A 71,608-nucleotide genomic window follows, 5' to 3' on the forward strand; every position below is an offset into this window, starting at 1 on the left:
TCTTGGGGACCAGAGGAAGGGGTAGGTTGAATGTGGGGGCAGGGGAAGGGAGGGGGAAGGTGGTCTACGCTATCCGGAGGGGGTTGGTTACCGTGAAATGAGGGGGAGGACGGATGTGGGTATGGCAACAGCGGTGGAATGCGTGATTGGAGTGTCGTTACCTGAGGAGGAGGAAGGTACGGTGAGAGCGGAGGAATGTTCAACCTCGCGGTAGTTGCCATGGAAACTATCACTGTTGAAGCAGTTGGATGTAAGTTAGCGTGGAAAGCGGACGTTACGTGCGAGCGGGTGAAGGCGCAACAAGAGGGTGGATGCCATGGGAATCGCCCAGAAGGCGGTTGCTTGAGGGAGGACGGCTTGGTGAGGGCGGAAGAATGCGTTACCAGCGAGAGGGTACCTTGGAAGGCTGCGGCCATGGCGAGGGCGAAAGAATGCGTAAGCGTATGTTGGTTATCGTGGAAGAAGCGTAGCGGGATATGGCCAGAGTGGAGGAATGCATCAGGCTTCTGCGGTGGCTGTTGCGAAACGTGCCAACGCAGGTTATGCGGCGCCGCGCTCACCGCGGCATGCTGGCGAGGAACGTTTGTCGAAAAACGAGCGTACGCGGGAAAATAACCAGATTTTATTTACTTATTTAGAGATATTGTCAATACCCTAATAGATTTTTACAAGCAGGGCAAAACACACACATAAAGTCAAACACTATTTGAAAGGTTGTCTAACAGCAAAACAGTAATTTGTAAGCGAATGAAATATGCAGTAATACAAACAATGAAAGATAACGTTCAATGGACGATAATAACCACAATGAAACGTTGTCAGATAGCAAAATGCAACATCAGTAAGGACTCAATGAAAACTCTGAAGGTAGACAGGAACTTCCTTCAGCTCGCAAGAGCGCTGACCGGGACTGGAGCATGGAAAAGTTGCTTGGTTAAAAAGAGCGGTCACGAAGAAACGTTTGTGAACAATGGTGTGAGCGGATTTAATATCTAGGCATTTGCCTGTTTGTGTACGCAGGCTTTTGGTAAATGGTAGCGGCATGAATGTCGGCAGTGCGGGAACAAGTTCGTCAAAAAAGCAATTTTTTCAGCGACTGCAGCTTTCATTGTAAAGTGAACTTCTGGTTGAAAACTGTTGAAACGGCCCAGAAAAGGTTCTGGGCCATCAGATATGACTGGCATTCTGCCGGGTAGGAATTACGGAGTCGTTTACTTAGCATACGTGCTGGACCCCACGCCGATCACGTCAAGACCGGCCTGACAACTTGGAACTGCTTTCTTGCAGCAGTAACGCAATTCTTTCAAAGTTTGTAATGAATCAAAAGGCACCTCGACGCAGATAAAAGTAAATGCGTTATTAGGGTGTCACGCAACTTCAGTGTCAGCTCAGAATTTATTTTTTAGGTCTGCGTTCTTTCAAATTTTAATTAATATTGGTAAGCAGCGAATGTAGAACCATATTACTCACTAGTGAATGTGACAGAACAAGCAGCATTTTATGTGCATAAGTCATCAAACTAGTCACATTGTATAAGATATTCCCTAATTTCTGATATATACCACACAGTGCATAGTTCGCCAGGTTCAATCTTTGCTTTAAAAATTGAGTACCACATTGTCAGCGCCCAGTATATGCTCCGCAAGGGCAAGGTGTCCAATCGCAAATCAAGAAGGAAGATGTACGCGCTGGTCAGAACAATGGAAGAGTTGTCATTGCAATTGTTCTTTATATCAGGAGCAGATGTACGCAAGCGAGCTCCTATTCCTAGGATTCCGTCACCAACTTGCCCACTTCTGCTTCGATTCAAGGTTTTGACACTGTCACAAAAGTGGTACGCATTTATATGTTCTCAATATCGGATAATTAAGCATCTGTAAGTTCTAGAGTTTGTTGATATCACATGTCAATGTATCCTGTATGTCTGTGCCTTGGACGATCGTCGCATGAGCGCGAGTACGTGCGCGTCGTCTTCGCGTGTTAGTTTCCGTCCAGTTAGGCAGACCCCCCGCAGTGCGCGAGCGGGGAAGCACACCCGGCTTGTTGTGTATATGTGTTAGGTTTTCGAGCTCAAAGTCACCCCTAACAGGCCCAAAGCTTTGGGCTTCCTTCTCAACTGTTGGCGTACGCCAACCGAAGATGTTGGCGTACGTGACCTCCTTTTGGTTGTCCTACTTTTTTTCCACCCTCAAAATGGCGGCCATGCATAGTGGAAGGAGCGGAGCCTACGTGCTCCGTCCTGTGTGTATCGACTGCTTAGTGTGCTTATGGGTATTTGTTTTATGGGGCTGTCCCTTAGAGTGAATTATTGGATGGGAGGCAGTGTCTCGTGCGTTGACAACCGACGGCTGGACAAGAACCCGAGTCCGCCGCAACAGTAGTGCGCCTCTCTCCTCCGAGCACTCCGGACTCCCCGAGCCGCCGTCGCATCGCACTCCGAAGAACGCCACAGGACTCCGGAAGGACCGTCACCTTCGAGAGCTCCCTTCTGCGTCGCCTTTGTGAGTGGACTGCCGCCGCGCTCGCTGGACCGTTTCCTAATTCACTGTGAACTTTCCCTCCACTCCTGTCCTGTAATCTTCGATGTCTGTTTGCAACCTGCATGTAACCTGTTAGTTCAAATTTGACTGTTGCATTGGTAATTACTAGTTTTCCTGTCCGTTACTTATTGTGCTTTGTTATTTTCACTTTTTTTTTGTAAATACTTGCGTCTGAGTCTCCTGCGGTTGACACTGATTATACATCTTATTTTCGGAGACTCACTTCGTGGTTCTGTCCTCATTCGCGACGCTGAACATAAACCGGCTACCGGTGGGCGTCAAAACTCCAACCCTTTGCCTCGGTTCGGGAAGGTGCCTCGCGATCCTTTCGAACCCGTGACAGACACCAATATAGCAGATAGTCACTGACGCAACGAATGCAACCTGTCGCTTACGCCGTAGCAACAGAAGCGCAGCGCACTTATACCGTTGTGACAAAATTGAGTTCGTCAATTCAAGCTATATTTTTAAGACTAAAGCAAAATACTTTATATTCCTTGGAGCTATAGATAGTCCGCAGAGAAAAGATTCAACCTTAAAACATGTACAGAATGTGAACTGTTTAACAAAAATAACAGTACAGAGGGTGATTAGCGAAAATGATAGTTTTAATGCCACATTTTCATTGGCGAATTATGTCCAGACATTTTTCCCGACGAAAGCGATAAAAACAGCGATGGAGTTGCGCTGGAGGACTAAGAACACGCGTAGCATTAAATCAAATCCACTTGAGCTGTTTCTACACGAAGCGCACCGCTTCTAGTCCGCATCACCTTGGCAAAAGTCAGTAATCCTGCTTTCATTCAATCGATTTGGTTTCGTTTTGGGCCTCGACGAAAGGAGTGTTGGAGTCTGATTCCGAGGTTGACGTCAGTGGTGACGTACCTGCCTCTGTCTGTGGACGCGGGTACCTGCGCATAAGCGCGGGTGTGCACTCGATTATTTTACTCAGAAGAAAAAAGAAAACAGTCACAACGCTTTGTGGAGGCAATATAGCCTACCGGGTGATCTTTTTATAAATTTCATTTTACTTTAAACATTTGAGCACTACGAGAATACCTTGTGGCATGGCGCTCTTTGCCCACAACAGCCCTTATGCCATAAAAGGTCATAATCAATATCACTTTAAACACAATTAGAGTTACGCCAGTGTGGTCTGTGCAAGTCGATTTTGCAGAAAGGCAAACGTTATGTACAAGCAGCAAGAAATGAAACGCGGACAAGGAAATCAAAATGCCACCGCAAAAACACAAAAATATTAGCACCTTGAGTAACAATACAAGCGAGGTTAGTTAACACTTCTAAAAGACAGTCTTCGCGCCTTCGAAGTGAAATTAACATGTGTTAGAAGAGAGCGTTTCCCTTTTGTGATCTTCGTCGCTTATAGGTCACGTTTAAACTGTCTTGCTCGCGTAGCATTCCATGCTGATAGTGCGTAATAGAGCTCGATAATTAGACATTTAGTTGCTTGTAATAACCTATCAAGATTTGTTTCTTACTTCAGGGGCAAGATAATATGGCGATGTTTAAGGCCGTCAATGTAAAAGTTGGCCTGTGTTTCAAGCTTGTGGTTCTCAGTACCGAAAGTCGAGATATGCTTTAGAAAGCTTATTAAGTTGCCTTCACCACGTAGCATGTTTAAAAAAATGGTGTAGCCCATATTTCTACTGCTGCAAATACAGACGCGGTTTGTGTAATTTGCGACATAGGAGTTAATGTGATTTCGGTGACAATATTTCGCGCACTGACGCCTTTTTAAGAAGAAGCAACGCGGGAAAGCGAACTCAATAAGGCTTGAAGTGCACTTGCTTAAAGTTCGTTATCGCGGAGCACATCGCTGATTCATCCCTATCATAATCAGCATAACTACGGCCTCTGTAGGAAAAACAAAAGCTTCTCCCATGTCTCTCCAATTAACCCAGTCCTTTTCCAGCTGCGGCCACAGAGTCCCCGCAGACATCTTGATCTCATTCCCCCACCTATCACTTTGCCGCCCTCTGCTACGCTTGCCTTCTCCTGGAATTCACTCCGTTACCCTTAAGGACCACCGGTTATCTTGCCTTCTCATTACATGCCCTGCGCAAGCCCCTTTCTTCCCCTTGATTTTGACTAGGATATCATTAACCCATGTTTGATCCTTTATTTATTTATTTAGCAAATACTGCCGGCCTGTGTTACAGGCCTTAGGCAGGAGTGTGGTACAGACATATTGATAAAAATGACAAGTAAATTGCAAAAGAAGCAGATAGCGAACAGAGCAAGCAGAACATACAACATAAAATCGATAACAAAGGCAGAGAACATGTAATGACATCGGATCTGGCAGCAAACGAAGGCATCGGACTTGGCCCAAAACAGGGATACATAAGAGCTCTAGACTTTATTCAGAGCTTGCAAAAATAAATTTACCGATTGAAAATTCACTCACACTGCCCTTTTCTTGTCTCCTAACGCTACACTTATCATTTTTCTATCCATAGTACGATGAGCTATCCTTCACCGGTCGTGCTTGTAATGCATCCGACTGGCAATAATTCATCATCTTTAGATACAAAAAATCTGAAACCAAAACTTCAACGCTTCTGAGGGCAAAACGAATTGGTCCTGCAACAACAGATTGCACGGTTTTAATGGCAAGGAGGCTACTTTGAGTAAAAAAAGGTGCATTTATAAGCTAATAGCGGATCCCTGAGACTAGCCCTCACTGTGATATTCTTCAAAATGATTATCACGAAGTCCGTTTTGATTGTAACTCCACAGGTTCGTATTAAGAAGCAACAAAATAAGAGTCTGATTCATAACTCAGATTTTCTTCTCAAATAATTCGTATTTTGCTCTCGTAAAAACGATACGACGGCTAGAAAGAGCTGCACAGTCGACGCTTACATGACAAAAAAAAAAAAACTTGTTGAACTCCTCAACGATCCTTTAAGAACTCTGTAAAAGAAACGGCACTGCAGTAATTATTCCGCCTACCAGACAGGGAAGACCTGCCGGGAGGTCGTGCTGGCGTCCAAGGTGGGGTCGAAACTCCGGTCCCTGGACGCGAAGATCATCGTAACAGCAGTGGCTGTGCCAGTGGTCAGCATAGCAACGCACACCAGGGTCATCACGAGCCGCGTAGTGGCGCCGTCGTTTCCTCGACGCGGGGCCTGCGTGCGTGCCGATGCTATACATCAACCGCTGCATGGTTGACAGAGAATTGATGTCGCCAAGCGGCCAAGTGTGTTCGTGCAACAAATTCCATATTACAAGCATATATAAGCTGCACAGCGCTCCTTGTGCTGTATACAGTTTGCGTTTGTTGGGAGAAGTGAATTTGTTTTTGGGGGAAGAACGCTCTCCAAATGAATCAATAACTGATTACACGGTGTCTTCAGGAATTACATGGACAAATATGGTGCCTGTGGTTTAGATTGAAAGTGCTGATCAGAAAACAACGCGATTTAAATGACTGAATGACTGTTTGTACGGTATCATAAGGCATGGTAGTTGTTGGTTAACGTCCCGAAAGGGTACATTTGCTATTAGGAATGACGCCGTGGAGGACACCGCATTAGTTTCGATGACCTAGACTGCTCTGACAAGCAGTCACATCGTGCTAAACGCGGACTCTTTTGAATTTCGCCTAGAACATAATACCGCCACTTTCCTTTCAGCAACCGGTCACTGAATAACTTTGCTAATGTTTGGGGAAAGGGAGAAGCTACGGGTGGGCAAAAATGAAATATTACAAAACCAACTGGGTCCCTTCTTAGACGCCGCGTGCATAGCAATTCGCAGCAGTCTTCTATAAGATTTCTGCAGAAAACGCTCCAGTTCTACAACATAAATGTAATTTCCAGTTCTACAACGTTTAAAGAACTCTGCCCCTTACCTGTAACGACAACAAACAACGTATGAGCGATTACATCGCAGTTTTTGTTTTATGCTGCACGTGACCTTAGACGTGGAATCCATCGTTCGGTTGATGAAACTGACACCGAAAAAAGAAGGGAAAAAAATCTAATTCGAAAGCATTTGGCGATTGCAGGCAATTACCAGTGGCGACCCATGCATTTGAATGTCTTATGCACCATCACACAGAAGAAAACCTGGAACTAAATTCAGACCTTTGTGGTCCTTCAGATTAAATAAGTGGGCTCCCTGTTCGTTTCGCCTCTTTCAGCTGACTGCGAGTGTGGTAAGCTCTAATTCCTTTTTTTTCACAAGGTCAAGATAATATACTCAGAATATGTCGGCAAGCTTGCTTGTGAGTGTACTGATCCAACCTGACTCGCGCTCCTGCTAGCGCGATCGCGATGCAGTGTTTGGAGTAACAAATGGATGTGGTACGACTGTGGTTGCGTGTGATCTTGAGCGAGTTCCTAAAATTGGTGCTTGAGCGGGACCGTGTGTGCGTTATTGTGAGCGTGAGTGAGCCCGTTTGGGTGTGAATGGGTGAGGGCGTGAGTGAACGTGATTGTGAAATAATGACTGTGTGAGTGCGAGTAAGCACCTTTGTGTAGCTGATTTCAGAGTGACGGAGTGGGCTAAGGAGCAAAATAATCCAGACAGAATCAACCAGTCATCAACTCTCATGGCTTCGAGATATGCATCATACATATTTGTGAACTTTACTAAGCAGCATCCTCAACGCCGCCCTTACGTGCCTCAGGCAGGTCTTCGGTCCTGAGGGGCTCCATGACCCACTCTCCGTACTCGCCGACACTGTAGCGAGGCAGATCATACCGCTTGGGATTAACGCCCTTTTCTTCAGCCCGGAAGCGGGGCTCCTGTCGAGACATCTTGCCCTGCGTCGCAGGAGCAGTGTGCAGGAATGTATGAATGCACTTCTCCTAAAGGACATCGTCCTGGAAAGATCTTCGGTACCTGGAGTTAAGCTCTGTTTCCACATTTTTTTTGTTCAGTAAGTGTGCATTGGCAAAGTGAGTCAGCAGGCTCATTCTGGAGTCAAGGTTTAACACCTACATTATTGCTCTGGGTATTCACTCGTTTTATACGTCCTTTTCATCGCTTTCCCTTAAAGTAGGAGATTCCAGGAAGAGATCGGGAGCGCATTCGCTCGCTACAACACAAACACATTCTGCATCTTGCGCTTTTAGTTTGGTCGGCCGACTATCCCCTTTCCACCAAAACAACTTATTTATCTACACAGAATAGCCGCCAAGAGTAAAAATATAGGCCTCGGCTGACTTGAAGAATACCGAAAAGAGACACCGGCATAACTGGAGGTTATGAACTGCTGGGAGTATCCTGCTCCTGCTTGACAAATATGAGCGCTGTCGAAAAAGGTGACAAGCTGCGGCGACAACATCCAGGCTTTCCGGGACAGGATTGAGAGTTTGGGGATAAAAACAGCGCAGATGATTAGAGGACGTAAGAATACACAGTGCTGTCGACTGGCGAACTAACTAACAGTGCTTACGTCTTTAGAAGTAAACACTCTATACATGCCAACCCATGGAGTCCGCTTCAAACTTTGCCCTCTGGGTAGGAGAACGGGTCGTTCATCATATCAGCGTGAGTTTCGAAGAAAACGGAAATTGTAAGGAACAAGAAATAGATACAAAAATGACTAGATAATCCCAGTATAATAACCGGGAACAACATTCTTCAGGAACAACACTTAGCGTTTCACTTGGCGTTCTTCAAAATCTTTAAGGAATGCTTAAATATTTTCTGCACCCGACTATTCCGAGCGCTAGCACACCCATCGTGCGCAGATCACCGTATGTCAGCCCCATTGCTTTTTCTTAGCTGGTATTGCCTTCAGGGGATAGAGCACCAAACAGCCTATTTCCAATTCATTCCGCAAACCAGCAAGTAATCAACTTGAATAATCAAGTTTCTTGAAATACCGCATTGAAACATGCCACTGGGATCTTTTTGTTCCTTAAGTAATTATACTAAAAATTTCGAATTTACTTTAGCATCATGTGTTTTGCGACCGCAAACAAAGAAGACGTCTTTCTTGATGTTCTAATGCGGGTCAGGTCGCCTTTTCGGATATTTTGCTTAATTTAAAGCAAACACGTTCTTGGGGGAATATATTTAGGCGCTATTGTTTAAGCATTAAGAGATACTCAATTCTGTGCTCTTACGCGACGCGGCCTTTTTTCGGTTTCTCTGTAGGACCAGCGTCCTTACAAAGGATGTGCACCTCGAAAGCTTCCAATATGACGCTAAGTCCGGAAGCAGTCGGCGTACATTGGCTTGAAGAAAGAAATGCGTAAAATTAAAGTATTTTAGAAACCGCTTTCCAAACTGTTCGTCATGAATATCATTTCGACTTGAGTTTCTTGCGGAAAGTAACCAAGTCGTCGCAAATTTAACCTGAGCAAATAAGATTGCATTCGCAATAAAGCTTTGGTTTTCTCTTACATTCTCCCAGTTTTTTCACCAAAAATAAAAGCATATCTGCTTTTTTTTTCTCGCTAAGACGAGCGTCAGGTGAAGAAAGAAGTTAGATTTGCGCAGCTGTTACGAAATATTCCAGACTTTGAAATGTTATGCGCAGTGCCTGGCCAAGGAGCTCTTTGTGGTTAAGTTGCCGTACTTCTTTCGCACGAAAGATATCTCTTATGCCGAAACCACAGTTGTATCAGGAATGCACGATAAACTTCCGCTTTCAAGATTGATAAATCTGAACGAACTTGCATGGAAATAACTTGGACAGGTTAAAAATTGTATTCATCGGCCGCTCAACAGTCGTAACCAAGCAGACCACCAAATGTTTTCTTTTGCCCTCGGTTGCACTTAGAGAAAAATATATCCTTGAAAAATAGGAACATTAAACAGGTTTCTTTTAAATAGCCATGGTTTCATTACAGTTTTGGTCCATGTGCTCTCTGTTCAACAAAGATGCACTATCCGATGTTTGCTCTACATTGGAACGAGCGCTACTATTTCTATTGTAAGGAGGTGTATGCATTGCCTTTTAGGTGGAAGTTTTAAATAGCAAGCATTGAAAATCTTGAAAAGCTGTATCGCATTAATGATGCCTACAAAATATATACGGCATTTTGATCTAACAAAAATATTCTCGCAGTAGTTGCAGCTGTACTAAACAAAGGTGTGTACGCAGATGCAAGACAGGGGTGCCATGCCTCACTGCGTGCTTGTCATTGGCCAGAACAGCTGACGCGATTTCTAAAATGCGAACCAAGAAGCGCAAGAACATTCTACTCTGCTGGAAACAGGCAAGAAAGCTCTCGCTGACGTCATGTTGTTCGTGCCCCTTCGGCTAAGAAAGAGAATGCATGTGTGGGAAGGTCACCTACAGTTGTGCTACTCCACCGTTAACTGCGAAGTCTTGTCATAAGTTCCCCTCTAGTTGACTGTGTTTAAACAACAGGTATATCTTCAGAAGGCATTAGGATATAAAATCTCTCGGTTAACAGCTGAGTGCTCAACCGGTGTTCCCAATTGTAAACTCACTCGAAACAGGTGTTCGGCTCCACAAAAAGCGTAGAAATGAGTCGTCGGAGGGCTTTATGTACATACACTACACTGCTGCAGAAGCGAGGCAGCACGCAAAGCTCAGATCGCGTCCTGTCTTCGAATGCTTGCTGAATGTGTAACTCGCGCGGTGTTGCAGAGCTCGGAAAGCAAGCAACTCACTGTAATTCACTCTAAAGCGGTTTTGGGAGAAATTTACCGAAGACAAATGAAGACAAGAACTGAGCAGCTTACGGCGTCTCTCGCTCTTCTTCTTCAATGGCAATGCAAGCTGCGGTCTCCCTATGTTGCCAAGCGGTCACTGGTTTGCTATCCACTTTTTTGTAGACTAATCTTTTAGCAATCTGATTAGTTGTGAAACCCACTTTGACGGCTGTAATGGTAACCAATGTGTGAATTAACAAACAAACAAATATGAAGCAAAATGTGTCGTGTTCTATTAGTTGTTTAGGGAAATGTATCATTCGGCAGCAATTGGTAACAGTTGAGTGCCTCGAACAGCTGTCATTTTGTTTTTTAAACCTTTTAAAGATGCGCATACTCATTAGGTGGTTAGGATCACATTGAAAGATTAAAATCATCAATCAGTAGCTCGGAAGGCAGACGAGGTTTCCCACTGGATATCATGCCATGTATACAACGTTCCAAACTTGCTTGGGTTTGTCCGCTATTGAAGCAAATTTGTTTACATAATAGGCAGTTTTGGCCTTTTTTAGATCCAGATTTAATTTGTTTCTGAATTTCTTAAATTCGTCGAAATCGGCTGGGTCTCTTGTTTCTAAGAAATGAGCAAATAACGAGTTTTTATATCGAATGCGCCTGAGTAGAACCGGCGTAATTCATTCTTTCTTAGCTTTTTTGTGCTTACGTACGGCAACCATAGGAACGGCAATGTTATAATTGTGTTGTACTTTTTCTAAAAATGTATCGTACGCAACGGATGGATCATTTTCCATCCGTTGCGTACGATATATATACGCTTAATTCGTTCTTTTTCGCAATTGTTCAGCTACTTCATCTAAATAGTTTAAGTCCATGTATAAAACACTTGAGCCTTGGTCAAGCGTTTCGAAATCTCTTAGAAAACTTGACGACAGAAAATGCGTGTTTTCACGATTGTATAGGTGAGAATTTATATGCTATAGGTTAGGACTTGTATTTTATTAGGATAGACTGAGCGGTACGAAAAATACGACCTACCAAAGAGCGATTAGTAGGTCTCTAGAACACACTATCAGAAAACCTCAGTACTGCTACCGACTTACTTGTTTCAGGCTGCAGATTTACTTTTCATTACTCTGCTGCAGGCCGTCCAGCTGGTGTCAGTGGTGTGGCGCAAGAAGTCGTTTCGGTAATACATTTTTAAAAGTGTTCATTCCTGGACCATCGAACGGACCTGACGAAGATGTGGAAGTATGTGGAAGCGTCTTCCTTGGATTGGCGGTGCATGGAGGTGTCTATAGCGTGTGAATTTATTATTCCATTTACTTGCCGAACGCCTAGCTGTTGTTGCATCGCGCAGCTGGAGCACTGTCATAAACTTTGAAATATGTCTCAGAGCATGGGAAGATAGTTCATATGAGGCTCCTGCGCATTGAACACTGCTGTGCAAGTGTCCAAGGCAAAGTGCAAGCCGCCACGTATAGGGCTTGCAGCGATGGAGTGATCACGTGAAAACTCATACAGGCGGTAGAATTTTTTAGATGGAGGTGTTTCGCAAAATGACTGAAACTGCCCAAGCGTCTGAAGCCAGTAACCTAGGGCGATTAAAAAAATAAAGAACCTGGGGAGGGGGCGGAGCGGCCGCCTTTGCTTATAAAAATGTTTGTAATAAAGTAAAGGGTCTCATTTTTTCACTAAGTGAGATGAAAAATGCAGCTTAGAAATAAGCCTTTCCCTCCCTTAATTAGGACCAGCACAGCCGCCTCACATCACGACTCTTTTCTTTTTCAATTTTTTTGCTTAGTATGCACGTTTTTTAATGTCAAGAAGGCATTTTTAACCATAGAAAAGGGTTTTTGGTGCCCTGTTTTTGATTTGCTCCGCGAATAGTTGCTGGCAACTATTTACAACGGAGGTAATAAATATCAACGCACCAGCCGGTTCACACCTGCGATTATGCTGAAGAAGCAGAAGAAGAGCGATTCTCTGAGAGGTCAGTAAAACTGCCCTCTCAGTGCTAACGATTGGACGACGGCCATTTCCGCGACTGGAGTGACTTCTTACGCCACACCACTGACACCAGCTGGACCGCCTGCAGCCGAGTAATGAGAAGTAAATCTGCAGCCATGGTCCACGAATCGACGATCATCATCGACGTGAACCCATGGCACAGGGTGCCACTGGTGTGCGTCAACCTGGTCGTGTTCGTCTTCTGCTCCATTGTCGTCTTTGCCTGCGTGAGTGCCGCTTCGATTTCACACAGGAGCATTATTAAATACGCTAGGCGGTTGATACGCATCTTAGACAATGCCTGCGATGGAAGGCAATAGCTTTGAAACCAAGGGAATCATGAGCAACTTTTTTTCTTCATTCCCATTCTCAGCTGTCTCAGAGGAGAGCGACTGCGTCGGGATTCTAGGCAAGGTGCCGTTGACTGTAGAAGGAAAGACAACATCCCCTCCTTGGGAGCCCATTCCAAGAGCTCTTCGTCTCGTGCTAACTAAGTTAATTCCGAGGGAGCCTCCCCTCCTAATTTGATTGCATGTGTGATTGTGTCGCCGAGGACACTTTCAGGTACTGAAAAGATGCACACTCGGCTGTGGTCACTTCTCAAAGGGAAGTTGTGATTTGTGAAAAGACATTCGATCATTGTAGCCGCGTGATATGTACACCGTCCGAGCAGGCAAAATTTCAACATCTTTTTATGCGCCAGCACTTGAGGCCACAATAGCGAAAAAGTGTGAGGCTTTGGCGGCGGTGAGTGAAGTCTCGGGGAAGAGGAGACAAAGTGGAGGGGGGAAAGTAGAGGAACGGAGTGCGATGGAGGGGAACTGGAGCGAGAGGCCACGGACGTCTGAGACCCGACGGGTACCGAGAGAGAAACATTGGTCTCCAGTCAGGTTGGAGCGGCGGGAAAAGGGGAGATAGTGTACGGCGTGGCACACTGCTGTCGCTGGTGTGCAGCATGCTACAAGCCACCTTCAGGGGAGAAAGGTAATGCTAATTATTAACTACTTTTATTAATTGCCTTTGTTCACGTAAATATTAACTTTGTCAAAAAAAAAAGCCTTTGCAGTGACTGACAGCCGCCTCGGTGGCTCAGTGGCTATAGTGCTCGGCTGCTGACCCAAAAGACGCGGGTTCGATCCCGGCCGCGGCGGCTAGAATTTCTTTGGAGGAGAAACTCTAGAGGTCCGTGTACTGTGCGATGTCAGTGCACGTTAAAGAACCCCAGGTGGTCGAAATTTCCGGAGCCCTTCACTACGGCGTCCCTCATAGCCTGAGTCGCTTTGGGACGTTAAACCCCACAAAACCAAACCAACCTTTGCAGTGACTAGGTAAGATGCAGTAGATAAGACCGACACTGTCCTCAGAAACGTAGTCATAAAAGGTGGACTTCTCCGTCCTTGATCCCATTTCCCACCCTTCCTCCCGTTTTCCGGTTCACTTCCGAGATGCCATTTCCCGCCCTCAGCCCGGTATGGGCTTCTCGTTGATTCCTTTTTCTCCATCCTAACTCGGCTGCGGTCTTTCTGATTCTCAGATTATCTCCATCGTGGACCGTCGCGACGAGATTTCGTTCCGCAACCGATCGTTGCTCATCAGCTTCGTGGTGAACATCGAGATTCCGGCTCTGGTGGGCTCTGGCCTGGTGCACGCCACCAGCTTCATGGGCTTCATCGGCGGTCTGCGGGAGAACGTGTGCCTGCTGCTCTGGTACCAGAAAGCCACCTACGGGCTGCTCGTGCTGGACGTGCTCTTTATGGCGATGTGCTTTGCCATGCCCTTCGTCAGCAGGAACGTGAGTCGCGCTTTTACATGCAAGGAATGACGTGCTTAATGGAAAATAAATATGGGCTGGGTTATTCGCATACTTCCTCTTTTTCGTATCCTACTCACTATACCGTTGTGATGCTTGGGACAATGGAAAGCGGAGTGGTGTGCTGTCACTGCTGTGCGATGTCGCTGCGCATCAAAGAACCTACATAACACATCAAATATCAAACCAAATCGAAGTTTTAATGTGCTTTTAAGCGCTCGATATATCTTTTTCAGAGCGTGCAAGGCGTGTTCAGCATTGACCTCATTGTCAGCTATCGAGACAACCCTGACTACGCCAGGCTCGTCGATTACACGCAGGTAAGTGTGCTTGGAACAAATATTTAGGCCCACTACTGCTCACACTGCAAAGTCGGGTTTAATTTTATATTAGCAACGTTTTTAAGATATTCGAAGAAAGAGTTCCGGTTTTAAAAATACGATAAGTATGCTTTGTTGGCGGCTACTTTGTCTAGGTATTTAAGAAAGCAGTTTTTGAAAACGCCTGAATGTCAAGAAGCTTCAATGACCACAAGGTGAATTATGCATTCTAATAACCAGCCATGACCCAATTTATCTCATAGGAATTACCTGGTTTGCGTTTAATACGATGTGTATACAAGAACCATGAAGTGGCGCCTCGCTCATAGAGGACGACATGCAAGAATATAACAATTTATTCACCTGCATTAAATACACTGCTCGATTCGCGTATGGCAACAGAAATTGCTATCATAAACAAACTAAAATTACTTTCTGCAGTTGAATACCGATAGCTGCAGTACTGTTCGTTCCTTTTCCGTCGAGAGCGTCCCTTTAGTGTCTCCCCTTTGCATTTTCTTCTTTTCCTTGTCCTCTTCTGCTTCTTTATCTTCTGCTTTCTTCTTTGTTCTTCCATCTCTCTTTTTACAGCTTGGATTGACTTAAATCCCCTTGGAACGGTTCACAGGGTAGCTAAAAACTGCAACGGGCTTCAATCACGGCTCGGGGTACAGGCTCATAATGACGGCTTTCACAGTGAAAAACTTAGCGGCGAGCAATGCCGTCCACTAAAAGAATGCCGTATTGAATGGTGCTCGTGGTATTGAAGGGTGAGGGTGGAAATTCGACCCCTTAATTTTTAATGCGTAAGCATTGTAGGGCTATATGTATGCGGTTTCCTGTCGTCACCAGACTGTTCGCACGATTATCCAAACGAATAGGTTTATGCGAAAAGGAGTGGTACCATCTATAGGGCATCAAAAAATCTCCTAAGGGAAATCGGGGGGGGGGGGGGGGGGAGGGGGGTTAAGATGAGTTATTTCATAAAAGCGAAAATTGTCGAAGAATTGGGCGGGGCCGGAGCAAAAGTGGTGCCAAGTTTGAGAACGCCGTAAGTGTGGCACCACACGACCGTAAGTGTGGGCGGAGCCAACACGTGGCGCCAAATTTGAAACCGAAGTGTGGCGAGAAGTTTGAAAACTGAGATGGGCAACAGATGGATCTTAAGTAAGACAATAAATTGTGATATCGTTAAGGTATCGATAAGTGATCAACTTCCGGTTGGAGGGTGTCGACTTGCGGTCACGAGTCTCAGTTGACGTGAAAAGTGTGGCAGTGTTACGTCGACGTCTTGGTGTGTCGTCATAAGGTGTGAGGTCTTAGTTTGTGACGTCATGAAGTGTGACGTCATTCTTAAGTAATTTTCCAATGCGGGTGCCGCAGCGATCTCCAAGGTATTTTTAGGCTATCTTTAACTAAATCGTGTTCGATAATGCTTATTTTATGAAAACTTACCCTTTGTTCGAGGTGCGGCTGAGGCCCGATCACTGTTGTGTACGCTCGTGAGCAAAATGAAAGAGAAAAAACTTTGAGCATTCATTTGTTCACTACTCCATAGTTACGAGTGACAAGCGTAGATAGTTTTTGTCTCTAACTAGCTTCCCTATTGTCATATATTATCCAGAATCGTTCTCTAATTTAGGGGGAAAATAGACAGGAAATTCGCAACTCTGTGCAGAAGGCTTGTTTCCTCTCATGTTGCCAATGGCTGTGAAATAAAATACAATGCGTTCAACTGGACCTCCGCATAAATGGAACAACTTTTTGCTCCTCATTGACTTTAACCATCGAGACTCTCCTTTTTGTAATCTGGTGATTCAGAGTATTCTATTTAGCCGGAACTCTGCTTTCCGGCAGGCTCATAAATATCAAGACTGCAGTGCCGTCAGGACATATTTCACCGGGTGGCGCAGGAGTCGTTCCAGTGTTGCGGCGTGACTCACAACCGGTACCGCGACTGGGACCACAACATCTACTTCAACTGCTCCCCGTCGAACCCGAGTGCCGAACGCTGCTCGGTGCCAACGTCCTGCTGCCGCCCCATAGCCGGACTCAAAGAAGGCCGCGAAGTGGACCCGGAAATTCGCCTCAGGCGCCGGTTCTGCGGCAAAGGGGTGCTGGCCATCAGCGAGCAGCGGGCATGGGAGAAGGTGCGCCCTTAAAAGAGCTCCCGAAGCTGTTTTTCTTCTTCCCCGCGGCGAAGAAAAGGAACCAGGAGATGTTACAGGACCCCCCTTTCCCCTCCAGCTGAAGGTGCCTCTCCTTAGCAAAAAGTGTCTAGGCCTGCATGCTAGCATCGCTACAAATTGCGCATTTTCATAATCGAGCATGTCAACCGAATAAATCAGTGGTGTAGGTATCAACTATTGATGAGGAGCTGATAAATATCCAGAGGACATCTCACATGTTCAGGCACAAATCGCCATTAATTAACCAGTGGACGGCAACATTCAGAGCCCATATCTGTTTCTTCTCTTATGACAGGTGCAACGACGACTTAACTCGGGCATTGCTTCGTCAGTCCGTTGAGAACTATACGCCATTATCAACGGAATATCTCGCGCTCGCATCTGTCGAAATATTCCAAGGTCATCCGCGTATGGGGAAGGACACAAAATGTTCCAGATGCCAAGTTACGCCGCTTGTTCCAACGTTGCTAATGCTTCTGCACCAGCCAGGAACTGTGTGCAGGTTGACGAGATGCTGCTCTGTGTGCTGCCACTCCTTGAAAACTGATAAAATAAGACTAGTCTAACTAAGCTTACCTAACTGAGACTTTTATTGCACTAAAATACAAAGGTCTAATCAAAAGAACTCAGGATGAAATTTATTCTTATTCAGGGCCTTTCGGTGATAAAAATTATCCTTGTAGATGTCCTCAATCGCTGTCGATTGTAGTTACGTAAGAACACGGACGCAATTAATTATATTAGTTTCTGTCTTGTGAAGTTGGCATCTACAGTTTCTACAGTGTGTGCCGTCCATTGAGGCCGGTTTTCGATTCTGTCGATAGCTGGTCGCAGCTTCTTATTGATAGTCTAGGAACAGGCGACGCTGACGCCAACGTCATCGCCGCGCAAGCGGAGCAATACTTCCATGCCTCTGTTCTGTCTGCGGATGCCCAACTACTGTAGCTATGGCCGAGAGGTATGGAATTCTACGGATATGTTGGCCGTTAAGAAACAAAGCGGGCTGATAGGATTACAGAGCAAAGTCAGTCAATGACGCCCTAAATGAGAAGGAGAGAGGCGGGCATGTTGTCCAGAGACTAATAGAACTGATTATCAGTGGTCCCTTAGGGTAAAAGAGTCGGTTCAAAGAAAAGGTAAATATCGCTAGGGCGGGCTCGGAAATGGCGGGAAGATGATGTTATGAAAGTTGAGGGGACAGGGTGAGTACACCTGGCGAAAGACAAGTTCTGTGATAAGTAGTAAATTTCAGTTGTCCGCAGATGCCGCAGACTGGGTGATGGCGATGATTATGATCTCTTTCTCTTACGGGAGCTTGCATCACTTGTGCTCCAAGGGTACATGACGCCCCTGAGCAACGTGATGCGCTGTCAGCGACTTAAGTGGACAGTAGACAAGTGCAGCTGGACTATTTTATTTTGGGGACGAGCACAAACGTACATAATCATTCATGGAGGCACGTACATGCGCAGGAAGCAACGGGGTGTTCATCGCCATAATAGACAAATTTTAAGTTTGATGGCAGATACAACTATTTGATAATGACACTCATCCTGATTATTCTTAGTTACCGCGTGTATATCGTCATAATCCTCTCTGTAAGTTAGCAACATCTAGTGCGACAGGCCTTTCCGTATCAGTAGGTTCATTAGGTACTCTCGGTGCGCATCTTTGCTGAAGATATCACGTCCCTCATGTTATATGCGATATCCTTTTTGTGATTCATTTATCAATGATAGTACGAATAAAGGAAAGAGAAAAATAAAATTAAGACAACTAGAAACTCGGATGTCTGATTCAGTTGCAAAAGATCGTGGGTTCACAACCAACGTTCTGACGACTACCGATTTCATTACCTGGTGCCGGAAAACGTCCGGCTACTTCAAGGTTACTATATGGCTGAAGAGTACAACAAACTGCGTTATCAATTGCTGAGTTGTTTGTGATAAGCGCATCCTCGACGATTAACCCTCCTATTGCGATAAAGTGAATGTGCTTCGTGAGAGCGAAGCTCTTGCACCTTGACTTTTCGCAGGTGTTCACGCGCAGCTGCGTAGACGCATTCGTCTCCTACATCCGCTCCAACATCACCATCATGATCGGTGCCTGCCTGGTGACATTCGCGGTGGTAGCGCTGCTGCGCTCAATGGCCTCCACGGTATACGGCGAGATCATCTCCCTGACGGACCTGTACAACAAGTACTACCGCAACGTGGCCAGGGGTTACCGCCAGTCCCTGCGCAGGCGCCAGGCATTGCAGAAGGAAGCCCGCGCCCAAAACCTTATGGTCATGACGATGACGAAGACTGAGTGAGTGGCGAGCGACCGGCTCTGATTTTCTCACAGAGAGGAAGAAAACGTGAAATACTTTCATCACCTCGTTCGCAGTGCTATCGTTTCACATTAAATGTCATGCGGCGCAATGGATTCTTCGTTCGCTAGATGCTTAAAAAACCCGAGCAGCCGTGATGGGGAAGGATGCTTTTGCGGGTGCAGGGAACCGAGCGGCAGAATCTTGATATGTCGTATGGGCGGATCGATCTGGTCGATTTATCCATCATTCAGGTCAAAAACGAAGGAGCAGTAGGGCAATGCTGTTCAGATTACCGTGTCAAATAAGGGCTAACACAAGATAAAATTCTCTCAATTTTTAACGCATATTTATGCGGCACTTAGAGAAGTACGCCAGCATGCGGAACAACTTCTATTCCTTCTTTTTATTGCAGGTCAAAGAGCACAATATCACCACAAGAGGACCAGACAACTTCAGACTACTTCGGGCCGCCCCAGCCTAACTTTCACAGTAGAAAATAGCAACTGGAAAATGCTCACTGTTCTCTGTCTACCTGGCCCTCGAATAACTACTCCAAGAAGAAGAACCTTTTCATGAACAGCAATAAACTTAATATTTCATGCCGGCATAATGTGAATCTAAGGTGCCGGCATATGGTTAAATCGAAGCCTCTCGTCATTGCTCACAACGCGTCGAAGCTCACGAAGAGGCGGAAGAATATAACTTCTGCATAGTTCCGGTGTTCGTTTAGCCTCTTAGCTGCTTCTTGTTAAAAATACAAACTTAACCCCGAGCAACATCTGATGCACATGCACAGTGGTGTACTGAAAATTCCACCTGCTAATAATTAATAATTAATAGCCGCGCTCCTGGATGAACGGACAATTCGGAAAAGAAGAAGACATTGCGTCTTCTAAGAGACATCCTTTGCCCAGAGCAAAACATCATCCATGCATGAATTTGAGGGTACAACAGAATACCCGAGCAGAGACCTAGCAGAACGCTATCTAAATACGGATGAGGACTTCGTACAACAAGACTACCGGGAGACCGCTAATCCAAATTTAGACACAGACATCACGGACGCGGAGGTCTAGTCCACAATTGGAAAACTGCGGACAACATCTGCGACAGGAGTGGAAAATGTAACGAATACCGCTGTCAGGAACTTAGAAAGCAACGTCGATCGCTGTGGTTACGGACCTTATGAACAAAGTATGGCAGGCAGGCAACATACAAGAGTGGAAGCAAGCGAAATCACCTTTATTTCTAAAGCGGGTAAGAAACTCAGCACTGAGAATCTGCGCCCCATTTCATTAACATCATGCATAGGGAAGCAAATGGAGGATGTCATACTCAGCAGGCTTCAAAACTATGCGGAGGACATGAACCTCCTACCTGAAACAATGTTAAGATTCAGGGCCCATCTATCTACCCAGGACTTACTCTTGCATCTTAACAAGGTTTGCTTTTGGTTTTATGAAGGTTTAATGTCCCAAAGCGACTCAGGCTATGAGGACGTAGTAGTGAAGGGCTCCGGAAATTTTGACCATCTGGGTTCAGATAACCGAAGCTAATGAGGGTACAGGAACCAATGCAATATTGGGTTTAGATCTTACTAAAGCTTTCAACGACGTCTCCCACAAAGCGGTTTTGACTAAGTTGTCAGAAATCAACCACGGAGAAATAGCTTACAACTACATCCAATCCTTCCTCACTAACAGAGCAGCAGTGATAACGATCGGAACAATAGAGTCTGCCCTAATCACTCTAGAAATGAAAGGAACACCACACGGCTCCGTCCTGTTCCCCTTCCTTTTTAACTTCTCCTTCATAAAGTTCCTCCCAAATTGGCACAAATACCAGACCTACATCTCAAGGTCTATGGACATGACATCATGCTTTGGTTAACCAAATGATGCGAAGGCTACATAGAAGACACATTACAAGGTGCAGGGGCCATAACTAAGGCATGCGCATGGTAATTTAGTCTAAGTTGTTCAGAGAAAAAATCTGAGCTCTTAGAGATAAGGCACAAAGAAAGAGGCCGGAGAACTACCCCCTTCCCTCCCCCCCACCCCCTGCCCCGTGAAATAAATGTCTGTATCCATGAAAGATCCGTCAAAAAGGTATAATTTATTGCATACTCGGGTTGTATCTAAACAGAGATGGAAAGAATAATAACACACTCACTGAGCTAAAATGCACGGTAGAAGCGACGGCGTGATTAATCCCCACCGCATAGCTAATCGAAGACAAGGGGTGAGGGAAAGAGATTTATGCCGGTTAGTGCAGGCATTTTAGCTAAGCACGATACTCTAATCCACCCATTATCTCAAATGTGAGAAAGCAGAAAAGGACAAACTCGATAGCATGATACGGCAGGCCTACAAAGCTGCGTTAGGACTCCAACTAAATGCCTCAACCGAAAGGCTTACCAAGTTAGGATTGCAGAACACCTATAATGAACTGAAAGAAGCCCATGTAATGGCTGAAACGATGCGATTAGCCAATTCCAGAACTGGCAGGTGTATCTAACCAGGCTTGGAAATAATTTTCAACCAAGAAATTAAGGCGCTAAATTAGACTTGCCCCGCGATGATGGGGCAGCCCTACTAATCAAACCACTCCCAAAAACATGCACCCCATATGCCATGAGAGTAGAAGGCAAGCACAAGCCAAAGCCGAAGACAGAGCACCTGAACAATTTATGTAGATGAGGCAGAATACAAATATCCAAATGCCTTTGCAGTTGTGGCTGTGGACGAGTGCGGTAACCACATCGTCCTGGCAACCATCAAAACCGAATCCTCTGAAACGGCAGAAGTGGTAGCTATAGTCCTTACCCTAGCGCGAACCCCAGAAAGCACCATTCTTAGCGACTATAAAATGGCTGCCAATAATTCCGCTAAAGGGTGAATTACAAGCATCTCTCTTGAATTCCTAACGCTACCAAACTCTCACTACATTAATGCGAACTGATATGGGTACAAACCCATTCGGGGGAGTCCTTGGAACGCGGCAGCGCACAGTAAAGCCTGAGGTTTCATCGACCGAGCAGTGGATGAGTCTGGCTCCCTGAATTTAACGAAGGGCTCCATTATTACATATCATTATCTAAGCAATGCCTGACTAAAGAATAGGTTACATGGTGTCGTCTGTAGAGATCGATACGCAACCCATTTATGCACCCGCATTTATCCTGATCAATAAACCAGAATTGTAAACACTGCGGCATACGAGCCAACTGCGATCACATCCTATGGCAGTGCAAAACAGGGCCGCCCCCCCCCCCCCCCCCCCCCCCCCCGGGTGACCTAGTTATCTATCGTTCTCTCACGTAGTGAGAGACCGTGCAGGCTTCCTCTGATTTAGAACCGAAGTTCTGGCGCTGAAGTGGGCTGACAAAGCCGTCGAGTGCTATATACTCTCGACCACTTAAAGAGACCTCTTAGCATCAAGCTGTTTTGGACGAATAAAATGTTTTACAATCACAATAACTATCAAATTCCCGTAAAGCAAGCGCAGCGCTCTGAAAAGTGCACGTAAAAAATGTGCTCAAATATGAAAATATGACTTAAAGCATGAACATTGAGGCATGGGAATTGCTTACGCTTCCGCCTCTCTAAGATTATTGCACATAAACTTCGGTCCGGGTAATGTGTTTTTGTTTCCTTATTTTGGAAGCAAAGTAGCTTTGAAACTCCTCGTGAAGGCTAGATCCCACCGCTATTTACTGTATTTCGGTAATCACAGAGTTCCTAAAAAGGCCTCTTTGTCATCATCAGTGTCTCGAGTTCCAATGAAATAAGGGAAAAATGGCAATCAATTTCAAGTTCCACAATTTTTAATAGTGAAAACGTCCTCTGCTGCATTTTAGTGCAAATTATACTGCAAACTAAGATATGGTGAAATTTAGGCGCCATGAAACTGAAGAATGCTTTGAAATTATGAAGCCCTGAGGTTTGCAACATAGCATAGCTTTAATCTACGTCGTTGCAACTTTGGAAAGTTGATAGAAAATAGTTCAAGTATTCCTGTTGTATATATTGGCCGATGCGGGATATGTACAGTGATACGGAACACAGCCTATAGAGTGTGGGGGTGGAAGTAATGGCTTCAAAGAAAAATATCACACTATAATTATGAGTTCGTAATGAGAATGTTTTAAGGTTACGTGCGGTGCGACAGGAAAAAATTTCTATCCTGTTCTGGCGTAAACAACTTGGTTCACTTGTGACACTCGATTGCATGTACTATCAAGGACAAAGGTCCTCAGGAAGCGCGCCTGATGATCTTGGCATATATGTGCAATGTTTTCCAGTTTTGGCTCATTTCACTAGCACACATCAGAGAACCAAAGGCCAAAGCTCACCTCCGCAACTGTGGTCAGCAACCAGCGGCTGGCAATGAAGCTGTATGGTTTTGTGGGCGCTCGCGTGTCCATGATACCTTTGGTAACAATAGTACTACAACACGCGCTGTTTTTGCATCATGCCCCTTTCGCACAGTTTCGCCGCCATTCTTATGATTCGGTCATTCTTAAAATAAATACTGGACTGGAAACGTTTCTCTAATTTCACAGATAGTGAGAAGGCCAGAAGCACACAAAGCAACGAGACATCCGGCATCAACTAGCAGCGGGTGCGGACCACTCGAGCAAGAAACCCGGGCGCGCGCGACCTGTGATGGCGAAGCAGCGTGTCTGGCTCTTTGTTTTCGTCCTGTTCGTTACAGCGTGCACAGAAGAAAGAGAAAGAGAAAAACCTTGCTTAGCTTACATGTTTTGCAGGAGTCCGGTGGTCGGCATCCTACCGCGTGCAAGACGCCAGCCGGCGCTGTGGACGTCAATGACGACGCTAAACTGAGGATCCGCCAGCATATTTCCAAACCGTGAGTAAACAGAGCAAGAAGTCAGCCGAGCCACGTAGTGAAAAATTAACTGTTTTTAAGGATGTGTATGAGCGCAATTACCATAGCTGAACATTCTTACTTCAGTGGCAACACTGATTTCTAGTCTGGTTTTCAACTCGTGTACAGAACTTCGAATACCATTTTTACTGGCACGCTTTAAGACGCTTATTATTTTTCTCACTTTACACCACAGAAAACATTCTTGGTTTTATACTGGTGGTGTATTTCCGTAAGGTTGCATTCGGAGATGGCTTACAGCAAAAATCGCTGTAATAAAAACCAATTTTTCGTATATTTCTTTTTAAACTGTCATTCTCTAACTCGCAAATAATTTACTATTGCATTTTATGAATAATTATGATGTGCTTTGCAGCGAAAATTGCCATTCATAAAGCTACCAGACGATCCGAAAGACAAAACCGAAAATTTGCGCATTGGAGAGTTAATGGACTGGAAATACTCGAACGGACTAAGAAGAGGTAACGTTTCAAAACCATCAAATTAAGCTGCATTGGAAAATTGAGTGATTAATTTTGGAAAATCTCATCATGACGTTCATATTCTTAATGCGAAAGTTACCCCTCTGTACATAGCTGTGTTCCAGGATTGAATAATAACGCATATGAACCTATTCGTGGAACCAGTTTGTTTTTCCACTGACTAGTGTTCAGTGTCTCTTTAGGTTAAAAAAGGACATTAATTTGACTTGTAACTGTTTACCTCTACAGTCTCCAACATTTATTGATGGCAGCCACTCACACTGAATTTCCCTGGTCGTGTGCAGAAATATGATATGAACACTGCCGCATATACAGGCTAACGGTAGTAGAAATTCCTTTACCGAATTCATCAACAATCTGCCATTCACTTTTTTTAAAGTTATGCCTAAAGAAGAGGCTAGACTTGTTTAGTACAAGTGCGTAGCACGCAGCGAGATAACAGCTTCTGACTTTCTTTACTTCTCGATTCCTATCTATAAGTACAGGCGTGCCCAGACCTGATAACCACTCTTCCTCCATTGCCCCATTCCCTTGGGAGGAGGCCGTGCGGACCGCGGACCTGGAGAGCCAGATCGCCCTAGTTTTCCGGACCCAGTCTGAGTCTGCCTCGAAAGGTCTGCCGACTAGAGGCCCGTAAACAGAGGATATCTTAGTCTCTTTATTTTCTTCAATAAAAGTTCGTGCCTTTTTATCTTCTTCGTGGCTTGTGAAGTTGGACACATCATTTCGCCCCTTGGGCCAAGAGCTATCACGACGGCGAGGAGCTTATATTTTTGTACCTTTTGCAATGAGCAGCAAGATTAAAGCTGAACTTGAATTGGGGAACACCAAAAGCATCAACTAGTAAATTGCGAAATATTGTAACTAAAGGGCCGTCAGGAGCCCCGAAAGGTATGAAAACAGCAATTAAAGGAATAAAATTGCGCAAAGGGATTGAAGAAGAAAACTAAAGAGACGTGAGGACAGGGCAGAGCAGGACATTGGGCTCTCTCCTGTCCTCACGTCTCTTTAGTTTTCTTCTTCAATCCCTTCGCGCAATTTTATTCCTTTAATTGCTGTTATGAACCAACTCGCACAGACGAAAGTTCTTATTGGGTATGAAAAGATGATTTGCGCGCTGCTCAGGAGGTAGGTATGCACAAAGACGGGTGAGCAAAGAATTAATCGGCTGGAAATACGAAACCAAGATGAATGATTTTATCGGCAGGGGTATCAACAATGGAGCCAAAAAAACTCTGAGACCTTCCCTATGTACATTAATATAGAAGGCAACCGCAATTTAAAATGAAGTAATAAAGCAGAAGTTAGTCGGTAATTTTACCTCGGTCAAGTCTAGTGCGAAGTTCTGTAAAGCTTACTCAACATTCTTCACGCGGCTGTGTCCAAAGCAGATGACAAAAAACTAGACTGCGGTAGCAGAGATAGGCGTGGCGCATGGGGAAAAACTGCATGCTGTAGCCAAACTAAGTGTGTTTTCTTTTTGAGTTGAAGTGCTTAAGTGGGTTCAAAAAGCCTCGACCAGAGCAATACAAAATAGAGAATGCAAATGAGTGATTCTCGCTGACGAAATGATCAGTGTTAAAAAGTGCAGTGTCACTAAGTCGCCTGTGCGACTGTGCCAGCATCTCATTTCCATCGGGAATGAACCGTGCAGACAGAAATGACAGAGACAGGAGACAAGCTCTGGACTCAACAGGGCCCGAGGCACCCATGCTCAACAATTCTGGTCAAAAGCATTTTGAAACGTGAAAGAATTTATGAACAGAATGTTTTTTTTATGTTGTCAGATTTTACTATAACAAGCAATATATCAGCAGATCTCCCCTCCATAGGTTCGAATTTTTTGTAGCGAGAGCTACTCTACGCTACCCAGTCGAGCATTTCACTGTGAGCCTCGGAGGCCGATAGTGCGCATGCGCGAAACCAGAGAGGAGCAGCAGGTGCGCGGCGCATGACGTCAGAGTTTGCCGCCGCCGTCGCGCGAGGAGCGGCGCCGGTCCGACTACGCCCGCCGGCGCCACGCATGACTGCGCATGCGCGGCAACCGGAGAAGGGTAGGAGAAACAGGGCGCTGAAGCCATAGGCTATCGGCGTTTATTGTGTTCATTGGATTTGGTGTTGACAACGTCTTACACTCCGGTCATTTTAAGGAAAAGAAGTGCTCATAACTGGTTCCCTGGGTCAGTGGACGCCTGAATCGCGCTTATAGGTACGTGGGGTGATGATTAACCGAATACGCCTTACATACATATACATTATACATAATACATTATAGTCACAAATACAAGCTCGACAACATGCTTAACCAGGGGGTAGCTATCGCTCTCGCTACGTATATTCTGGCATAGCTGAGCTAAGCCACTGCCATTTTTTTTTGCTCTTCACGTTTAGTTATTGTCAAAAGCGCTCACCACTGGTTTTCTGCTGGAGCAGTCAATGCTCCGTGCGAGCGATGGAAAAAGTATAAAACAAAGCTTTTTGTACGCAGAGAAATAGTGTACCATTGCCTTCAATATTTCCTTAACACTAGTTATAATTTTTCGATATCGGCAATTTCTGTAAAAGAATGTTGAACATGACCAGCTTGGGCGCGTTTGTTATCCAGTTCGAAGTGGACAGCGGAAAACGGAGAGAGAAATTCAACGATAAACTTCATGTCCGACCAGAATCTTGTGAAAAACAGCGCTTGCAGACAAAGGACCTGAACGAGAAGGACACAAAACGGCGTTGACTAACAACTTTATTTCGGAAAGCAGCCGATCCGCACCTTTCGGAAAGCATCGACTGCTTTCCGAAGTAAAGTTGTTAGTCAGCGCCGTTGTGTGTCCTTCTCGTTCAGGTCCTTTGTCTGCAAGCGCTGTTTCTCACCAGATGTACCTCAACCAACTCGCCCACCAACACACCTAGACCAGAATCATCATCAAAGCAGCTGCTACCGTGCACGCACCCTCGCGCTTTGTCATCGCATGTAGGACGAAGAAGAAGTTTCTGCGCAGCGCCCGCATTCATATTTCTCAGCTTTCCAGCAGGTACCACCGCATTTTGATCCCAGGGCGCAGCCAGGAATATATCGACTCTCCCACCGTCTACACTGTGCTCGCCAGAGCACCAGAGCACCGCGGCTGAGCAAGACCACTCAGTCCACCGTTCCACGAGGGGCGTCGGTGGTCATTGAGCCGCTACCACAGCTGAGAGGCCTCCGGCTATCACTCCCTACTGGGAAAGAAGGTGAGCGTCTACCTGCTCGCGTTTGCTTAGCCCAAAACCTTCTCCCGTGACTTCGTTACAGTTAAAAAAAGACAGTCAAGATCAGAAATCACAGTAGCGCTGCAGAGCGCCACGGTAGTTGCGAGATTGGAATTATTGCGATTGAGAATGAAAAAGGTATCGAATCTGCTAACAAGTACACACGATATCGGGGGAAGCTTCAGAAGTTATCCACAGCGTCATGATACTACTCTCCCGGCATCTGGCAAAATAGCCCGTAGTGAAATTTGCCGATAGTTTGATCTCAACGGCTGACTCCGCTCACATCACGACACGCAGCCAATGAAACGACTGCAGATATTCTCTTTTCCAGTGGTTTTTCCGCTACAATACCCAACAGAAACAGCTGCCGGCATCCGGCAATCAAATCTAGCCAACGGAATTTCAGAATGGGACATACAGGCCACCCGCTCCCAGAGGAGACAAATACTTGCTGGTCCTGCTTTCTTTTTTTCATTTAAAAAACCAAAAATTCTTACCGAGAGGGCTTCTGATATCACGTGCCTACAGTGAGCCAAAAAGTCTACACTACGGGAATTTTGTTCTTGGGGTTATTCTGCCGGCTGCCGACAGTGTAGCTACTTCCTATTAGGACGCGAGCCAATGAGACGACTCTGCCAGCATTCTGTTTTCCAAGCTATTATGGCGGCGAACATTGATTTTCGCGCTATTCTGCCGGCTGCCAGGCAATACAGCCACTGCTTTTAAGTACAACGTTCTCTAATTCATGATCGCGCCTAAGTTCGTGTAGGAGAGTAGCACCTCGCTCATTTACACTGCTTATATAAAGATTTCTTTTTTTTATAACAAAGATCTGGCACAAGTACGCTCGGAGGAGAGCTCTCTGGCACCTTTTTCACACATCCCTGTACAATGAGCACAAACTGGGTTTCTGCTCCTCTTGTTAAGGAGACGCTGGAAAGCCAGCAAATAAAGGAGCCAGGCGCCAAGAGCGCTTTCCGAGAAATGCTTCATCAGTCCCGGAATTCACCTGCCGCCGGAGCCCAGTCCACCACTGCGGAGCCCTGTGCGCACGTTCTTCAATTTGGATATGAGCGGTCCTCAGCTAAAGATTGCTCCCCGGTGCTACGAGGTGCTGTGTGGTCACCCGGAAGGGAACGACATTCAGGAGGGATGCGCTCTTTCGGAGAGTTCTCGATTAATTTTCCGGATCAGCAAACCGCTATTCCTTGGCCACGATCGCCAGGACGCTTCTCAGAACGGTTGGCCAAGCGATCCATCAGCTTCTATGACGTCCCAGCTCGTGGATATTTTACCACTCAGAACAGTGACCCATTACGAAGATATTCAGAAACGGCTCCGTCCATAGAAGAAGCCCAGCAAGTCCATCATAGTCCCGCAGTTAGCGGCTACAAGCCGCCACCGTCAACGTTTGTGCGGATCCGACATGAGAAAGCCACTGGTTCTACGTCGCTGGAGATGCCTTGGACAGCGCCATTACGAGTCACCGCTGGCCAAGTAGTCTCGACGAAGGCACAAAGGGTTAGTGCTGGGAACTTTAGGGTTCGAATTTGCGATTTTCGCGCAACTCCTGGGCATTTTTTTCGATGCATGTCACTGACTACGACGTATGTTCTTTACATATAAAATTGCTAAGAATATCTAATAGCTAACAGAATAGCTAATAGCTAAAAATATGTAATAGCTAATAGAATGGCTAATAGTTGAAGCTATGTCCGAATGATAATACAAGACAGTTCAAACGAAAGGCTTTCATGGGACAAGGAGCCATGAAGAGCGCTTTTCTTTCATGCATGTTCCCATCGGTAGCTGACCAGGTGAAACATCTTCACGAAAGGTTTATTTGTTATTGGTGTGGTTTCACACTTGCTGCCTCGTCGATGTTCTGAGCCTCCTCAAAGAATTGACGGCACTTGATATTGCACCTGCGGACTTTGTCAGGTTCAGAGGCGCCGTACCTGTTTGGTTATAATCATCAAAGCGGGAGAAGTGTGGCCTAACTACTTTGTATAAAGACCAAGCGCAAAAAGACATGACACAAGTAAGAAATAAGAAGGAGGAGGCATGCGCATGTGTCGTGCCTCTTCGCCGCGTGCTGTATTTTTTGCGCTTCGCCCTTTTGCGCAACCATAAAACTGCCCCCCCCCCCCCCCCCCCCCCCCCGAGTGTATTAACGACTTCTGACGGTGACTGTTCAAATGCAACGGTGTCTCCAATGAAGCGTGCTAACTGTTCGTATAAACCCTCAATGTACCTAAGGTAACAGTAGCGAAGAGGAGGCAATGTAAAAAAACGTATGGTTTGTTTAAATTACAACCTCTAGCACTCTTTTTAAATGAACTTCCATACAACATGCGTAATTGAACTTGATTTCATTGACTGTTGGCTTCCCTCATTAGTATTACGTAGCAAGCACCTCATTTCCCTTCCCTCGTCAGGTCAAATTGCAGGTGCAGTTTCTAATGTCTTCCTATGCAACATTTACTCATTTTCCATGCTTAGTTCAACAGCGCCAAAGGCACAACGAGACGTATGGCCAACACTGTGCAAAATAAGGCCGTCTTCCGCAGTCTCTCTATGATTACCTGAAGCTTGTGTACTGCTTTAGCTCTATCTTAGTAGAATGGGAAGCTGCTTGGGCTCGGGGATCATTTTCAGTGCAAGTTTAGCATGCTACACTGACAAAGAGTGAAGTCCTAAGATTTATTGCCTCTTGCCGTCATCGAGAATCACGAAAAAACATCCACTGCTATCCACAGATATAACTGAATTACGGCCTTTAACCTCACCTCAACGAGTCCTAGCTACATGCAGGAGTAGGTGACGACGGTTTCCTATCGAAGCGAAGATGCCACTTTTGCCAAATTGATGCAGTCCAAGTGCTTTGATTTTAAACAAATACTAAAGCTCGCTAGCATTTACGATAGTTTTAAGCTCCTAAGCGATAAAAAGAGTTCCATTTATCTTTTGAGAGATTTGACACGTTGACAGTGCGAAACGAACTGAGTTAAAGAGCTCGGATGCACATCATTTTGATTTTGCACTTTTAACGAAAGGGCTTCGTTAATATTGAAACAAGAAATATATTGAGACAATAAAAATGCTGCCATGGTTTTGTTTCCCTCGCAGACACCTGGTGCTAGATCGTCAAGGCCGCTACCTAGAAGCCAGGGACGCCAATGAGGAGCTGACGCATGCGTTCTCAGCTGGAAGCTCCGGGGACACGTCCGCAACACAAGTCCTAATCGCGCTGCCGTCAAAGCCCCACAACCAGCGGTCATGGTCAAATGACGGAGTAGCCACAGAAAGTGTGACGCTCTTCGCGAAACCAGAGATGACCAAAGGAGACGTTTCGGCGGCTTCCCCGGGCGTGGGCCGGGCAGGAGCATCGGGAGCAAACGTATTCTCTAACGCGCCTAGTAGGCCCAGCATCGTTGGCGGTGGGAATAAGAGAGGCCCATCACTGGTGCCGCTCACGGCGGGCTTTGACAAGCGGCCTTCTATGCAGAATCCTCAATCGGCGATGGGCGCGAAGGCACCAGGGGACAGTAAGTGAGGAGTCTATTATAGTATGAAAGTTATTTTGTTCATGCTGCAGACTTAGAACCATGAATCAGTGCTCTCTTACCAGTCGGGAGCTGTAAGCTAATGAAAGTCGTTTAAAAAGCTCCGCCTTTTGAAAGGGGCAGTCCTTCCGCACTGTTGATTTCGGCAAAAAAAAACAGCCTGCAATTTCAGCTTCCTGAAAGCTCGAAAGTTCACCAAAATGCTTCACATTAAAAACGAAATGTTCTGCAGAAAGCCTGAGTCGTCAACTCAGGTTGCTCAGACAGCCTTCTCCTGCCAACATCTTTTCATTCGTAGAATGTCCGCCAGGGGTACCATTCAAAACTGATTTCTTTCAGACTCCTACCTTGAGATCAATTGGCTGTGTTGTACTGATGGGGTATCTGTGCGCTTCACAGTGCAGTGCGTGGTAGATTAGAAGGTTTAATTTTCCTCCAAGCCTGTACCGTTTTGCATGCCATCATAGCTATTGCATAGAGGGTTTATAGATTTTCCGTTTGACAATTTTTTTTTTCACATACTGCTGCTTCGGAGGAGCCTATGGCGGGTAGGAATGAAACTGCAAGAACAAATCGCAGTGCGCAGAATATGATGACATTATGAAAGCACAGTAAAAAATGCTCAGTACGAAACTGCATAATAGCACTCGTAAACTTATGAGCTCATTCAGTGACCGAACTGTGCGCTTCTCTTTCCCATCAGCAACAGCTGCCGGTCCTTCCGCAGCACCTACTCCGGCGACCGTGGTCACTCCGTACTCGCCTATGCTCGAGTCAGAGCTGTTTGAGAGCGAGTCGGAGTCCATAAATGAGCCTCTGTACGAGCTCTCGGACACCACAATCCTGGACGTCAACCCCAGCCTCTTACTGCCGCTTTCGGGCTGCAACTTCTTCCTCATAGTGGGTAAGGAGCGCAAGTGGCCTAGCGATATCCAGCTGGTACAAGTGGCCTAGCGATGTGGCAACTAGCAATATCTGTCCCGCATACCAGCAACCGCTTTTGGTGGCGGCTGCTGCATCGATGGGGTGCACTGGCGCCACAGACGCAGTCTAGTATTTTAAAACATTTCAAGTGATGATGGTAAAGTAGAGTTAAACCGCTAAAGCCCTTCTATGTGCTGTGCTCATTCAAAATAATAGTGTGTAGTATATACTCTAGGTGGCGTGGCTCGTTACGGGGGGAGCCACGAAGTTTTAACACCTGTCGGCGCAAGCTTCGGCGCTGGCCTGAAATCCTTTGCCAATTTAAAATACATTGACCTGCCGAAACAGCAAGTTCTGATCACAGTTCATTATGACAGGGCAGGATCTACAAGATTATGACGATATCTTAATACCCTTATGCATCAGTAGACTGTCTTTGCATACCAGGCCGTACATGGCGTACACATTACGTATATGACCGCTTACGGTATATATGTTATCGACGCTCGTGCATGGGAGAATTATAAGAAGCGGGAATCTAATGAAGAAGATAGCCAGTAGAACAATTAGGATAGCATTACTCCATCCCTCGAGTGGTTTCTCTTCTCATAAATGCTGCGCTGCTTAGTCGTACACGGACGGAGAAACTAGACAAACGCTGATTGTAAGCGCAATCTACCAACTGAAGTTTTATTCCTTGGAATAGGAAAAAAGAAACACCAGGTCACGACGTAATCAGAATTCGTCCGTGTACAACTAAGCAGCACAGCATTTATGAGAAGATGTTCCAACTAGCCCAGTCCCAAGCACTTCTTAAGGTTTCTCTTCCCACACAGTCAGTGCTCTTCACACATTTATTACAACACAGTTTCTGAATTCTATTCACTGAACTTTTTCACAGTGTACTTTACGCAAATAATGCTACTTGTACATTTACACAAGTTAATTACTTCTCCCTGCGCTAAGCATACTTTCATAAGACCACCAAGCAGCGTTCCTGCAGGTCCGGATAAAACGCTGAAAAAATTTATAACTGCTCCGGTCATCTTATGGGGCAACGGGGTACATCAGATCGCGGGGCTTTTCTGGTGGCCGCTGTGCCACTACAAGCAAACAGAATATCGGACGCCAAAATGCACTTTGCTACTCGCCTAATTACTGTATACATAATTACAACTTATCTAATTACACACATACTCATTAGCCTACACTTGTAAGGTACCGCTTTAAGTGAAAGACCACACCGTATACATACATAACCGCGCTTCTTTAGCCCCGGGCATAGTACTACGTAGCACGCTTCGACGATCCAACTCTTGTCACGGTTTACCTAAATAAAGTTCGGAAGTACACCCGTCCATTCATCTGCCTAGAGCTCTTGAATGGCGCGCCGGGGAGCACGCTTGTGTTATTTCTGAGTGGACTGGGGCTCTAAACATGAGCTTAACGGTCATGCACATTCCTGTAGATTGAGGTTAGCTCCTCTTGCCGTTAAAAGCTGTATCGGACGCACTATGCTGTGACGATTGTTATAAAAGCATAACAGCGCGCACTGTTGGAGAGCTCGAAACAGTTGTGTGGACAAATGCACTTTATATATGTGTTAGCATTTCACTGGTGCACTCGCGCATGATGCCAAGAAACCATCATGTGTTCTGTACAGAACTCGTCCAAAAATATCACTGAAGCGTTCTGCGTAATATTTTGGATGCGCCAGTATCTAAGCCATACAACCATGCCTGCGCGGCCTAGTGGGTAGCGTGCCTTTCTGGCGACCGATGGCTCATGGGTTTGAATCTCGACTGAAATTTATAGCAAACATTTATTTATATAAAAGCAATTACTGTATAAAGTTAAGTTCTGTGAGACATGTTCCGACTAATTCACATTAGAAGCTCTGTTTTCATTTTATTTTTATACCCGACATCAAAGCGGGACGTTGTTTTGCCACACGTGTCGCATGGGCCTTTTGATAAGTGCGACGTGGGTTTCTGGCCACGACGCCGAAACCTCCTTTTCCGCTGAACGGCAGCCTCTTGCTGTCGGTTAAATACAGGTGCTGTCTGTCCAAGAATGGCGGGATGTATTCTTCCAGCCACTGAACGCAGTGTTTGGCCTGTGTATTTACAGCATTGATTGGCAGGCCGTGCTTCCTCCTGGAAAGCCTGTTTTTGTCACAATGATGTTACGTACGTTTGTGATGTGAAAACTACAGCGCATGTGCACTTCCATTTCATCGCAGTGTCTTCACTGTTATTCCTCGGCTCCGTGTACGCCTACTTAGAGCAGGAACCCACTCCTGCTTCGACGTCGGCTAATACGTGGCTCGTGTACCTATTCCTCCACTTGGAGACCGTTTTCATGGCCGCGTCGCTGGTCGTCTTCGTCGTCGCTTCGATCGGCTTCCTGGGCGCGCTGCGGCAGAACGTCACCCTGTTGGACATGTACAGCACACTGCAGGGGGCCTTCGTCAGTGCTGAACTCGTGTTCATCATCCTCACCTTCTTCCTGCCGCTGATTGGCCGCGAATTCGTCATCTCCCACATAACCACCGAGCTGATTGTCCACTACCGGGACAACACAGACTACCGCAACGTACGTGGCCGTGATCTGACGAGTTTTGGGAAACACTTAGAGCTATATTTCAGAGAGAAAGGAAACTTGGAGGCTTTTAAATGTCTTGACATTAAATTCAGTGCAGCGCGGTTAAGTATGAAAAGGAATACGATGACAATAAGGACAAGGGACAGTCAGCGAACAGAGCTGTGGAAATGTGACCTAATATTGCGCCAGTTAGAAGGGAGAAGGTGGTTTGGTTTGTTGTGTGTCGTTTAATACTTTGAAGTGCTTCAGGATATGGGAGACGCTGTAGAGACGGGGCCCTAATAATTCTGAACACCGGGGGTTGTTTAGCATGCGCGGTTATTTCACAGTGCACGGGTATTTAGCACTTCTCGAATGAAACGGGACTACCGCGGCCGTGATCGAAGCCGTGTCTTTCGTGTCAACAGCCGAGCTTCCCAACCACTGAGCCACTAGGAAGGGTAAATGAGTGGAAATGGACATGGGCAAAGCATAAAGTGCGAACAGGAGGTAGCCGACGGTTTTCTAGGGTAATGGAATCCAGGTAAGCGAAGCACAGCAAGGGGTGCTAATGCCAGGTGAGTGAATAAGATTACGAAGATCACGGGTATAAAGTGGCCGAAACTCGCGCAATTTTTTGTGCGAATTTTTTGTAAACGAATTGCCGAGGCCTCTATCATGCAGTGGACTTGGTCACCGAAAATAATGATGCTGTTGAAAGCTTGTTTGCATCTATGAGATACCGCATCAAAGGCTGATTTAATCGTGGTAACCAAGTAGATTGCCACTACGGAAGTCCATGCATACCATGTAAATTCAGTATAGTCAGGATAAAGAGAGCAACCTTCTGTGGATTGCGGTTGCTGACAAAATGACCAGCTAGATGGCCGACGGAGCCCGACTGAGAGCGCGTATTAGAATGAAGCCAGCGGCACCAGCGAGTATTTCTCGTGTCTTTTTACTGAACCGATGCAGGAGATCGACTACGTGCAGTCGACTCTGCGTTGCTGCGGCATGACGGAGAACGCGTACCGAGACTGGAATGCCAACGCCTATTTCAACTGCAGCCCCACAAACCCGAGTGCCGAACGATGCTCGGTGCCAGCGTCTTGCTGTCGACGACCCGACAAAGCGGGTATCGGCCTGGACGACGACATTCCCCCCACCACGCAAAGTACAAGCGCAAAAGGCAGTAGTGATAAGAAGGAAAATAAGCGAGAAAGCGAAAACCTTGAAGATGAGACTATCATGACCACACTATGTGGCCGAGGGGTCATGAAGCTCAATGAGCAGGAAGCCTGGAAGGTGAGCATATCTTTCTCGTCTTGCCGGGGAACGTTCCTGCAATCTGCCAGGAAGCAACACAAAGGCAGGCAGGTCAATGTGCATTGTCCTCTTAGTCTTTGTTACACCCGTGGCTTCTTCGTGTGGTGCACTCGTCATGAAAATGGAGATGAGTATTCTTAACTCCGGCACCAGCATCAGCATAGCCATGACAAGTTGCTACCATACAGTTTCTCAAAAGCACTGAGTGGCAAAGATTTGCTGCGGTTGTTCGATCGCCACAAAGGTGAAGGGAAGGTCATGCGGGCTGAGTGCACTACTCTAAGAATACCAGACTCAGAAGTATGAGCCGAGTGAACGCAGTGCACTCGCGGACGAAGTTGACGCAAGCGCGTGCAGTAAGTCACCGTGATTGTGTCCACATCCGCTGCAGCCGAAGCCGAGATAGGCGATGTAACGCGAAGTGAATAGTAAAAGATGCCTGAAATTCGACGTTTCCATTTGCTGAGTAGTGCTATGGTTGAGTTTCGCGCAAAGCGCCGCAACCTTACAGATTTTTTAAAATTTTTTTTTTGACGGAACAGCGCAAAACACCGGGACAAGAGACAAGCGCTGTTCCGTCAAAAATGAATAACCAACATGCCCAAGCTGCTGTCCTGGCTGTTTTTTTAAAAACCGAGAGAAAAAGACCAGTCCGATCACTAGATGAACCAGACAATATCAAAAAGAATGAGCTTCAGCCTGTGTGAAGGGTAGCAGACCGGATAAGCTTGCGATACTCGGAAACGTTGGCCAGACGACCGTGTTCACTTTTCCTGTGAACAATTCTCCTTAACGCATGGCAGGGATTGGCCATTCTAAACATTTCTTCTCGCGCTCACAGCACTCCGCATTTCTCCTGCTGACTGCGGCTGAACTCGTGGTCCCTCGTTTGTGAAGCCGTCGGAGTTGCCCGTGCCGCGCAATTCTTCTCTTAGTCACAAGGAGAAAAACCGAGCGTGGGCGCGTAAATATCGATTGTGCTGCGTGGTAGCCTCATGATTGTAAACTGGTCAACGAAGCCAATCGTGGTTCAGCTCCCTTAAAATATTTTCACTTCTAGAATACGACTGGTGTCGGCATGCTTTTCTTCCCCTGATCGTTTTCTTTGAACCTTATGAATAGGGTATTCTTGTTTCTTATATAGCAGTGGCCTACGGTCTGGCGCCGGCCATGTATGCGCCACTTTGATAAACGTTAGTCTTACGGCGCCAAGGATGAAGTCTTTACTCTAAACGTGGCAATCAGAGCGAAGCTGGCAAAGGTATCACTTGCGTGTAACCTTAAATGATTTGCCCTCCATACGACCATCGAACGTAAAGCTATGGAGTTGGTCAAACGTTTAAGGGAATCCCCCAAGGTGGAGTAGATTTGTAATAAGGGACCAACACTGTTCCCACTTCGAGTTATTGATCAATTCGCTCTCGCCCTACCATAAGCTTGCCGTCCCGGTTAGCTCAGTTGGTAGAGCGAGTACTGCTCCGGTGAAGCGGTGGTCCCGGGTTCGAACCCCGGACCAGGACGAATTTTTTTTTAACTGCGAAGTTTCTGAGAAAGCTGTTAGCTTTCCTTTGTAGCCGTATGGCTGCGCTTGGGTAGATGTCAATGAGTAATTACTCCCTTATTGTAAAGCTATGGAATGAGGTAGCGATCTTTTCGGCAACATATACGCAATTTTCGCTCACCCCTTCTGCCTATGGAAGCCCATGAAAAAAGAAACAGTGGGTTCGTTTTCTGACGGACTAGAAGTGACGCACAATGTTTCTTCAAGAAGAAAAAATTATAGCGCTCTTTTCATGGACATCAGAACATGGCTCATACCACGACCTTTTTCTGATCCCTCCTTCCCCACCCTGCCTGGTTTCTCCCATCTCCTCCTTCAGCGAATCTACACCCGGGGTTGCGGGCCCGCAGTCTTCCATTATGTGGAGTCCCGCGTCGTGGAGATTGTGCTGTTCATGCTGCTCGTGATACTCACGCACCTGATGCTGATGTCTCTATCGGTCAACGTACGCAAGGAGATAAGCGCACTCGGCAAGGTCTACGACAAATACTACAAGGTGACATTACCCTTTGAGCAGGTGGACGGGCACAATATTTTGTTTTTCTTCGTGTGCGCTTGAACGAATCGATGTCTGCATTCTGGGGTTTTAATGTTCCATAGGGACTCAGTCAACGAGATATGCATTAGGAGATGGTTATAGATTTATTCAGACCACCTGATATTTTTTAAAGCTGGTTCACATCACACAATATACGGTTCGATGTGTCTCCTCCGTCAGAATACGGCCGTAGGAGCTGGGATCGAACCCGTGACCTTGGAATGAGAACAAAAGTACGGATGGATAGAAGCAAAGTTTAGCGGCAACCTAACGCAGAAAAACACCACAAAACAAGATTTGGTCGCAATAGCCGAGAAGCTAAAGTGTTGGGTAAACGCCAGAATATTTTCAAGTAGATAAGACGTTCATCCACCGCGCAGCCATAGTAGCTATGGCGTTCGGCTAACGAGTCCAGTTCCCGGGGATGGAATGTCGGCCACTACGGTTATATTAGTATTGGGGGGACGTGCAAAATCTTCATATTGCTGAGCGCTGTGAATGCGAAATAAAGCAGAGCAGAAGGCGGAAATTAAACCACAGGCCTCTATAACGATGTGTCTCATAAATCATATGAAATTCTGGTGCGTCAAACCATCGAATACAGAATTGAACGTTCCTTCGTGAACTGCCTAATTACGTACGAAACATAGGAAATGAAAGCGTTTCAATTCTTACGAAAAAAAAAACACAACGTAATCACCTAACCTGTGTTCGAAACGCTTTAAATGACGCATATTTAATTTCTGATTACATTAGGAAATTTTTCTAAGAACCGAACGGGGACTACGCAGCCAGAAATGCTCTCTTTGTACGGAGCAGATTATATTTACAGCTCGCAGCTATTTTCCCTGAAACATAGTGCCCAGTATATAGTAAAAATTTTGTTATTTCAGGCATATTTCTAATAGAAATGCAACGTTTAAAGTTGAAAATTAGAAATTGTACAGAGAAGTTGTTCTAATGGCTGCAAAAACTTTGCTAGGCGCGTCATTTACCAAGGAACTTCCATGCATGGTGTCAGCTACACCGTCGACCCAATGACGCTGCAGCAAATTGAGCAACGCGTGTGGTGGCTACTCACACCGTCTTGCGGCCGTTTGTTTGGCGGTTCGACATTGTTACGAATGATTCGTCCTTTTAGCCTTCGCTGCATGGCCAATAAAAGCTTTCGCTGAGTGGAGTTGTAAAAACTAGGCTGTATATGCAACCAGCTCAGGGAACACACCATCTTCGTAAACACGTCCTGTTCAACGTCTGATGCTGAACTGAAAAAAAAAACTTTCCCCAACGCAGTTGGCTAGGCACCAAGACGAATTCTCTGTGTAAACATCGGCTTGCGAAGGAATACACGCCATTAATTTTTTTTTCTCAGATTGTCTTTGGCTGGCATAGAAGTGTTGCACCGTTGAACCTTCCGATCTGCGAACTGTTGGCACTAACGCGTCAGAGAAAACTACCTTGGTCCGTCAACGTGCCAGGCACTTTGACGTTCGAATAACAATTCTGCGCAGGAAGTATAAAGATGGCTTCTAAGTTGTGAACGTCCCCTTTAACGCTGAACGTCCCCTTTAACATTCTCAGGCACATACAGTCAATTTATATCGATGGTGTAAACTATTTCCAACACGTACTAGTTTGGACCACGACGTCACTGTAATTTTAGGGGGTTCGGCGGAAGGGTAGGTGTTGCTATGCTTCATCTTCCAGCAGGCCTTGTTTACCTCTTGAAGTTGACTGTGCAACTTTTCTTCATACATGTGATGGGTAATTTAGTCTATGGAATGCTATGAGGATCTAATAATCTTCTAGGGAAATGAACTGAACGCTGTCTCTTTTGCCTGTCTCTTCTATCTTAGGTAAACGTACACACTCATGTTTGGTCGTCGTTATTGCCGCAGGCTGTCTACCGGGGCCAAAAACGCATGAAGCAAATGAACGTGTTGGACGAAGAGAGTTTCCCCGCGGAGCCGTCCCCACAGGGCCCGCCACTTGTGTCCTCGCTCGAGGCTCGCAAGCAGAGGCACCGCCGGAGGTACCTGGCCGCGGCGACAGCACCCAGGCCTCAAGCCATAAAGCAGGGAACCCCCGGTCAAACTCAGAAGCCCGTGATCGCGACCACGCCTGCGGGTTAGTTCACGTTCAGGAACTTTTACCGCTTTGCATGGAGACTGAAACTCTATGTCGCTTCGGTCTCCAACGCTAAGAAGCATTCGGGCCACTCCATCAAATTTTTGTTCAGGGTAATCAATCAATCAATCAATTTTATTTCCTTAAAGACCCCTTTTCAGGGGCATTACATAAGGGGTGGGTACAACGTTTGGTGCGACAAAGAAATCATGCGTTATGATGATGACCAAAAGGTGTTAGCTCTGCGTGCGAAGTTCGCGGGACAGCTTATTGTTGCAATGTCAGCGGGAAGGCCATTCCAGTCCGCGGCGGTGCGTGAAAAAAATGAAGCTGCGAAGGTGACTGTGCGTGCACGTGGACGGCTGATCTGGAGTTGATGGAGAGTGCGGTGAGATATGCGTGCCGGAGGGACCATGTAGGGTGCAGTTCGTAGATGGCTGTAAAAGAACTTGTGAAATAATAAAAGACTGGCTGTGCGGCGGCGCAGCTCGAGTGGCTGTATGCCTGAAAGCGATTTCAGATATGTAACACTCGTGCTGTAATGATATGAAGAATGAATAAATCTGACTGCGCGGTTTTGCAAAATTTCTAATGCGTTGGTTAGATAAGCTTGATGTGGGTGCCAAATGGGTGATGCGTATTCTAATTTCGATTTCACAAGTGTTTCGTAAGCTAATAACCTAACATGCATGGGCGCATCGTGTAGATGACGTTTTAGAAAACCAAGGGATTTGTTAGCTGAAGAAATGATGTTAGTTATATGCGTTTTCCAGGAGAGGTCAGCGCACAAGGTTACGCCTAAATATTTGTATGATTCTACTGGCAGCACGGGAACGGAGTCTATGTGATAGAAGGGCACGAGCGGGTTACGGCGGCGATGAAAAGAGAGTACGTTGCATTTGTGAGGGTTAAGCTCCATTAGCCAAATTTTACACCAATCCCGAATCTTGTTAAGGTTGTTTTGGAGAGATAATTGATCAGAATTGTTATTAACTGCTTCATAAATAACACAATCGTCAGCAAACATGCGAATTTTACAAGACACATGCGAGGGCAAATCATTTATGTATATTAAAAACAAAAGGGGACCTAGTACGGAACCTTGAGGGACGCCAGATGTTACAGGAAGGAAGCTGGAAGTGTGTTCATTTACAAAGACGGACTGAGTGCGGTTAGTTAGGAATTCTTTAATCCATGCAACAACATTAGGATCGATATTAAGGTTAGATAACTTGTACAACAGGCGTTTGTGGGGAACTTTATCGAAGGCTTTTTTAAAATCAAGAAATATAGCGTCAGTTTGCAGGTTAAGATCTAGGTTGGCATGCAAGTCATGAATAAAAAGGGCTAGTTGAGTGTCGCAAGAAAAGCCTTTCCGGAACCCGTGCTGCGCAGGATGAAAAAAATTATTCGAATCCAAGAATGCAATGACATGGGAGAATATGACGTGTTCCATTAGCTTGCAAGGCACGCTTGTTAAAGAAATGGGGCGATAATTTAATGGAGAATTTGTGTTACCGGATTTGAAGACTGGAATGACCTTCCCATTTTTCCAGTCACGAGGAAGTTGGCCAGAAGAGAGTGACTGCTGGAATAGCAAACATAAGTAACTGGCACTGGTGAGTTTCGTATTCTTAAGAAATTTGGCGTTGACATTATCGAAACCGGCCGAAGATGAAAGTTTCATTTTATCGATTAGTGACAGAATTCCCGATGCGTTAAATTCAACAGGTGACATAACATTATAAATAAAAGTGTTTGGCACAGAAAAGGGGGCATCATATTCATTAGTGAACACTGATTGAAATGCAACATTGAACATGTGAGCACACTCTGCATGACTAAGCACGTCTCCTGCTTCATTTGTGACACTGATATCGCCTTTGTGTTTTGGGCTGATGGTGTCCCAGAATTTTTGAGGATTAGTGTGTAGTATTCGGGGCAAGTCTTTGTTAAAAAAGGAACGTTTGGCGTTCCGAGCAGATGAATTATATGCCTTTTCGGCTGCGTAATACTTGTCCCAGGCCGCCTGGTTAGTTTTTGCTTTGGCAGCGCGAAATAGACGCTTCTTTCTATTCTCCAAACGTTTTAGCGTTTTAGTGAACCATGGTTTCTGTGAACTCTCTCGGAAGGTGAACTTAGGAATGAACTGATCAGTTAGTTCAGTAATTTTCTTCTTAAATATAGTCCAATTTTCTTCGATAGACCGAATATGAAAATTAGTTCGGAAAGATTGAAAGAAAGCGTCTAGTTCACGATTAATCTCTGCGTAGTCACCCTTATCGTACAAACGGATCGTCTTTTTAAAAGTTTGGTTCTGAAGCGGAGTTAAGGCTATATCGGTATGAATTACTTCGTGATCGCTTATTCCAGGAAGAATCGTGACTGATTTAACACTTTCGGGATGACTGACGAGTAGTAGGTCTAATATGTTAGCGCTCGTTTGTGTTATTCTTGTTGGCGCCAAGATAACTTGTGTAAGGCCAAAGTTCAGGCACACTTCTATGAAATTTTTGGCTTCCACCGTGCCTGATGCTGAAGCAGTGTTAGTACTCCAGTCAATATCCGGGAAATTAAAATCACCAAAGAGAAGTATATGCGACTTTTGATATTTAGCAGTAAGTTCACACAGCAAGTTAGTAAGTTTCTCTGAAAAGTCCGGAGTACAATGCGGGGGCCTGTAACAAACACCGAGAAGAACCGACTGAGGAGGACAACGGCAGAAAAGCCACATTATTTCTAGATCAGACGAAATGGAAATGATTGAAAATGGTAAATCATTAGAAAAACCAATGAGCACTCCTCCGCCACGAGACCCCTGACGGTCCTTACGAAAAAGCTTAAAGTTAGATAAGTCTGCCAGGACCTCATTGTCGTTAATTTCGCTAGTCAGCCACGTTTCAGTTAGTACGAAGATGTTGCTATTGGACGAACGAACAAGACTCGAGATTTCTTCCCGCTTAGAAATGAAACTGCGGACATTAGTGAAAAGTACGGAAAAAGAAAGAGTAGACTGAGGTGACTGCCGGGACGCGGGCGTGGGGTGAGGCTGTGGGGTGCTTTTTCTAGATGGCTGCTATGATATTTCCTTAACAGTTTCCGAGGATTCGTCATAAACGTACCGTGCGCGACCGATAAACAAGGTTTTATAGCTCAGTTTATAAGCTGTAGATTTGGTTTTTGCAAAGGTGATAAGCTGTTTTCGGGCCTTCCGAACGGCAGGCGAGAAGTCTTCACCGGCGCTATATACAGTCTCTTTGAATTTTTTTTCCATTAGACAGAATTTCCAGCTTAGTTTTGTGGGAGTGAAATTTTGCGATTATTGGTCTGGTTTTTCCAGCTGTGTGACGGCCGAGGCGATGGGCGCGCTCGATATCGTTTGAAGCAACTGTTATATCTAAGGTAGTGGAACAAAGATGGATTACAGCTTCCTCAGATTGTGTGTAAGTTTCTGCGGGGTCATTATCAGGGATACCATAAAATATTACATTGTTTCGACGTGACCGGTTTTCAGCGTCGTCAACACGAGCCCCAAGGTTTTTTATATGAGCACACATTTCTGTTGTCGCTGTCTCCGTCGAGTCTAGTCGCGACTGCAGCTCAGTGATAAGTTGGTTTTGTGCCTCAAGGATACACATGCGTGCTGTTAAGTCTGCGATTGCCGTGTCAGTAGCCGTAGTTGTTTTTTCATGTCTTGTATCTCTGAGAGAAGTGTAGATTGCCCGGAAGACAGTTTCTTTAGCTCAGCAAGCACGGTTTCAAAATCAGGTCCCGGGTTTGTTTCAATATCCCCAGCCAAAAGTAACAAGGATCGAACAACCTGAACGCATTCAACACCAATACAGACACAGCTCCGTGGGCTCGGTAGCTGTAGTAAGAGATAATTGCTAGTTTTCTTAGCAAATAGACTGTAGAAGTTACCAACCTGCATGATGAAGGCGAAAGGGTTAGACTGTGCGGTTGCACAGCCACCGAGCCCACAGAGTGGCGCGGACGGGCGTTGCTCCTTTATAGCTTCCGCTGTTGATGTCGCTCGCAGTTCCGCTTGCCAGGGGTAAGGTAGTGTCCAGTGCTGCCCGAGGGGCGGTCCGGGAAATGGAGAGATGATGGCTGCGGTGTTGCAGCAGGGGCTGTTGTTGTTGCTGGTATCGGCATGCGCGGAAAACACTGCGGTTCCAGGGCGCGCAGACAGCAGGGCGGGGATGGCCACGCGAACGATGAACAGAAAAATCTGCATGATGAAGGCGAAAGGGTTAGACTGTGCGGTTGCACAGCCACCGAGCCCACCTATCTAAAAATCTATTCTAGGCTTTTGTCTATATGTTCACGTTTGTCTGGAAGCAAACGGCCCATTTATTATTCAGGCAATTTTATATTAAAAAATTTCCAGTCAGTGAATGGAAACGCGAGACGTCTACAATATTTTCATGATTACTGTTCTGGACTTAATTGGAGTATAGCATTCTTTGATGGAAAAGTAGGGAAGAGGACTAGTAATGGACATTTACACTGAAGTGAATTTAGCTCAAAAACGCATTATGAAAAGGAACAAATTCGCTTCAATGGAAAGCCAACTAACCCATATTCATGCTCTCACGAACAAATTTACAATCTCGATGGTCTCTCAGGCATAGAATCGGTAGAAGCTTGCCTTGATTACCCTTTGGAGTTGAACGATTTTTGATGCGCGCTTCTCTCGTTCGATCGAAAATGTCGAAGTGAAATGTGTTCTAGTTAGCGCTCTGAGGCGGATCTATCACGTTAGAGACGATGGGACGGGTGGTGAGGGCACATAGGCAAAAATAGATGGTAAGAACACACAACACTTCTGTAGTTGTTTTTATTTTTAAAAATTCATCAGCCCTTGACCAAACTATGAAGGGATGATGTCGCTGTTTAATTCAGATCAAGGGTGAGAAGGTGTCCTAAAAATTCTATTTCCTGATTTCTGCGATCGCGGATGTGCTGCACCGAACGTTTCTATGGCATATTTTGAAGCATCGAAACAAATTACTCTGAACAGTTTAAGTCTGCAACCCTAGTATACCCTTATGTCCAAGATGCATTGACAGGAGAGAGCTAGACTTAATTTGTGTGTGTTGATCTGAAATGATGTTCACTTACTTCCTTTGCTAGTTGGAATGGATTCCATCGGGGCACTCAGGTTACGTATTCTACTTAGTATTACGCTTTTTGTTTTAAAGTACAACGGACACGCAAGCTAATCTCCGCATCTCTTTGTTTTTGAATATTTTCGCTGTAAAATTAGTTCGCTGCCATTATTGGCTAAGCGTTACATATCCCGAATTTAGTCGCGCACTGAAAGCGCTAGCACCGGGCACTGGCACCTCAAATTTGACTAAATTTTTTTTACCTCACAACAAACGCGGACTGTATTGTGCAGATTTCTCATGATGATATTTAATGCTTTCTTGCGCCCTTTCTTTAACACTGAAAAGGCAATATTTGTAAAATTTCAAGAGCTCTACACTCTAACCCACGCGAAAAAAATTCATTACGACTGTTTCGCGAGGAATATGAGCACTAGAAAACACTAGGCCTGGTCTTAAAGGGTCTTTCTCTTTGATGCGCTAAAATAAGGTTCGTATCAACTTTTAGCGGTTAAGCTTTGTGCTGAATGGCATGAGCTTCGCTATGGCTAGCTCATTGTTTGCCTCTTTTTGGTCGATATTATACGGCACTACGCGAGTTATAAGCGAGGTTTCAGTTGAAAATTGTTCACTATCCTCTCAAACACGGAAACTGCGCTGAAGAGTAGATTTTGTTTGATTTAAAACGTGAGCCGCGGTTGGACAAGTATTTTTCCATCAGCTTAATTTTTGTGTTTTTTTCGACTGAGAGTTTTTATGAATGTTTTACCTCCGGAAAAACAATATAGAACATTTTCTGCAAAAAATTTTTTGAATAAATACAGGTAATGTTTCCAGTATGAGCGGTCAAATGATTTGTGGTTTATGGGGGTTTAACATCCTAAAACGACTCAGGCTATGGGGGACGCCGTAGTGGAGGGCTCCGGAAATTTCGACCACCTGGGATTCTTAAACGTGCACTGACATCGCACGTTACATGGGCCTCTAGAATTTCTCCTGCATCGAAATTCGACCACCGCGGCCAGGATCGAACCCGCGTCTTTCAAGTCTGCAGCTGAGCGTCATAACCAATGAGACATCGCGGTGGTGGTGAAAAGATTTAAGCAGTCGCTTGAATGCAAACGTCAGCACTTCATGGTTGTTAGGTGCCTGGTTATGGTTGCAGGCGAATGAAAATGATTTTAGGAGAGAGCGCTTTGGTAATTTAATGTCGTCGCAATAATTTGGCAGGGTGCCTGCAGGAACATCGCGCTTAAAAAATATACTGATGCTCAGTCGCTTCCAAATAAGGGGTCCCCAGTCGTCGACCAGGAATTGAAAAAAAAAAATAGCAGATAGTTTAGCATGGCTAAGCGTTGAATATCAAGCATTAGCGCCTTAGTTACTTGCTTTAGCGTTGTTTGTCATTGTTTGGCGTTGTTGGCATTGCTATTAAATGTAGCAAAGTCGTGAACTTCACACCCAGTTTATACATAAACTTTTCATACAGATACAGCCGCTGGATTAACGGCAGAGTTGAGCACTGGTGCAGTCGATGACTAAAGTCTCCGGACCACGTGTTTCTCAAATGAAGCTTATTACTCTACTATGAGACAGTGGGTGGAGTCGGCACTTGTGGAGATGAAGGAACAAAAATTTAACTTTTACCTCCACAAGTGTGGCCTCCAGCCGCCGAATAAGAGCAGAGCTATCGGCTTCGTTAGAGGAACACGTGGTCCGGAGACTTTTGTCCCCGACTGTACACGCACTGTTCTATGGTCGGTATAGTAGATGGACAGCCTGGCAGTATAGCAGTTGGTCAAGTGGGCAGCCTGCCTCAGAGCAGGCTTCAGCTATGCAGTTTTTGCGAGAATGCGGCTAATACTTCTAATGCGACAAACTGTAAAGGCCTTTGGCTTAAAATAACTACTACAAAGGCGTTTCACCAAAAGGCTTTTATCCTGAAGGCATTTACCTTGAAGGCATTCTCCCAGATGAAAGAAAGCCTGTCATGTGCACATACCTGACAGGTAGCCCACAACCCGGTGGTCAGATGTTCCGCCCGCCACAATGCAGGCTTCAGGGACGTAGTACATAAATAGGCAGATATACTCGAAATCTGAAAATGCAACTAGTAGTGTTACAGCGATGAAAAAACGACACCGGTGGTCTACCCTCCATTTAAATGTCGTGGCTTCATTGAAAAAAAACCCGCGCAGTTAGGCAGCTTGAAGAACTTAAGCGGCATGATCCGTCGTTAGCAGTTCACAGTGTTGGGATTAACGCGCAGCACAATCTGGGGAAACGAAATTAGAAAGACGACCGTAGCACAGAGCACCATGACGATACTGAAGAATAATGGCTTTTCCTGTTCGCATGATTCCAGTCGTACCATGCATACCTGTGCCTTTCGACGTAGAATAGGGTGCAGTTTTCTTTGCTGAGCTGCCTGCTTATGTGCACTGAAAACGATCCTGAAAACAACAGGATTCACTTCATCACTCTCACAGCATTGTATTTTGTTCAGGCTGATTTCCACCAATCAAAGCGCCTTCAATAAGGCCGTCCTTTAGGGGGAAATAATTGGACAGATGACGTTATTCGTCACCTAAAGGAACACCTGGATGGGCGGCGCTGTGGTGGCATTTAGGACGGAAAGTATACTTACCCGGCTTCGTCTGAGTACTAGATTAGACAACGCATTTAACCACTGTGCACACTAAATGGCAAAGGGCTACATATGACAATAGTTAGAAGCTAAATATCATTCGTGAGGGCACATAGTTAAGCGCTCGTTAGCGTTAGTTAGCGCTCGTGCTGTTCGTCTCTCGTTTCTTGTGTCCTCGTCTTTTGCTGCGCTACAGTGTCTTTGAAGTATGTACCAACAAGCCCAAAAAGCCACGCTACATAGTTAAGGTTTGTCTCAGATGAGACATAAGAAGTTCTTTCAACTTACTTCATTCTACAAAAATAAACTGTTATGGCCCCGAGCATGGCCAAGCGATGCAACTGCTACAGAGCATGTGATTGTAAAATAGAGCCGCAATTAAAATTTTGTGCAGCATTTTTTGGAAAGCGTCATTAGCGTTTGCTGTCAACCGACTGGGAAATGAGATATGGAAATAATCAGATACTTGTCTTAGCCTCTATTATTTTGCTTACCTGGAAGACTGTGTAAAAAAAACATATTTTTCAAACTTGTTATCTTTTTCATTTCAGCGGTCGCCAAGAAGTAACGGTCATGGCTAATAGCCGGCGACAACAAAGCCACACTTATTAAGAACTTCTACGGTCAATTTTCCACATGAATTGTCAGAAAATAATGGCAAGCCAGACAGCATAAAAACAAACTATTTGAAGCAACATAATTTACTGCGCTTTTTATATGGGAAAAAGAAAATAAACCATCACGAAACAGTGTCTCACGTTTAATTATTCGCAATTTATGGCTGCGGGTGCTCTGTAAGCCCTACTGATGCACGTAATCGCGCGATGAAAAAAGTCAGACTATTCGCTGAGGAGTATGAGTGCAAGGAGGTGTGCATGACTGCCATCAATGAAAGCAATTCTGCACTTGACGATAGTTCTTTTTTCGTGTGCACCAGTGTATGTACAGACACCACACATCAGCGTAATTTTGAAGCGAAAAGCTTCACTAGGCTCGTCCACACCGCGTTTCGCGTGAGCCACACTACAGATTTGCCACAGCTGCGCATGCGCGAAACCGAGTGACGTCACGCGGAGCGCAGGTGGCCGCTGGTGCAGCAGCCGTCGTCGACGCCGCACGCTGACTCTGTCGCCTGACCTTTCGCCGCCACCGCACGCTACTGCACATGTGCGCCGCCGCTTCTCCTCCTTGCCACCGTTTGACCTTTCGCCGCAGCCGTGCGCAGTGCGCATTTGAAAGGAGGCGTACATAAGGTGTGCTTGCCCACAGAACAGGCACAGACAATCGCCATGGAAGAAGAAGAAGCAACAGTCGGACGGCGCAGAAACACCGATCCAGAAGTGGTAGCTTGGGAGTTGGCTGAAAAGCAGCGAGAGCTTTTCACTCCGAGAAATCCAGGCTTAACCTTAGCTAAGCCACAGCCAATTTTTTTTGTCCTCATGACGTCTGATTGCCAAAGCATTTGTGAAATGCTACAGGAAATAAAACAACCTCGCCCATTGATAAAACGAGAAAATGGATAATTCGTCTAAAGCTACTAGTGATTAAGAAGGCTTTGCTTGGCATCGTTTAAAATGAATTTTAATTTATTTCCTTTCAGAAAATTTAGAACATTTTGCCAAAAATTTCCGAGGACTGCAGAATTTCGGGATGTGGGTTTTCTTTAGCAAAATAACCATGATTGTAGAATACGAATATTAGCTACAGAATGACAGTTATTGCTACCGTGAAAATTAAACATTGACAGCATATAAATCGCACACAACAATTTAAATGCTACCATAAATGACCTTAATATGGCAATAGTAGCTTTAATGTGGTGATCATAACATGTCTTTTACAGAGAGTTAATTCTTAGTACAAGGAACAAAACCAGTGTGCTTTCTAATATGCGCAGGTTTTGCACATTAAACGCCAGCAGTTCTGATTTACACGTTTTCAACAGATGCAATGGTCAAAAACCTCGAAACACGAAAAAATGTGGCAATCTATTTCAAAGTACGTGCATGCTTGCAATTTTAGGAAAAAAAATGTGAATGCAAATAAAAGTTTGTCAGCGAAAACACAACACTTTTTGTCTTCCAAAGCGAAAAGGTGAACTAAACTCAAGTCAATGATGAAACTTAGTCAAGTAACTTGATACATGTCTGTTGCCTGATCGGGTGCCTATTTAGTTAAAACGGGAGCAAGGCAAGTCTCTCACCTTGATTAAAGGAGTTGTCACCTCACTGCTATATTTTACTTATTTGATATGACCGATTGCCTCTTGGTGCAGACACTGAAATACAAGGAGGAAATAAAAGCTAATAAACAGGCTATCATACGCTGTGACTTGGCATATCTGCGTTAGCAGTATTGCGCTTTTACATTTTGCCTTTACATTCATCGCCTCCGTTGCGTCTTTTGATTTAATAGGGAGTTTTAGAATAGGGGGCCCCAACGTTTGGGGGCCCCAAGGAAATAGCGGGCCCCAGCGCTACGTACGAGTGCGCCGGCGAGTTTCAGAACAGGGGTCTCCCCTACGCAGCGGAGCCAGGCTTGCGTTTATCGACTGCAGCGCCACTACGGCAAACCAAAAAGATACTCTTAAAAAAGATTTTAAAATATGCGTTCATTTCATCATCAGAAACTGTTATTAATGCAGACATACGATTTAAGGGTAAAAATTATAAGCGTGTGTTTTTACTGAGGCGGGAAACTCCATTCGAACGTCCCACCAAGTCATCTCTACGGCAACCAAACGATACGCACTCGCTAAGCCTAGCAGCTTTGTGAACACAGAAACAATCTGAAAATATAGTGCATTTCATCGCTAAAATTTTGTGGTGAGGGCATCATCAGACAAAGCGATAGCTTCGTGCGCCTTTCGTTTGCTGTGAACTTAATACACAGAGTAGCGCCGACAACGAATCGGTGGTGAAGCGGAAGGCCCCGCGTCGACGGGCGCCGCCATGTTGCCTGTACGTAGAGCGGCGTTGGGGCGTACGCCTGCTTGAACCTCGCGCGCTCTCTGACGTCAGACGACGCATACTCGCTAAGCCTAGCAGCAATGTAAACACAGAAGCAATCTGAAAATCGGGGGTGTTTTATCGCTAAAATTTTGTGGTTGAGGCAAGTTCAGACAAAGCGAAAGCTTCGTGCGCATTTAGTTTACCGTGAACGTGGGGCACAGCGCAGCGACAACAACGAATCGGTGGTGTAGTGAGAGGCTCCGCTTCGACGGGCGCCGCCATTTTGCCTGAACGTAGAGGAGCGTTGGGGCGCACGCTATTTTGGCGAAATAGCGTTCGCCGCTAACGTTAACCTAAGACGCCGGGCGGGGCTTGCGTTCTGCGCATGCGCACTTCGACGCCCCAAACTTCTTGAGGCCCCCAAAGCTTGGGGCCCCCTATTCTAAAACTCCATAATGTCCAACACTATAGCCAAACGGGCGAGTTGGTGGTACATATTGAATGCCAACAGCGCAAACGACGCAGACAAAGTAGAAGAACACACAGGACAAGCGCTTGTCCTGTGTGTTCTTCTACTTTGTCTGCGTCGTTTGCGCTGTTGGCATTCCCTAATGTCGTCGCTTTAAATTACGTTGCGGAGGGTTTTCTGGTGGAGAGAAGACCCTGGAGGGCGGCGGTCTCAGCAGGGTGAAGATTGATGGTTGAGGTGTGGGTGGAGGCTTGATGTTTCCCCGTTTTTGATTCCGAAGCTGCCTGGGTTTGTGTGTGTGGGCAGCGTGTAAATGCCTTGAAGAGGGTGGATGTACAGGTAGGTGGCAGACGGGCGCCATCAAGCCCGTAAAAACTGGATTGCACAGCGTACGCATTTCGCCCAAGCCATCTCCCATAAATGGCCGAACACGAGGCTGGGTCGCGGCTTGTACTCACAGGATAGAAAGTATGCCAGACCGGGAAGCAGCAGGAATCGAACCCGCTACCTGCCGAAGCAGTGGAAGCTGCTGTACCTCGAGGCCTGGGCTGCATGAAAAGGACTGCAGATTGTCGCGTGGCGGAATTAGAGCTTAGCGGCATCATCAGTTCACTCGAAGTGGGGTTAATGCAGCGTAGAACCTTTTTTGCAACCATTTATCCCCTGAAAGGGTTAGCACTAGGCCGGAGGAGTACTTGTATGCATTACTAGACAGGTGGTTGCTCGTTTGTTCGAAGGAAGCACCCTCAAGGCGGGAAGCGGGCCGGATCCTTTACGGGCGCTGAGGGCAGGAGGCCCTGGAGGCTCCGCACACGCGCAGACACACATTCATACCCCCCCCCCCCCCACCACCACACACACACACACACACACACATTATAGCGCTCACGGCGCGAAAGGAACCAGTGAAAGAAGGCAAACAATGTACTTCTTTGAAGATAAGCTTTTAGCCCAGGATAAACGAGTATTTTTTGCGGCTGGCCATTTTATATTGCTTTATTCTGAATCTGAGGACAGAAAAGCGAGGGAGGGCGGGTGGGGGGGAGTTTGGTTTGTCATCGGCGCCAAATTTGTGTTGTTGTGCATATCTCTCGTTTCCAATGACATGTGAAAACCGTGTGCAGGTGTTTATTGTTATTTTTTGGTACACGCAAAAAAAAAACACGCACAGCAAGCAATACAGTTTGTAGAAAAATCTACTTTCAGAAGGCTTGATTACGTTCTAATATCTGCAGTAAAGGTCAGCGTAGTATACAGAATAGAAATAAATCTAACCGCAGTTTTTTGGACACCTTCAACGCAATCCATGTCGCTCTTTCTGTGCAGATCTATGCCAGCATTAGCATGCTCGAATAATGGCCTAACGAGCATCGAGGAGGTGGCATGTTTAAAAACCGTCCTCTATTTAGCCGGTCTTTGAAGTAGAGCGAAGCGTGCCATAAAAGACGCAAATGATGTTTTGGGAGGTAAGAACTGGAGGTCTTTTATTAAAGAAAAGGTCACTTTCGCGATCGCAGGTTGCATTATAATAACGACACTAATCGCACTTTTTTTTCTCTTCTGCCCTCAACCACATTTATTTCGGAACACTCTCAATCCCATCTTGGGATTTTTACAGGAGAGGGCAAAACATGCCTCCTTCTAGTGTCATTCGTGAAAACTATAGGTTCACTGACATGTGCTAAGCTTTCTTGTCAATGCTGTCTCTCGTATACATGACATTCTGCTACGCTGCGCTTTAGATTTTCACTCTAAAACTCTTTCTCACCCCACCCAAACTTTAAAGCACCAGTAGAATCCCAAAAGGGGATTGATTATGAGTGCTTGGTATAGCCACCCTCGCCTCGTTTTTAACTTAACCGAGAACTCGCTTCTCTCCGCAGCTCTGCCCAAAATTAACTGTCACCACCAGCTGCTAGTAATTAGCGCTCAACTCTGAATCCAGGTTTATGTAGCCCGCTTATTCACAATATTTTGGCAATGTTTTGTGCATTTTCGCGGCGATTCTTGATTCCTCGGCAGCTGACTTTGGAGCAAAGTTATCTCTCTAATGACGGTCGTGTATTCGTAGAATAGCTTCCATACTTTTCCTGCAACCTCACCGTGCCGTGCACACTGTGCAGTTCTTTTTTCTATTTTCGCTTCTATGCAAAGTTGTTACTCGGGAATTAATTTTCAAATCTGGTGGTGGTGCCTCTGTCAAATAATTCAAGGCACCGTACTAAGCGACCCTTTCACTTTGGTTATGAAGCGCATCCGTGCTTGCATTTTACCGCAGGGTAATGTTCTTATGGGATTCTCCAATTCAATTTGAATCGGGCTAGACGTATAAAGCAGAGTAGCATTATTTGCTGGCGCGTATATTATCTACCCAGACTGAAAAAACAAGAGAACCGTGTCAAACATACAACAAAATATTTGTATTTCTATCACGACGACAGAATTTTATGTTGTTTTGTAGTATTTTTCTGTACAACTGTACTGTTTCTGCAGAACTTTTCTGCTGTTTGTATTTATTAGTACTTTTCTATTCTAGGAACACAATATTCTGTTACCACAGCAATTTTTGTTGTTATACGTTTCTGGTCAAAATCCTTACAGAAAATCAGTTGTGATGACAGAAATTTTGTCAATGTGTGTGTTTCGAAAGGGTATCAACATTTTGCAATTCATTCGCATGGTCTCTTCCTGCTGTGGAATGAATAATAACGTGCGAATAAAATAAAAATTCTCAGCACCAAAACGACTCTTAGTAATCCGCTATTACGGTGCAGGTGTTGTGAGTGACTGTTGCTCCTGAGCGTAAAGTTTCTTTTGACCTGTATATTTTTAATGCAGATTGAAGTACTTACGGAGTCATATCAGCAGAGTCTTGTGGATGGTAGCGTTACGATTCTACTTTTGAACTAACGTGCCGCACCATCGTGGCACTCGCGCTTCGCTTATCTGGGGTGGCGTGTTACGATTATGTTTATCGAATGCCATAATCGCCCTGTGAGATTATAACAAATGTACTGTAATTACTCACTGACCTCTATCGCAATCAGGGTCCTTTCACGCATTCTTAAATCGCTCCCTTCACGGTACTGTCCACGAGTCCATTCGCTGCTCGATGCTTACCGCAACTTTTCTATAGCTACTTGTAACCCCTACACAGGCGTGCACAGAGCGCCCGATAGACGTTTTTAGGCGTTTGATGGCCACTTATGACAGAGCTCCTAATTCTATCACTACGGAGATTGTACGAACCACAAGGCACGCCATTCGTGCAAGGGGCGTTGACCGGATCGCTGGGAAATGCTGTGCGCCGACGCATGATCAAGGGCGAGCGCTCTCCAACTCGATCGTGACGAAGGTAGCGCAAGGCATTTGAGGAGGAGTGGCCATGTGATCTGCTACACAACCACTGACGCTGAGGAGGCAAACGGACCATGAACAGTTCCGATAGAAAGGGCGAAGCGAAATCATTATACCACAATAACACAACTACGTCATGCCACAGTGTATGCTGCAGCATTAGGCCAGAGGGTGCCAATTTCTCGAGGTTGCTGTTCTGAACAGTTGAAAGTTACTGACGATGTCTAGTTTTACAATTCGATGTTTCCAAGCCCGTATGAATTTCTTGTTCACTGAGGTGGCGAAATTTCTGTCATTATTTAAGTATATAGTACGTGATGTAATGCCCGTAAGTAGACTGCCGGCAGATTTTCATTTGTCGTGCTCATAGTGTTAGTGCTCCTGCTTAGAGCTAGACGATTTCAGCATAGGCTAGGTCTATACTTCTGTTTAATAAACACATGGGGTGCATTACTGGTGTTCTCTGCAGCCCCGGTCTGCATGAAATTTATTTTTTACTGTGACACAATCATCCTCTAGTGAGCCTTTTGCTCTGAGAACGTCTCCGTGTATAGCGTCCGGCTCCTTGGCCGAGCAAGGGCAGCAGCACCAGCCAACGGAAACCAGGACTTGAGACGCAGACTACGTCAATCCCTCTCTCCAACAGGTGTGAATAAAACATCTTTATCACGACGACCACCTACATGGGCATGCTATGAGAGGTTGGTACCGGAGAGAACCTGTAGTAATTTTTCTCTTAATATTAGTTCAACATGGTGTGCAAAGATTATCTGGGATGCAGTCTCCTGGGATTTAGGTTTCGATGCGAGTGTATTTCTTCAGAGTAACAGCTGCATGAGCAACAAATAAACTGCAACTCAAGAAGAGAAACAAGGTTGATTTTCATAGACCGAAATCGACTGAGGAGGCGCAATTCTGGTAGACATGGAAACTAAACATATTCTATTTGCGAAAGCCTATATTTTGGCCGAACTCCGTGATACACTGACAGAGGGGTATGCATAGCGCTAGAACCTTGGAGTGGCGCGCATTTCGTGCCGTGTTTCTAAGCTACGCTTGCATGACAAGAAGCCCCGTACCTCATTTCGTTGCAATTACCCCGCACATGTCACTATATGCAGTAAAAGCACCGTCGCTCAGGTTGGAACAACGCTCAGTCCTTTCGCCTAGGTGCATATTTATTAATAGGCGTGTATGTATGTCAACCTCTTCTTCGTACTTCGGAGGATAAAGCCATCATCATCAAATCCGGCAATCACTACGTGGACGAGTTATTCAGGAATACATCTTATCCCACGCTTCCGAGAAACCTGCTGTACATATATGCCTGCAGGACGACCTAATCTACCTCGTTCCACGAACTGCAGCTTACTCTGTGAACGTGTTGTCGACAGGCCAGCGCTTGGCTTCCTTGTCCATCCTCTGCTTCGAACTGGCACTAACCGAGTGGGTTTTTTTTTTTTTTTTGACAGAGAAAGGCTTTCGCCTACTTCTTTCGGTATAAGCTTTCCCCGGATACTTTCGTTTGGTCCTTATTCGCCCTCTTTTGCGCGATATATGACCAGGCTGTCTTCCTTAGGCGGCCGCACATGACAGCAATGTTGGACCATTAGCTCAGGAAGCTCGGGAGTCGTGTTTATTACTCTCGAGCTTGGTGCATTGGTGAGCCATTCATTTGCGCCGGCATACTCGCGTAATCAGCGCTTTTCTCGCTCACGTTTTTCTTGTGGTCAGTCGCGCTATTCGAGCCAATGTTACTCGATACTTGCATTTGCGTTGACAGATGCAATAACGGAGGTTTTCTCTGGCTTGCTCTCTTGCAGTAGATATATGCTTTGCCGAAGGTTCCACAGCACTGGATTAATTGATCGGAGTTTCCACAGTCGTCATAGCGCACCATTATGCCAATATGTGAACTGAAAGTGTGATTTGCCCTACCCAGCACGTAGTTGATGTGGTTCATATTAAAAGAAGCAGCTGATCAGTAAACTAAACAAAGCGCACGCCCTGGAAGTTGTGCTTAGGTCGGGCGAACGGCTGCAGCCAGCATTACCTGGCAACGAAAAGGCTGACTCAGCAAGTAGATTCCTTCACCTTGAGCAGACTGAGTATATGGCTGAAGCCTTTGGAGGCAACGATCCTACTGCATCAAATGGTGGAAAAAATACATTCGGTATGGCTGTCTTGTGTTGAGCGATGTAGAAAAGTTAAGGATTGTAGAAGATATTCAAGAAAGTGAAGAGGAATGGCGTGATCGACGATTGTGTTAATGCAAGTAACATTTGGGCCCGAGATCTACACCACGAGCTTTAAAATTAAACTTTAATGACTCAACATTTTGTGGCTTGAAATATGCGACGCTAATGAAAAACAGTGATCGCTGATAACACATTTCGTGTCATAAGAGTAATGCAAAAAAAGTAAGTAAAAGAGTAATGCATTGGTTTTACGTGGGTGCTTTTTCTCGTCTAGAGCTCGTACGTAATCTTGAAAACAAGCGATGGGAAGCGCTGTTGAAGCACACCTCTTAATTTGGGAATTACTGTTTGGTTTTGCTTCGCGTATGATCTACTTAGCACTTGGTCAGCCTTTCAACATTTTAATGCCAATTGCTGAAATGAGACCTCAATAATGGCTAACATATGTAAAACGGTTTCGGCGGTATGAATACAAAGAAAATAATTGCAGCGTTGCGAGGGTCAAGCAGACAGATCGCATGGCACAACGTACGCTGCTCACGTTTGTTTTATTCTTTTCCTTCATAGCACATATTCTTTTGAACCAAAGTGAGCCGAGCCCGCAACGATGATTTTCACTTCAGTAGATACCACCTGTTGAACAGCAAACATAAAAAATAATGCTGTGGGATTCCCATCTTCATAAGCACGTGCTATAATAGGTTTCGTGCTGCTTTGAGTATTACAGTACGAGTAAAACATCAGGAAAACAGACTCTGATGCAATTCGATTATAATTGTTACCTGTAAATCTCGGCAGAATCCTACCTGACGTACAAACTAAAACGCATGGCTGAGCTGCAGCACTGATCCTTATCTGGATGTAGCTAACATCATTGCCCCGCCTTCCGTACCCCGCAGAAAGCTGACAGTGGTAGGCGCACACTACGTTCATGAACCGCCGCCATTCGGGAGACAAAATTTTGTTCTAAATTGGAGTTATGACTACCCACCACATTAAACTTGTCGCCATTTGCCCTCCTTTCTTCAGTGCTTTCGCCACACACAAGTAAAACTGAAATTTTCTGTTCATTACTCTTTAGGCAGTCCTAGGAAAAGTTGATTTTGACCTCTACCGCATCATTTCTCTCAGCGTTCTATTCCAGTGTTGTAAAAGATTGCTTCTTCGTCGCAATGCTCAGAATTTGTCGCACTTTCTTCGCAATGTTTTATGTCTACCATAGTATTTCATCTGCAATGGTTCTTATGTTTGTAGTAAAATGGCAGCTTGGGCGAGTTGGTTAAGCATCTTGAAATAAAACAGCGCAAGGACACAGGACGAGAACGGCCGTGTGTCTTCTCTCTGTTCTCGTCCTGAGTCCTTGCGCTGTTTTATTTCAAGATTCTTATGTTTGTCTGACATACTCCCGATCAGTTACTTTTCATGATTTACAGTAGTAGTAGGAAATCCACGTCAGCAAATGAAAAGTTCTTAGAGCACTCTGTGATGACAGCTATGCCTAACGCTGCTGTTATTTAATGGTTCCACGGAGGTATAAGCATAAAGTCAATTTTTACGCCTGTCGTAGAAAGTCTATACTTTCGGCTTCCTCCATTTCCACGACTGACTCATAACTCCGTTCAGCGCAACGGCTGTCAAAGAGCACGTACCAAAGAGCGCAATGGTACTATTGTGTTACGGGGAATCGAGTGGTAGTGTGATTTGTGCAAGGAATGCACATTTGTAGATCCATGGTTTAAATATTGTTGACAAATGTCTAAATTTTGCAAAGCAGTTTATGTACTTAAACATCAATGCAGCGAGTAACCTCGTCACTATGCGTTGTCAGTCATGTAAGCTTGAATTATAATTGTTAAACCCAGTGAAGCAAAATTCAGAGTGATAAAGTTCGTGCACTTTTCCTGTGCGAACTTACTCCAGACGGATGCGCAATTGTCTAGCTTAATCGGAAGCTAAACTTTCAGTTCCTCCTGTGATGGTTTTGCTTGCCACTGAATTCGACACCCGTGTTTCACGACTGTGACCGCAGCGTTTCTCCTTTGGTGAAATTGACCGTAGGCTACTTCGTTAAATCAAGGCTGCTTGCGTCAACAGGATCTGCGTGTGCATGTCATGGCAAATGCAGAAGCAAGGAGTGGAAACGGCTATCTATACTACAGAAAGCTTTCCTAACTTCAACTTGCCTCTTTTAAATTGCATCCTACAGTGTGTCGATTATTTGCAAACTCGCTGGCGCATCTCTAATCGACCTACTTCTTGGTCGCCATATATTAGTAATAAACAGCGCCTAGATTGTCTGAGGAGGCTGCGCGACACCCGTAAACTACAAGCTGAGCTTTTTCCAATGTGAGCAGAGTACCAGTGATATTAATGTGTCACGCATTATCGATTCCACACAATTCAACTCAATGGTGCACGTTTAGATGACGCTTACTTAGGTTGTCACAGCAATCGGTGGAACTCTGTCGTAAGCATGGGCATTGAAATTTGGCACTGAAGAACCAAAGTGTTCCTGAATGCTAGTGCTTACAACCCATTTATGAAAGCAGCAAATGATATACGGTGATAGTTTCCGGTACCTGTTCAGCAGCTGATACTTTAAAAGAAAGAAGCGCCAATGAACGAGGTAGCCTTTCATGCGGGAAATTCCGTAACTTCACAAGATTTGGTGTTGATGCAAAATAAAAAAAGATGGTTTATAGGTTGTGCATCTCCAGGCCTAATCAACTCACCGCGAGTCAAGTTACCGTTTACGGGAATTGGGAGCATCGGCAGTTCACCTTTGCCTGAGTGGTCATTGGTCACATCTAATTACCGCGATGCTTCCTCCGCTGCTGCACAGTCTTTCGTTTGCAAAGAGCACAGTTACGTATGCAGTGTTGCAGCAATGGAAAGAAATAATTTTAGAGTTAGCACCACATATATACTTTCAGTGGTATATTTTTTAGGCCAGTTGTCAAGTACGGGAATAATTATCGTTGCACGTGGGCCCGATGCTGCCCTATTCCGAGTGGCGGTGTGGTTCCCCGCCAGCAATAAATTTATCGGTTGTCCTGAGAGCTATACGCTGCAGTTGCTTGCAGAGTTGCAGAGAGACCACCAAGAAAGGAAGTGAAATAGCATTCCAGTTGCTTCTCGCGAATGACAATTCTTGTTATGACGCCACTTCCCTGGGCGCCAGTGGCAATGTTCCACTGTAGTGACGTCACTTTCCTACAGCCAATCACTTGATGGGAATACTCCAGTCTGGTGACATCACTTCTCTAGAGCCAATCAGGTGACCAGCTTCCGATCAAAAATAATATTTGTGACGTTGTTCCTAATGCTTTCGCAATAAATTGGTGAATCCTGCTTTAAAAAAGCACTACCTTCTAAGACCAGAGAAGCTATATTATTAGAGAGTAAAGTTTCAATAAATCAAGCTTCCGCAGGGGTGGCCTAGCCGTTTGGGCATCCGCCTAACATGTGGGAGGTGCGGAGTTCGATCCCCAGTCCCGCCGGGTACTCACCGGCGATACAAGGGATACATGCTTTTCCTTGCTTGGTGCCCGGCTTCTTTAGGGAGAAGTGCTTAGAAAATGGGTCTATGACACCCCACCTTAAGTATATGAAAACACGTTGTGCCATGGGGCTATTTGGCTGCAGATGCCCATGCGCCGTAAAAATTCATCATCATCATCAATACTCCAAGCTTAATTTGCAGCTTGAGGCAAGCTTGTAACCCAAGCATTAATGAGGAAATGCTCTCGTTACACTTTTCAATTTAAACACAACGCGGTCTTAAACTAACGGCGATTTTTAATGCTGGTGTTGCCCCTGTCATTGAGATTTTTTGGGCAGTGTGTCGGTGAAAACACTTGCTCTCGTGAAGCTGTGCACAGAACCTTATAATGCATATGAGTATTTTAGGATTAGTTTTGACTTTTTAAGAAAAGAGCGCTGTTCGTAAATTTTCCTCCTCAAAATACTTTCGACGATATTCTTTTAACATGACCAAGACATAGGAAAAATACAACACAGTGTACTGGGAGTCATTGCACATACATATGCGCGCTCGCGTTTGTCTACGCAGGTTACTTCCAAGCCTTTGGATTATAAAGCCGGTTCCTAGTTGAAAAAATTGGCTCTGGTTTAGCTCTGGTTAAACCTGGAAGATCGCGAAAGCAACATCTGCGCCTATCCATATACTGTTGCTTGAGCCACACAGCCCACAGTCTCGCCATTTCGCGTGCTCTTGCACGAACATATTGCGCATGCGCGAGGAGCAAGTGACGTCACTACGCACAGCTGGCGTGCTGGCGGCCCTGGCACGCTAGCTGTGCGCCGCTACTGCGCATCGGAGAGGAGAGGGAGAGATGCGTTGGAGAGCGCGTGGCAGTGGCGGCGGCACAGGCACTCTATGCGCCACTACTGCGTATGCGTAACTGGCGAGCGCGGATGCGGCCCCTCTGAGTCACCCACCCAGCTATGGCGGCGGCGCGCCAGCTGTGCGTCGTGTGACGTCACTGCTCCTCGCGCATGCGCAGTATCGCCTTTCCTCGGCTCCGCGAAATAGCTCGGCGACTAGCGCAGTGTTGCTTTCGCAACAAAAGATGACAAAGACAGTCATCTCATTGAAACAAAATTTCGGAACAGTTCTCACGGTTGAACTAGGGAAAACTGAAATACTACTGTCTTAATAAGAGCACTATTTGCTGTACTTCACGAAGGTCAGTTGCCAGGCTGGAGGAAGCTTTGCGTGACGACAGAATTGCTGGCGCTCCGATTGAGACGTTTCTTTCAAGTATACGGCTGCGACGCATTTCTAGGGAAGATACAGCCGCTGTGACAATTTTCTTTTTCACTAGCAGGTAACAAGCTGGTTATGTTCTTCGTGTGCAGATTCTCTTCTCGTCTTCAACCCAGCATGACTGTTTCTGCCTCCGTACTAGTCTCCTATGCTCTTTTTCTTTCTTCAGCAAAGCAGCTTGAGGACTACAACAGTACGAAGAGCTCAACGCATCTTACTTAAATTGCTTAGTTTTCCTTGACACACTGTTTTTCTGGTCTTTCTTCGTCGCTTTCAGATTTCTTTTCATCCATACTGCTTTAAAGTTTCACCACTAATCTCACATCCATTAAAAAATACAAAACTAATCACAGTGAGATAAGTTCTTTATGATATTGTACGTCAGCTGCAACTTCTTTTGGAGCAACACTTACTTAATCTAGACTCAGAGCTGAGAGTCACTGAAAAAGTTTTTCAGATCTTATGGTGTTGAGATCCAATTTTCTCCGCTAATCCAAGAGTCTCCTATCTTTTCTTAGATCCGTTTTCGTGAGAATGTCATTAGCAGGAGTCAAGAGTGCCATTGTGAGATTCTCTGGAACCTAGTCACCATGAATTGCCGCAGAGCGTACGTGCCTTCCTATCTCTGTATTTGGCGTCTTCCTACGCTGTGTCGAGGTTTCCTTAGTCCTGCGTGCAAGTGAGCTGTGCTGCGCCATAAAGAAAAGCATTTTGGACTTCATTTCCACGGCACCAAGTACTCTATCAAAGCTACTTTGTTATTTTTTGTGCTTGGAAATACTACAAATCAAAACAAACACGCACGTGACGAGATATGGGGACGAACACGCCTCTATGAACCATTCCAGGAAGCCGATTTTAAGAGCTTGACAGTGAGGGGCTCAGAAAAGTCCGAGCACACACTCTCGCTTCCTGATTCACCTTAGTCGGAGGAAAAAAAAGGGGGAAAGCAAGAAAGGAGAGCTGAGAGAGAAAAAGATGGTCGGAGAATTTTTTCTTCTGAGCTTAGTGTTGACAGCTTATTTTGAGGATTTTGGGAAAGTCTTCACCACATGGCATGGCGACTTTTCTGTAAACTAGAATTTTGGGCTTGTTGCTGACAACAAAGCACTGCAAACTAAAGCTGGAAAACAGGGCAAACAGAAGAATATGTACTTTCAATTCTTTTTCTTCTGGAAGCTTCTTTTTTCGTATATTTTCTGCACTAACATTTTGCGTAACGCTTTTTAAGAGGCAGTGCCCAACACAGGGATTTGCTAAGCGAAGTTTTAAGTCTACAATTTTTTCTCTTTTTAAGCTAATGATTCTCGCTGTATAAATTAACGTTACGAGAGAGCTGTCATCTGGTAATACGGTGTTTCCTTTAGCACGCAAAAGTTTGATGACAAAGTTTGTAGAAGAATATGGAGCGACAGCTGATTGAGCGCTTCACAGACACATGCTTAGAGCAGCTTGCACGTAATGCAGCTTGCACGTAAAGTATTTACACGATACGTATAATGACCTCAGAGGCTGGCAACCTCAGTACTCTTAGTGTTAAGAACGTAGGTCTGGAGAAATATATAGATATTTGTGATAATATTGCACTGCTTTCTTTTTATGAGATGTTGCAGCAAAAAAGCGTAAATCGAAACCGAAATTAAATGGTTTTATCAACGGCGTAAAAGATAGCAATTCTGGCGGTGAGAACAGCCGTAGCTGAATAACAGAATTTTTGTGAGGTGAAAATGAAAAACCATGGTTAGATAATTGTGATGGTCTCGTGCAATATATTATCCAATCATTTGTTTTGAATTCTGATGGCACTGTTTCGCACTCTGGCTATCTTGTTCTTGGTGTTGTTATCCCTTTTTTTTCTCAAAGCTTCACCACAAGAGATTCAGAAGACCGTAACACATACGAAGTCTGTTAGAAAAGTATCCGACCTTTTGCCGAAGAAAAAAAACTGGCAAACTGGAGCGTTGGAAACCTAATCACATTTAAAGTAGTCTCTTTTGGACTCCACATACTTCTCCCAGTGGTGCTGCCATTGTTGGAAGTATTCCGAAAAGGCCCCTTTCGGAATGGAGTTTAGCTCAGCTGTCGTTGCAGCCATAATGTCCTCTCTTGTCTGAAATCGCGCTCCTTTCAATGGCCTCTTGATTTTGGGAAACACCCAGAAGTCACAGGAGGTCATATCAGGAGAGTAAGGAGTCTGTGGAACTACAGCAGTCTGGTTTTTTGCGAAAAAAGTTTGAATTTAGTTCGAGGAATGTGCAGGAGCATTGTCATGGTGGATGCGCCAAATTCCTGTTGACCTCAACTTCGGTCACTTGCGCCGCATAGCACCACGCAGGCGACGGAGGACATCTCGTAGTATTTTTTTGGTCAATGTTTACTTTTGTGTGGTGCGTACGCGTGGTGTGCCACACAGAGGGAGTCAAATAAAGCAGTCAGCATCACTCTGACATTGCTGCGCACTTGGCGGGCCTTCTTTGGTCTTGATGACGTGGAATGCTGCCATTGTGACGACTGGGATTTGGTTTCCGGGTCGTGCCTGTACACCCAAGACTCGTCACCAGCGATTATGGTGTTGATGAAGTCGGGGTCACTGTTTGTGGAATCCAGCATATCCTGTGAGCCTTCAACACGAAGCTGCTTTTGCTCCACCGTGAGCAGCTTCGGCGCGAATTTCGCCGCATTTTTCTCCATGACCAAATTTTCGGTGATAATGGAATGTTCAGAAAAATTGGTGATGTCCACCTCTTCCACAATTTCTCGGATAGTCACACGATGGTCCCGCGTCACCACAGCGTTCACTTCGGCAATGACCTGGTCATTTCGGCATGTTAATGGTCGACCGGAGCGTGGCTCTCTCTGCACCGATGTGCGGCCGTCTTTAAACCTTTTGTACCACTGCTTAATCTGTGTGCTGCTCATAGCATTACCACCGAAAGCCGTCTGAATATTCCGAATGGTTTCCACTCAGCTGTCGCCTAGTTTCTGGCAAAATTTGATGCAGTAGCGCTGCTCCTGTCGCTCCGCCATTTTCCTTGCAATAAAAAACCGACGAGAGCACTGCGCACTGCCTCACTCAAACACTGCGCACCAGTGACTGGCGCTATCGGCAGGCGCGAAAAAATTTGTGCATGCGCACGAAGGTTCAAGGTAGGCTGGTGCAAGCGTGCTTGTTTCAAATCCATCAGGTGTTCGTAAAAAAAAAATAAAGTCGTATATTTTTCTAACAGACCTCGTATACCATTTATTTCAGCAAGTTGTACGTGCTGCAAGTATTGCCGCACTACTCGGTCGGAGGTTTTACACCAGTGTGAAGTAGAATTGCTAAAAATAAGAAGAGTAAAGCCCCAACAGAATTTTTTTTTTGTTGAGACAAGGAAGGCGACATTAAAAATATATAAAGAACACTACGTGAAACCGGCTCTAAAAGTTTGTTCACGAAAAAACCAAAGTAGACTAATACAACCTAATTCACAATCTGATGGGCATCTATATTCCTTTTATCCCGGCGTTATTTAAGTAAGAAATATACTGCCAAGGGTTGTTGTGGAGGGCACCGAGCAGCGAGAATTTCTGTTACGTGTCGATATGTGTTTGCGGGCATGGTGTTTAATTTTGTAATTCTGTTTCGTGATTGTACTATGTTTGCCGTGATAGCGAAATATATTTGTATTTGTTTCCTTGCCTGTTGCGATCCTCAATGAAGGGTTACCAGTATGCAAAATAAATAAATAAATAAATAAATAAATAAATAAATAAATAAATAAATAAATAAATAAATAAATAAATAAATAAATAAATAAATAAATAAATAAATAAATAAATAAATAAATAAATAAATAAAAAAATAAATAAATAAATAAATAATAAAAAAAAATAAATAAATAAACAAGTAAATAAATAAATCCTGCGATCCAAACTCAGATTAATGCACTGTGCGCTTGGATTTTCATGTCACCAGTGTTATCAGCACAGTAATGTTCACTGTCGGGCTGAGATAGCTCCTTACAGCCCGAACATCCGCACGTAGAAGACACAGAGCTCTTCTGTTGTTAAGCACGTTAGCTTAGCCTTAAATTGCTACTTTTGTTCGGTGACTGAAGTGTTCCCGCCAAGTGCGCGGAAGAAAATGGGCTGAACATTATTGTTAAACATAATGTTGATTTCAACAGGGATCCTGTGCTAACTAGTGGTCAGTACCAAATGTTCGCGCTTTCTGAGGCTTTTGAAGCCCAAGCTGGATTTTGATTTTTGAAGTTTTTGAAGCCCTATTGAGCGATGACGTGTCCTTTGATTTGTTACCAATTATTTAACAAGATGCAGTTTCGTCTGGTGGGGAAAATATTTCTCGCTTAATTACGGACGCTTTTTTGCGGACTGGGAAAAATGTGGTGGAGGCCGAGATTACATTTGTGCAATAAATTTTCGCTGAACAATCCCGGTGAGCTGCTTAGGTTGTGAAATGACCTCCGCCTTCGAGAGCACAGTATAGTACTCATCTAACAATTAGCAGCGAACAACAACTGGACTCTGATTTTCTGTCGACCCGAAAAGTTGTCATGCAGGTCGATATCTGGAGAAGTCTTTTAAGTTGCAAACCAGAGCTGAAAGTAACAACAGCGTGCTCTGATCTTGTTTTCTCATCTCTCTGCTAAAAGCAAAGGAGATAGTTTATACGCAATCTTCTATCGCTGTCCTGTAGCGGCATCCTCTGATAAAGCAATCACTAAATATTTATTCACATCAACGTTTCAGTAAAATTCTACTAACTATGTTTTACTTCCTTTTACCATGCAGTTATCCTAAACTGACGCCTGCATTCCGCTTAAAAGGAATGCATAGAAAAGGCTCCAGTAACGCTAAATTCTACAGGGTGCTTCTGACAACACTTTTTAATAATACACCCAACTACGGTGGTTGGAATGGAAAGAAAGAATCTTTTCAGAAACTTCCTTTCAGCTACAGCGGAAATAAGTTTGAAGGTCTTCATAATTACACAGTGAATGAATTAAGAATACTTGATCACTATAAAATTCTTAGTATAGTTGTGAGTTCCAGTGCTAATTTAAAAGTCACGCAAAAAAAGCTGTCATATCAGTTTTTGAAAGAATGAAAACCTCACCCTCTGAAGCGCACGAGCTCCAAGAAATCGGGTGTTTTTTCCGGCACAAATGATAACCCTAGTGCATGAGGCGCGCAGAATGCTCATTGCGAACGAGCTACCAGGTGGTGACGTGTGGATGTGACTATGGCGGCCAGATCCTACGCTCTGTAGTATTGTTTGGTTTGGTTTATGGGGGTTTAACGTCCAAAAGTGACTCAAACTATGCAGGGCACCGCAGTGGAGAGCTCCGGAATATTTAGACCAGATGAGGTTCGTTAATGTGCACTGACATCGCACAGTGCACGGGTCTCTAGAATTTCGCCTCCATTGGAATGCGACCGCCACTGGCCCTGCAACATAGCATGTAGTTTTACATAGTCACTCTAAAATAGTGCTTCGTAGTTGGCGATGACTATCTTTTTTCTAGAATCACGCGAAGGAACAAAAGCGCGTGCCGTGGTACAACAGCGCAGTCAATTGTGCACCGAGGGCACTGGAACACGTGACCAGCTGACGAGGTGTTTGCAGTGAGCTGCATAGCGCTTTAAGCGATCAGCTTCGATTTTGCGGAGAAAAGGGCACTGAATTTCGTCGCGCTGCGGATTTTGACAGATCGACTTTATAAATTTCAAAAACTGATATAGCATCGCCTTGATCGTTCTTGATATAGCATCGCCTTGACTCCTTGTGGGCGCTGGCCACTAAAGTAGATTAATTATAAACTTAGTCAACTTTTCCTAAATAAGGAAGTATGAAGACAAGTTTAATTGACACCAACTTCAGCTGGTATTTTTTGTAGATTTCTACTTAGCTGCAAATAAAACTTTTTGGAAGTGCTGCCTGAAATACTTATTAGCTTTTAAAATGCATACTTGTTTCCTCTGCGTTTGAATCATCCAGCGTCGAATGCACCTAATTTTGTTGTACTGTCCCCCGCAGACCTCTCTAGAGTGCACGAATGGAGCACAGGGTTGTAAATATCCGCCATTTACGACTAGCCCAGGGCTCGAGACAATACCTTGTCATGCATGCATATTCCCATGGATCTTGTCCAACTCCTCATGTCTGAAAATTATATTGGGCTGGGCAGGCAGAGGCGGTTATCACAAATGCGCAGCAGAACGGCCCGTTCGATCGCTCTGGGTAAGTATATGTGGATGACTGAGCACAAGGTTACTCAGATTGCTGTCGAGTTTGGCACAATCTCCTGCCTGCGCCAGCTGCCTACATAATATTCCATCCCCTTTCGAACCCTCGTGATGGTGCCGGCATGCGAGTTGCCCTCGGGGAGCATTGTTTGTCTTCCCCGAGGCAAGCCTATTGCGTGATAAATCTTCGAGGGAACAGAATTACAGTGGCGCAGACCTCGCTTTGTGTTTGCTCTCGCCAGCAGCGGCACTTCAGAGTAAGTGCTTGCTCACAACGTGTCCGTCAGATGTAAACAGGTTTACGGTACAAGTCCGCTCAAGGTGCTTTATCGCAGCAAGTAGTGCGCTGCCGGAGATGAAGGCATGGAGACTCTGATACCTGGAATAGGCGCTCTTCAGTCTTTCATTTGTAGCGGTAGGTGGGCTGAGAACCGGTTTTTAACTGGTGTGGCGAAAAAAGGGTGCATCTCTGGGGAACACGTGCATACATTCGCAAAGAATATCAGGAAATCTGTGCATTATGATATTAGAAATTCTTCCACACTTCTGAGCGGAGGTAAAATCTTGAAAAGGTAAATTCCAGTCTCCCTCTCCTTTTCTCAGGTCTTCAATTGGCAATTGACTATTCTAGATGGTTGTTTGCCCTTTCCAGAGTGCTGAGGATTATTTTATTTCAGCGCTTTATTTAACCCTTTACTGCACGTTGTTGCATATATGCAACATTAGCATAAATGGCTCCAAAAACAAAAGGAAATCTGAGTTGGAGCTTCCTGTGCTCGTTGTTGCATTTCTGCAACATAGGTTTGAAAAGCGCGCCATCGTGTGTGCTGCCATCTGTCCTGCTTCAGTGGAATCACAGCCATAACAAACATGGTGGATGCTTCGCGCGCTCACGTGCTGTAACAACGGTAAGTTTTGCCGTTTTTTATGCCTTTCTGAACTGGATAATGTGCAGTGAAATTGTTTAGTCTTTACTACGCATCATTGTTAAGGCAGAAAACGTTCTTATAATGCAATATTTTGTTTCTGGCGCGTTAAAGTTGGTATGTTGCACATATGCAACAATGTGCACCTTGGTTGTTTTTCTTGACAGAACAGGCTACATCACTCTGCAAGGCGGGAAAAAAGCAGCTGAAGAAAAGGGGCAGACCAAGCAGCGAATCTATTGAACAAGCCATTGAGGTGAAGAAGAAGAGGGGCCCAACTGCACCCACTCCTACACAGGATGTTCGGCTAGATGAGGTATAATTTCTAAACAATCATGAGTTGTTTCAAAGGTTATAATCACATATATTCTTTCAGGTTGGCCACTGGGTTCTTTGGAGCCAAAAGAGGCAGCGCTGCAAGTTTCCCAAGTGCACCGGAATCTGCATGAGCTACTGTTCTAAGTGTGGCATTCATCTCTGCTCTACAAACAAGAGCAATTGCTTCTACGTGTATCACACAATGAAATGACCGTTTTACTGTGGTTGATTCAGTGGTCATTATTTGTATTTCATTCTCACCAAGAACGGTGTTCAGCTTTGCAAGGTGTTTTCATTGTGCACATTGTTGCAAATATGCAACATACCATTTTTCAGCCAATAAAAAATGTTGATAACCAGCGAATCAAATTTCCATGTGCATATAGTGATTTTTATGACTGCCTGCATGTCCTGAAATAATCTTATCATAAAATAAAAAATCGTGCAGTAAAGGGTTAACAGCGCGCTGCAGAATGGAATGTGCAGGTATACTTTTTTGGGGGGTTTGACATTAATTTCGGCCACGTAACCTTTTTTGAAACTCCAGTAACACTGCACAGCCCGCACACGTTATTTCATTTCGTCTGTATCAAAATTTGAGGAGCGAATTCTTGACCACTACAACTTTTCATCGTGTACTAGGCACAAGAAACTAACAACCAGAGCAGCGCTGAGATTTCGAACACTTCTGAGTTCCGTAAAAAACCCTTTAATTATATTCATATGCAGACCTGACTTCATTAAAGGTTTCACATTAGGCAAAAAAGATGCAAAGATCATAGAAGCGTCAGAGATTACAGAATTTAGGAATATCTCAAGGTATGTACAGACTCTGCAGCGCGACTGCGGAACCTGATTTCGCTGCTGGAAAGCCTGCCCCAGTAGGTGCACTTACAGGGCGAAATGCCGAAAAAGCTCATGCATGCAGATAACGGTGCTATTCAAAAACCAAGGAGAAAGAAATCAATCTATGATTTCTTTCTAAATCTTTTCTGAAAAAGAAAGCCGGTTTTTGGTACACGAAATCTCAGTTATCTAACACTGCATATCAGAGGGAGAGAATTCAAGGGACATTTAGGAAAACACTATTAAGTTTTCTTAGCCAGGACAGCAGCTTGGGCATGTTGGTTATTCATTTGTGACGGAACAGCGCATTTGTGACGGAACAGTGTCTCCTGTCCCGGTGTTTTGCGCTGTTCCGTCACAAATAAGTTTTCTTGTCCGTAAAAATCAGCTCTATAGCTCTAAATAGCGATTTCGACGTTTGTCGACACGAAAAGGCGCATTGATTCTTGCGAAAATTGCCGTCGGTTAAGGAATATACTTCTAAAGCCTTACTGTCCTAACTCAAGACTTTAAGGCTGAAAACTGCTCGGTGAACACCATTTAGAAGTCAACGACCATTTAGCCTAGTCTCAGAGCTCCACATATTCCCCAGTATTCTTGAACAACCGGCTGTAGGTGGCCAGAGTACCAATACTTTATTTTCGGTATTTTCTAACCGGACAAGGTATGTTTTCAGCCATTTACTTGTCTCGGTCTGAAAAATGACTCAGTTGTGGCCAAAAAAGGACAAAAGTTCTGTCGTCTTGGCGTAACGAGAGATATTTCTGTGCAATTCTGAAGTCACCTGTTGTTATGACAAAGTTGGGGTGTCGCTCCGACAAGGGACTTCGCAGTACTGCATAAAACTCAGTTGTGTGTTATATGGTTATGCAATTTCTGTTGATAATACAGGGCCATATTCAAAATTACTGCTAAAATTTATTCGAAGGGTACGAGGAAAATTTTCGTTCCGTTGTTCGGTTTTGGTGCCGTAAGAATCTGGGCGTCTAGCGGTACCAGCGAAACTCAATTGGTCCTGTCTGCCCCTTTAATTACTCCTTACTGCTGATTTAGTCTAATTTAGTGTACCCGTCGGTTACTTTTCTATTTAAAGTAGTAAAAAAATCAATCATAATGTGCCCACATGGTTGTGTACTTATTTCTGCACTTCGTCGTTTCTCCGCGCCGAGCTGATTCTTGGCGTTGATATTGATAAGGATATTATCAAAGCTCGCTAATACGAATGTCATTATTTGTCATGCGCCTGCTTGTAGCCTGTGGCTGTCGAAAGGAATGCTGGAAACGCGTGGTGCAAAAGCCCCGCAGCAAGTTACGCGAAAGCTGTGCACTATAGAACACGTCTTCTTTTCTTTACCAACAGAATTGCATAAGTTTCTCGAATTTAAATCTGTTGAAAGAACGGCGTTGCTTTCTTTTTCTTGCCCTGCAATGGCGAAACCGGAACAACGCCTTGACTTTGTTGGAAAAAGTGGAAAGTCTTCTGCCAGCACACCCGGTTTTCTTCCACTATTTTGGGACTCTGGGATCTTAACTTGACTCCAGAATGCAAAAAATTGTGCTGTAACGGTAGAGCTTGCTTATTGGTGAGCAGTCGCCTCTGTTCAAGTGTAACCCAGTTTTCTGTCTCACGGTGGTCGTTGCGCAATACAAAAAGAAAATGCTGTTGTTGCAGGA

General features: G+C 45.1%; 3 protein-coding genes across 3 annotated transcripts; all 3 read left to right on the forward strand.

Moving 5' to 3' along the window:
* The first annotated feature begins 12,289 nt into the window (after positions 1–12,289).
* Positions 12,290–19,447, forward strand: LOC149331133 (tetraspanin-33-like). The gene is made up of 6 exons (XM_089555878.1): positions 12,290–12,400; positions 13,708–13,965; positions 14,220–14,303; positions 16,217–16,453; positions 18,528–18,802; positions 19,219–19,447. Exons 1-6 carry the CDS (start codon positions 12,290–12,292, stop codon positions 19,304–19,306), a joined length of 1,053 nt encoding a protein of 350 aa, XP_089412004.1. The 3' UTR covers positions 19,307–19,447.
* A 14,852-nt stretch (positions 19,448–34,299) lies between these two features.
* On the forward strand, positions 34,300–40,078 carry LOC149331134 (tetraspanin-17-like). Its single transcript, XM_089555879.1, has 5 exons — positions 34,300–34,543; positions 34,732–34,748; positions 35,497–35,826; positions 37,728–37,904; positions 39,845–40,078. Exons 1-5 carry the CDS (start codon positions 34,300–34,302, stop codon positions 40,076–40,078), a joined length of 1,002 nt encoding a protein of 333 aa, XP_089412005.1.
* Positions 40,079–68,534: 28,456 nt separating this feature from the next.
* On the forward strand, positions 68,535–69,317 carry LOC149331135 (uncharacterized). Its single transcript, XM_089555399.1, has 3 exons — positions 68,535–68,752; positions 68,938–69,086; positions 69,147–69,317. The coding sequence occupies exons 1-3, from the start codon at positions 68,722–68,724 to the stop codon at positions 69,297–69,299; spliced, it is 333 nt and encodes a 110-aa protein (XP_089411525.1). The 5' UTR covers positions 68,535–68,721; the 3' UTR covers positions 69,300–69,317.
* The last annotated feature ends 2,291 nt before the right edge of the window (positions 69,318–71,608 follow it).

Source organism: Amblyomma mixtum, chromosome 8, assembly GCF_055824585.1.
Source record: "Amblyomma mixtum isolate Tamu chromosome 8, ASM5582458v1, whole genome shotgun sequence".
Classification (NCBI taxonomy): domain Eukaryota; kingdom Metazoa; phylum Arthropoda; class Arachnida; order Ixodida; family Ixodidae; genus Amblyomma; species Amblyomma mixtum.

Coding starts and splice junctions, on each gene's coding strand:
- LOC149331133 (XM_089555878.1), top strand. CDS start 12,290: ATGGTCCACGAATCGACGATCATCATCGACGTGAACCCATGGCACAGG. Junction 12,401..13,707: donor CCATTGTCGTCTTTGCCTGC/GTGAGTGCCGCT, acceptor TCTGATTCTCAG/ATTATCTCCATCGTGGACCG. Junction 16,454..18,527: donor AGCAGCGGGCATGGGAGAAG/GTGCGCCCTTAA, acceptor GACTTTTCGCAG/GTGTTCACGCGCAGCTGCGT.
- LOC149331134 (XM_089555879.1), top strand. CDS start 34,300: ATGGCCGCGTCGCTGGTCGTCTTCGTCGTCGCTTCGATCGGCTTCCTG. Junction 35,827..37,727: donor ATGAGCAGGAAGCCTGGAAG/GTGAGCATATCT, acceptor CTCCTCCTTCAG/CGAATCTACACCCGGGGTTG. Junction 37,905..39,844: donor TCTACGACAAATACTACAAG/GTGACATTACCC, acceptor TTATTGCCGCAG/GCTGTCTACCGGGGCCAAAA.
- LOC149331135 (XM_089555399.1), top strand. CDS start 68,722: ATGCTTCGCGCGCTCACGTGCTGTAACAACG. Junction 68,753..68,937: donor GCTCACGTGCTGTAACAACG/GTAAGTTTTGCC, acceptor TTTTCTTGACAG/AACAGGCTACATCACTCTGC. Junction 69,087..69,146: donor AGGATGTTCGGCTAGATGAG/GTATAATTTCTA, acceptor ATATTCTTTCAG/GTTGGCCACTGGGTTCTTTG.